The 72,089-nt window shown below is 33.8% G+C and overlaps 5 protein-coding genes across 7 annotated transcripts; 4 read left to right on the top strand and 1 right to left on the bottom strand.

Annotated features, from left to right (window-relative positions):
- Positions 1-17,488: 17,488 nt before the first annotated feature.
- LOC142608274 (uncharacterized) lies at positions 17,489-20,257 on the top strand. The gene is made up of 2 exons (XM_075780022.1): positions 17,489-18,100; positions 19,800-20,257. The coding sequence occupies exons 1-2, from the start codon at positions 17,552-17,554 to the stop codon at positions 20,118-20,120; spliced, it is 870 nt and encodes a 289-aa protein (XP_075636137.1). The 5' UTR covers positions 17,489-17,551; the 3' UTR covers positions 20,121-20,257.
- Positions 20,258-22,570: 2,313 nt separating this feature from the next.
- LOC142618624 (28 kDa ribonucleoprotein, chloroplastic-like) lies at positions 22,571-25,513 on the top strand. Its single transcript, XM_075791574.1, has 4 exons — positions 22,571-23,269; positions 23,380-23,481; positions 24,308-24,586; positions 25,223-25,513. The coding sequence occupies exons 1-4, from the start codon at positions 22,787-22,789 to the stop codon at positions 25,292-25,294; spliced, it is 936 nt and encodes a 311-aa protein (XP_075647689.1). The 5' UTR covers positions 22,571-22,786; the 3' UTR covers positions 25,295-25,513.
- A 2,200-nt stretch (positions 25,514-27,713) lies between these two features.
- On the bottom strand, positions 27,714-39,266 carry LOC142621306 (uncharacterized). Of its 3 annotated transcripts, none has more exons than XM_075794628.1 (9): positions 39,126-39,266; positions 35,551-35,677; positions 35,089-35,439; positions 34,252-34,377; positions 33,419-33,463; positions 32,455-32,541; positions 32,211-32,269; positions 28,420-28,570; positions 27,714-28,347 (listed from the first exon to the last, which is right to left on the bottom strand). In XM_075794628.1, the coding sequence occupies exons 3-9, from the start codon at positions 35,407-35,409 to the stop codon at positions 28,282-28,284; spliced, it is 855 nt and encodes a 284-aa protein (XP_075650743.1). In that variant the 5' UTR covers positions 35,410-35,439; positions 35,551-35,677; positions 39,126-39,266; the 3' UTR covers positions 27,714-28,281. The 3 variants fall into 3 exon arrangements, with proteins under 3 accessions (XP_075650743.1, XP_075650748.1, XP_075650753.1); XM_075794633.1 differs by having other exon boundaries at positions 35,551-35,670; positions 39,126-39,261; XM_075794638.1 differs by lacking the exon at positions 39,126-39,266 and having other exon boundaries at positions 35,089-35,426; positions 35,551-35,681.
- A 3,910-nt stretch (positions 39,267-43,176) lies between these two features.
- Positions 43,177-51,003, top strand: LOC142642170 (protein SIEVE ELEMENT OCCLUSION B-like). The gene is made up of 7 exons (XM_075816528.1): positions 43,177-43,475; positions 43,675-43,779; positions 44,156-44,598; positions 45,872-45,981; positions 46,084-46,226; positions 47,021-47,488; positions 50,179-51,003. The coding sequence occupies exons 1-7, from the start codon at positions 43,263-43,265 to the stop codon at positions 50,794-50,796; spliced, it is 2,100 nt and encodes a 699-aa protein (XP_075672643.1). The 5' UTR covers positions 43,177-43,262; the 3' UTR covers positions 50,797-51,003.
- A 15,739-nt stretch (positions 51,004-66,742) lies between these two features.
- Positions 66,743-70,896, top strand: LOC142642161 (protein SIEVE ELEMENT OCCLUSION B-like). Its single transcript, XM_075816519.1, has 7 exons — positions 66,743-67,562; positions 67,839-67,946; positions 68,082-68,530; positions 68,782-68,891; positions 69,074-69,216; positions 69,389-69,871; positions 70,008-70,896. The coding sequence occupies exons 1-7, from the start codon at positions 66,825-66,827 to the stop codon at positions 70,665-70,667; spliced, it is 2,691 nt and encodes an 896-aa protein (XP_075672634.1). The 5' UTR covers positions 66,743-66,824; the 3' UTR covers positions 70,668-70,896.
- Positions 70,897-72,089: the final 1,193 nt, after the last annotated feature.

The following is a 72,089-nucleotide window of genomic DNA, read 5'->3' as shown; positions in this document are numbered from 1 at the left end:
CTCTTATGATAATTGCAATCTGACTCCTGCGGTTCTAAAAGCTTGCAGGTGCAATTGTTGTATTGCTTTTTAGTTATTATTGAAACTAGTATGTAACCCGTGCTACCGCATAGGGATGACAATGGGGCGGGGCCGAAGGATGGGGTCTTCGTCCCCGCCCCGTATGGTTATGTCTTGCTCTATCCCCGCCTCGCCCCTCATGACAAGGAAAATTTTCTCACTCCATCCCCGCCCCTTGGGGCTCTGCGAAGCCCCGCCCCACCCTGTAAAACTCTATTTTTTTGTTAATTTGCCCTACGACTAGTACAATTTTTTTTAATGAAACCTATTTCATTAATAAAAATATACTTGAGATTACAACTAAATTTATCCCACCAAATTAAATCAATTTTTAGAAAAAATTGAATAATATATCTAAGTGTTTAACAAGACAATCATAAAAAAATAAAATAAAAAATAAAAAATCTCATAGTATAACACATAACAAAATAAAGACAGAGAACCACATTAGGTAGAATAAAATAAGCTAATATTGATATGTTTGTTTAAATAGTATGATTTTAGGGTATGAAAAAATTATAATTATAACCCTTAGGAACGTGGGGCCGGGTGGGGACGGGGAGGGGTGAGGTGGGGGTGGGTCTAAAAAGTTTAAACCCATCCCCGCCCCGCCCTATGGTGCGGGGCTAAAATCTTGCCCCCATTCCCACCCCGCCACCTTTGTGGGGCGTGGAAAACCTGCGCGGGGCAAGGCAAGGAGGGGCGGGGAAAAATTGCCACACCTACAGTACCGCACGGGAATGAAGATAATTTAATAAAACAATGAAAAAATAATTGCATTTTATTATTTAAGTGATACTATTAGTTTTGTTTTTATTTATTTATCAATCATGAGTTTATTCATGTTTAAAAGGCTTAGTTAAGTTTAAATACTAAACGGGATTGGATATTATTTAAAAAAACAATGAAAAAAAAATGTTGCATTTTATTATTTAAGTGATACTATTGGTTATTTATTTATTCATTTATTAATCATGAGTTTATTCATGTTTAAAAGGCTTAGTTAAGTCTAAATTCATATTATTAACCAGAAAATTTCATTAACAAAACTTAGCGTTATGTAATTTTTTTACAATTGCATGGATATACTTAAAAAATACACATTAAGATGCATAATATAATTCTTATATATATAATGTAAATACTATTGATAAATAGTCATTCTTATATTGTTAAGTCTTTAAAAAATGTTGTAAGGATATTATTAGGTAGATTTATTCATATTTAAAAGGCTTAGTTAAGTCTAAATTTATATTATTAACCAAAAAATTTTGATTAACAAAACTTTGCATTATGTAATTTTTTTACAATTGCATGGATATATTGATAATACACATTAAGATGCATAGTATAATTCTTATATATATATATATATATATATATATATATATATATATATATATATATATAATTTAAATACTATTGATAACCACACGGGAAATGGTTAATTGTAGTGATACTATTGGTCAATTTCTTTTTTGTCTTTTTGGGTTTATCACAAAGAGGATAAAATTAAATAAAAGATTAAAAATATATATTGCATTTAACTACAAATTTTTGACAATCACAAGGATAAGGTTGATTACACTTTGAATTTTTCACAATCTATAATCATTGATTTTGGCAAACCATTAAGGAAATCATAATTGTAAAACTTTTGCAAAGCTTAACAAACAATTAACAATGGAACAGAATATTGCATCTTATTAATTAAGTGATGCTATAATTAGAGTAAAAAAATACAACAAAAGAGACTTAAAGAAGCCTATGCACCAATTTAAACATTTCAAGGTTGATTGAGCATCTTTTGCATGTCACTACAAATTCTTCATAACCGTAAGGATAAGGTTCATCTTGGTTCCAATGTCCCATTCCAATTTTGTGGCATGCTTGAAAGTTTGGAATTTTATACATGTCGGTTCCTGCAGTAAGTAGTCGAAACATTTTTCGGCATTTGACAAGCCAATGCTTCCCATGTTCATCATTTAAAATTTCTAAAAGGTTATCAATGCCTTCATTATTTGACTCACAAAGTAGCATGATTCCATAAATATAAGGTGCAATAAAATTGCCACATGGAAGAGTTTTTTCAATTATTTTTTTTTCCTACAACGACTTCTTCATTCAAAAAATATTGGTAGCTTCTCATTATCAGTAGCGCATAAATATTTTCTGCTTCATAACATGAAAATACTAAGCTTTTTTCTTTGTCATGTAGTAGAGCTGGATGATTGAAATACAGAGTCAGCTCAATTTGTTGGAGGACTAATTTCTTTTCAGTTTAACTTCTTGAAGCATTTACAACTAATTAAGACAAAGGAAAAAATTAAATTAATAAACTGAATTATTTATATAGAGGGAAATGAATAAGTAGATACAAATTGAATAAATAGTTTTTTTACCTTAACTTAATGTTTCCTAAGAGTGTTGTCGAATCTTTGCCCACTTTCGAAAAGATTTCAACCCATACGTCATTAGGAAGGTTTTTTAAAGTTTTCATATTGTTGTTTTGTTTGAAATAGTATTATAACATTTCATCTACTATTTATAATAAAATCATTTTTTAAGGTTCATAGTATGATATTAAATAACAATACATAATAATCACGTGTTTAAAAATTTTGAAATGATTATACATGAATTTGATGGTGAAATGGTTCAATTCGTATAGAATTTTGTATTGCAATTAGTTCTTAATGAATTTCATTGTTTCTATCCGTTAATATTAATACTTTAAAGTTAATGTTAGTGGTTAATTAGGTTCATTGAATTGCTGTTTTAGTCCCCTAACGATTCACAGTATTAGAAAGTAGGCAATGATTCGGATCCCAGGAATATAACATAAACCAGTTCAATGAATCAACAAAAACGAAAATCAATGTAAAACATAAAAGAATTGAATTTGCTTAGAAGGAAGGGAAAAAAGTCATAACATAGAGAAGAAAATTAATCAAACTTATTAATTATTACTTATTGAATCATACAATGAGAAGAATCCAGAAACAACTATAAAGATAGATTCAGAATTGGATCACTGCTTTTTGCAAATTTATATTCAAATATTGGTAAATTATTAAAGAGTGACAAGAAATGTGATTCATTTAAATCACTCAACATATTGTGTATTCAATTTTAATTAGTATATATCTAGTCATTATGAGTTTAGTCATGGATGTTTATGTGTGATCTTATTATTATATGCTTAAAGTGAAAAAAAATGAAAAAGAAAATAAATACGAGTTATTATCATGTGATATGGTGAAACCTCCCATCGAATTTGACTCTTGTCATAGTTTATAGTTTGGAAAAAAAATTATCAAAGACTTGTGGGGTTACCGTTCAATGTGACATGAATTATTAATTGATATGATATAATTCTTGTCATGTATAAGTCAGTATAACCTTCTTAGTTTCTATTCAAATTGACAAGAATGAAATAAAAGAAAATAAGAAATCTAGCTTTTTACAATGCAATGTGGCAAACCTAATTAACTACTATGTAACCATGTCATGATCTAACTTAAAATATAACTACGAAAAAAATGGTGGAGTTATTACTTGATTTGTAATGTTATAGTCCAACATGAAATAGAAAATAAAAATAAATAAATAAATAAACGGAAAAAGTTGTTTAGTTACTCACTTGATTTAAAGTTATAAGCAAATATAACAAATTATGTTACTGTTACCTTTTTATTAATTAACTATTTAAATACAATATGATTGGAATATATAATATTTATTTTATAATGATTATTTTTTATCATTAGACCAAGATATTAATGAATTTAAATAATTTATTTATTTATTTAATCGGGGCTTTCATGCACTAAGAAAATAATCTTTCTGAACATAGATCTTTTCTACAATTTAAAAAAAAAAAAAAAATTGAATGGTTACAAAAATTATGAGAGATTTGAACTATGATTCAACTAATTCAAGAAAGGATACTGTTAACATGAATAGTGTTGTGGGCTTTAGGCCAAACTAGTTTACTTATATAGCACACATTCTTGTACTATACTCTTACTTGAACTGCACTCATATGCCTCCTATATAAAGGCACTCATGTATATTCTTTTAGTGAGATATACATTACAATCATTCAGTATTTCTAACATGGTATCAGAGCCACTGCTCTGATTTTTTCTTCGCAGTCTTGTCTCTCATTGGTGTTATTCTAGACTCACAATTGTTTCCGCCATTACAACGGGTGTTGCAGCTATTCGCCGCTAAACCTCTAACACATCTCAGTCATCGTCTCTGGTTCCGAACCTGCAGTCACCGCCGTTCAAAGTCTCGAGACCACTGCCATATCGTCGCCGTTGTGATCCTTGCCCTGATTGAGTTTTTGCAGGTACCACTGAGATCGTCCTTCGCCGATCTACTACTTGGTGGAATCCTGACCGTCATCGGAGGCTCCATGCGTCGCCACGCATCGGTCAAAGTTTCGGCAAAATCATACACGTGCCTCACGCGCCACCAGGGTTGCTCTGATCTTTTTGCCGCCGCTACCATTGGAATCGCCTTTCTCTGATCTACAACTTCGAAAAAGAATCGGCTTCATCGGATTGGTCATGCGCTCCCACGTGCCGCCAATATGAGTATGCCTCGTGCCACGCGCCTCACGTGCCGTCTACGCTGCATCACGTGCGCGACACGCACCAATTGCTTTGCCACGTCAGCCCTAGCTGACATCAGCGTCCTGTCATCTGTTGACGTCACCCACCAGTCAGCTTGCTGACGTCATCCGTTGACCGTTGACTTCCAGAGTTGAGTTTGACCAGATTTGAGTTTGACCAGGGTTGACCGTTGACTTTTTCCTAGAGTTGACTTTTTGCAGTCTAGGTGCTCCTTACCCAGTTTTTAGCGTAGATTTCATTTTTGCAATCCATTTTTGCATATTTTGCTTCTAAATGAAGAATAAGGATAGATCTTCTTCCTTTTGCAACAATCGTTGCCAACAATCCAGCAAATGTTTTTGCAATTTTTGCAAACGTTTTGGCCATAATATTGAGACTTGTTATCAACGCAATAAATCAGCTGTTTCAATTTTTGCTGCCACTATTGCTAACACTAAGAGTGTCCAACTAATGACTCCCGTCTCTACACAGTCTAAGTCTTCAGGTCGCACTTTCACCATGTCCACAGATGACCTTAAAAACATCATCGCCAATGTCATTCGTATGGTTGGTAATGCATCTTATTCATTTTCTCTCTCAACTTTATCTGGTATGTCTCTTTTCTCTTGGCTTATGGATTCTGCTTGTTGCAATCACATGACACCTCACTCGTCCTTATTTTCTGAACTTCAACCTGCACCACACCCTCTTACTATTCGTACAACAAATGGTTCCACAATGTCTGGTCATAATATAGGTTCCGTTTCAACCTCCAACCTCTCAGTTCCTGGGGTCTTTAATGTTCCTGACCTTTCTTACAATTTGTTTTCTGTGGGACAATTAGCTGAGTTGGGTTATTGCATTATATTTGATTATTCTGGGTGTATTGTGCAAGATCCAAGGACGAGACAGGAGTTAGGGACCGGTCCCGTGGACAACCTTCGCCTTCCATTTGTTGCTCTTGTTTCTGTTGCAGCAGCTGCTGCAGTTTCTTCTATTCCTTCCTTTGCACTTTGGCATGCTCGACTTGGTCACGCATCTTCTTCTTATGTACAACAATTAGCTTTTAGAGGTTTGTTAGGTTCAGTATCTACAGAAAATTTTGATTGTGTTTCATGTCAGTTAGGAAAACAACCAGCTTTGCCTTTCAATACTAGTGAATCAATATCCACTGATATTTTTGACCTTATTCATGATGTTTGGGGACCTTCCTCTGTCTCTAGTATTGGTGGATCTCAATATTTTGTTGTCTTTGTTGATAATTACTCTCGCTATAGCTGAATTTTTAATATGAAACATCGTTCTGAATTATTGCAAGTGTATTCTAGTTTTGCAAAAATGGTTGAAACTCAATTTTCTAAACGTATCAAAATTTTTCGATTTGATAATGCTCTTGAGTACACTCAATATGCTTTCCAAGCTGTTTTGCATTCCTATGGCACTGTTCATCAACTAACTTGTCCAGGTACCTCTCAGCAAAATGGTAGAGCCGAACGAAAACTTCGTCATATTCTTGACACTGTTCGTGCTCTCCTTCTCTCTGCCAAAGTTCCTGCTCCTTTTTGGGGCGAAGCTTCTCTTCATGTTGTTTATGCTATTAATCGCATTCCCAGTCCTATCATCCAAAATCAAACTCCATATGAGTGTCTTTTTGGGTCACCTCCAGACTATCACCACTTTCACTCCTTCGGCTCTGCTTGTTTCGTTCTTCTTCAGCCACATGAGCATAACAAACTTGAGCCTAGGTCAAGGCTTTGTTGTTTTCTTGGCTATGGTGAAACTCAAAAGGGGTATCGATGTTATGATCCTGTTTCTCATCGTCTTCATATCTCCCGCAATGTTGTCTTTTGGGAACATATCCTCTTTGTCGAGCTCTCTCACTTTCATGCTTCTCTATCTTCCTCTTCTGTCTTAGATCTATTTCCAGATGAGGCACATATTCCTTCTATAGCTGCTCCTAACCCTCCTGTAGCTGCTCTTGATCCTTCTGTAGCTGCTCTTGATTCTCCTATAGACTTCTTTGTCCAACCACCTGATATCCTTGATCCCTTTCCTAGTTCCCCCTTTAATGAACAGGTGGAAGATGAACATGTCGAAGACGAGCTACCCAACCCTGATCTTGGGTCCCCTGCTCCTACTCCGCCTGAAGATCATGCACAAGACATTCCACCTCGTCACTCAACTCGGGTAAGGTCCATTCCTGCACATTTACTTGACTATCATTGTTACACTGCCCTTGCTACACTGTACGAGCCTCACACCTATCGTGAGGCTTCCATTAACCCTTTATGGTAGATTGCAATGAAAGAAGAACTTGATGCATTATCTTAAAACCATACTTGGGACTTGGTCACTCTTCCTCCTAGGAAATTTGTGGTTGGTTATAAGTGGATCTACAAGATTAAAACTCACTCTGATGGGTCCATTGAGCGCTACAAAGCTCGTCTTGTTGCAAGAGGTTTTACACAGGAGTATGGGATTGATTATGAAGAGACCTTTGCTCCGGTTGCTCCTAACTCATTTGTTCGTGCCCTCTTAGCCGTTGCTGCTGCCAGTAAATGAGACATTTTCAAGATGGATGTCAAAAATGCATTCCTTAATGGGGATTTAAGTGAAGAAGTTTATATGTAACCTCCTACTGGTTTCTCTATTGAATCAAACAAGGTTTGTCACCTTCGACGTGTACTTTATGGCTTTAAACAAGCTCCACGTGCTTGGTTTGCCAAATTCAGCTCTACCATCTCTCGCTTGGGTTACATGACCAATCATTATGATTCTGCCTTATTTCTTCGTCGCACTGACAAAGGCACTATTTTACTTCTCTTGTATGTGGATGATATGATCATAACTGGTGATAACCTCAGTGGTATTCAAGAACTCAAGGATTTTCTTAGTCAGCAGTTTGAGATGAAAGATCTTAGACATCTCAGCTACTTCTTGGGTCTTGAAATCACTCATTCTATAGATGGACTTTACATTACTCAAGCCAAGTATGCCTCTGAACTCTTGTCTAGAGCTGGACTCACTGATAGCAAGACTGTTGACACTCCAGTCAAGCTTAATGTGCATCTGACTCCCTCAGAGGGAAACCATTGTCTAATCCCTCTCTTTACAGACGCTTAGTTGACAGCCTAGTTTATCTTACTGTTATTCGTCTAGACATTTCCTATGCTGTTCACCAGGTGAGCCAGTATCTGTCTGCTCCACGATCGACTCACTATGCTGCTATTTTGCGCATTCTTCGGTACCTAAAGGGCACTTTCTTCCATGGTCTTTTCTACTTTGCTCAGTCTCATTTTGTTCTCCGTGCATTTTCTGATGCTGATTGGGTAGGAGATCCCACTGATCGCAGGTCTATCACTGGTTATTGCTTTCTTCTTGGTTCTTCTCTGATTTCTTGGCGAAACAAGAAACAAACTCATGTGGCCTGTTCTAGTACTGAAGCAGAATATCGTGCCTTTGCTGATACCACATCTGAGCTTCTTTGGCTACGATGGCTTCTCAAAGACTTAGGTGTGTCTACATCCTCTGCTACTCCTCTTTATTGTGACAAAAAGAGTGCCATTCATATTGCTCACAATGATGTCTTCCATAAACGGACTAAATACATCGAGATCGATTGTCATTTTATCTGTTATCATCTTGTCCATGGTGCTCTCAAGCTAATCTCAGTCTCCTCTACAAATCAACTTGCAGATATCTTCACCAAGTCACATCCTAAGGGACGCCTTCGTACTTTGGTTGACAACCTCAAGTTGGTCTCACATCCACCTTGAGTTTGAGGGGGGCTGTTAACATGTATAGTGTTGTGGGCTTTAGGCCCAACTAATTTACTTTTATAACACACATTCTTGTACTACACTCTTGCTTGTACTGCATTCATATGCCTCCTATATAAAGGCACACATGTATATTCTTTCAGTGAGAAATACAATACAATCATTCAGTATTTGTAACAGATGCTATCCATTGAGTTACAAAATACTCTTGGCTTATCTTAAACTTATAAATTATGTTCTGTCTAATGACTGGCTTTTGAATTTCATATTTGATTTGTCTTCTTTTCAATATTTACAAAATACTCCTGGCTTATCTTAAAATTAAAAATTATGCTTCGTCTAATGACTATGTCTTTGGTAAGGAAATCAGTAGTTCTAAAGACTCAGTTCGTTGGCAACAAAGTTTCCAATGTTATGACAATCTCCTGTGGGGGAAAAAAACATAGCAAATAAGAACATAAACTGTGAAAATATAAATGACTTTTGTCAAGATAATAAACTGTTTATAGCATATACTATTACGCAATCAGGGGAAACCTGATTAACATAGGCAAACAAAAAAACTTTTATGAACATGAAATAGGAAATAAACATGTAACATCAATCATAGGCAAACAAAAAAACTTTTATAATTAAATAATAAAAATTGTTCACAAAAAGGACGGAAACAATAGGCAGATGAAAGAAAGGAGTAATCAAATCTTAAGAATGGTTGTAATTTGTTTTGCAGACCATAAACCAGGACCATTAAGATTCTGAGTTTCCTTGCAACTTGTTATGAAACTAAAAGTAAACATGCAACATCAATGATAGGAAAACAAAAAAAAAATTATAATTAAACAATAACAATTATTCACAAAAACGAATGAAAGTATAGGCAGATGAAAGAAAGAAGTAATCAAACCTTATGAAGTATAAACCAGGACCATTAAAATTGTGAGTACAATCCGAACCTATGGAAAACCTCTTCTTATATAAGATATAGAAATATCCAAATATATGTATCATTGATACTAAGAGATTCTTATCAAATTCCATAGCATTCATTGAACAATAGGGGTGCTGTACATGAAGGTTATTATTGGAGAAGGGGAGATGAACCTTGAAATACGCAAGTGTGAAAAAAGAAAAGAAAAGAGCACACCATAATTACAATTGATCCACTTAAATTTAGATAAATGGAACCACATGAATTTTGACACATGGTACAAAATTAGGATTCTAAATTAGAATTGCAATTGGAGTTTCTCTCTGCTTCACCTATTTTATATATATATTGCAGTTTATCTTAAAAAATATATATAAAATAAAGGAGGCATCGGACATTAATTGAGATGATTTTTTTTTTTTTCCTTTTCTTCTAAGCTCTTACTTTCTTCAATACTACCTTAATGCCCTTTAAGAATTGGTTCACAGAATCACAAGGCTGCGACTCCGCGTTACAAAGCTCAGCATATTGCTATTAGTGTTGTTAACTTACATGAATTTATTTCTTATTTATTTTTCTTTTATAACTTACATAGTTTCATTTTCTTTTACTTATTAATTAATGCTTTTTCATTAGACTTACTTTTTTTCCCGCAGTATTTACAATTCTCTCATTTAATTATTTTCTTCCGCAGCCCTTTGTCTTTTCGAATTAATTGAGAATAAATGACCATTTAGTGTTTTTTTTTCCTTTTTATATAACCTTTCAATTTATTTTGAAAGAATTTTTTTTAAAGTCATGAGCCTTGTAGTTGTGGATAGTCTTTTTTTTTTTTTTTTACGTGAGATAAATGATAGAGTCCTATCTAATCCTTGGTAACTTTCCTTTTACAGGCCTCAATTTGCATGAGCATTCTGTGCATCTGGACGCACATTTGTCGACCATGAGGTTTTAGTGTTCTCTCTCTCTCTCTGTCTCTCTCTCTCTCTCTCTCTCATATCATTTGAGACAACCTTTTAAAAAGATCGCCTTTCTTGAGGTTTTTTTATGAGACTTCATTGCACGTATGAGCAGACATATCATTATTAGCCTTGTCTTTTAGTTGGGGGCTTGGAGAAACTGAGCTATAACTCTATTCCAAAAGGGACAAAATGACTGATTGCCTTTGGTTAAAAGAAAAGGAATATGCTAAGGAATGTTAAGGCATTCATTAAAGATCCATTTTAAAAAAAATTTATGAAAAAAAAAAATGTTTTGACTGTTTTTTTTTTCTTCATAAAAATTGTATTAAATTTTTTTTGAAATAGATTATGTAAGTGCACAATTTGTACTCGGACCCAAAACGAGCGATGGGTTCAGGCCCAAAGTGCCTTATACAATGAAATTTGTAGAGTATGAGTTTGAAACCTAGGTTTGGGATGTTGGAAAGTTAATATGCAGGCTAGAATGCCGCAGTCTAAGTAAGTAACAAATGAACGTGATCAAAAAACCCTCCGCGGATATAAGCCGAGGACAATTTGTATAGCCCATTTTTCTCTAAGCAAAAGATTACAATTTTTTAGTTTCTTTAAAAGAAAAGCCTCTTTTCTCTTTCTCTCATCTCTCGTCTTCTTATATCCTTCTTCTTCTTCCCTGTTTCATCCACGTGTAACACAGATCTTTCCCCCAGATACTTGTCCCATCCACCACCTTCTTAAAGTCTTCAAACGATTGCTAGAAGGCTGAATATTACTGTTCAGAAGTCATTTCTCCATTAATGCGGCCAGGGAGGTAGATGCAGGGCTTTTAATGCGGTGGTAGCAGCTTTTTCCCTCAGATATTTTCTCACTCATTCCTGCTTCTAATGGGTGCTTGGATTACTCATTTACCCAACAGATCTTTCAGAATTCTGTTCCTAACATATGCGGCCTCTTTAGTGGAAAAATTAAGATAGATGTCTTTTTTGGGGAAGAAGTATGAAATCATATACTTAAATTTAAAACAACTATTTACTATGACAATTTTTAAGTATCTATTTACTAAATGTAATATCTATTCACTAAAAAATGCCACTAAGAATGATAATGAATGTCATCATCTTTCCACGATATTTAATTTTTTGCAATGAATGATGATATATGCTACAATTTGAAACTCTTCATCAAATTAAATACTTGCAGCCATCTACAATTAAGATTTTGTTATTCATACTTCATTCTTTATCGTTTTGTTTTATTAGCCTAATTACAATGTTTAACTTACTTATTTTTAAGAAAGAAAAGAAATTAAAAAAGAACAAGATAACAAAAGACATCTATCATCAAAGTTTCTATTAGCTAAAATTATAAGTATAAAAGATTTAAAACTAATAAATTAGTGTTCTCTAAGTAACAAATAGAACACAATATATCACCATTCTAACTTTCCAAGCATAACTACTAGTCTACCACATAAAATTCAAAATACAAGAAGAAATTTTTTGAGACATTAAAATTTAGCGTGAGTATTTTAGACATTGCATAATGGAATATTTAAGGAATTATAAGATTTTGTTAGGGTTTAACTAAGAGAGTAACAATAGGGGTATATGCTCATTTGCAAAATAAAAAGGAGAAAAGTATTCAACTTTAGTTTAGGGGGGGGGGGGGGATGAAACTATCCAAAACATAAAGGGAGAAAGTGCTTCTTCGTCAATTGTGTGTGTGTGTGTGTAAAACAACATGTTTTATTTTTTATTTTTTATTTATAACTTGACGCAATATGTTATAAAAAAAGGCAACCTAAAAAAGTTGTGCATAAAATAATGAATTTTGGCTTAACAAATTGACTAAACAAAAAAAAGAAATCTAGAAACATAACAAAATTTCATAATATTTTTACAATACCTTTATTTTTACCTATGGTGTATGATATATATATATATATATATATATATATATATATTTTTTTTAGAGTAATGCTACATCCGCAAGATTTTTAGAACAAATCTTAGGTGGTAAATTATTACTGTTTTAAACTGGGATAACCACTTTAAACCGTGGATATATAAAATAAAATAAAAAAGACAAAAAGCCAATTGAAGAAAATTGTGACTAAAACAGTAAATTTTGGCTCACCAAACTTGACTAAACAAAAAAAGAAGCCTAGGAACCAAAAAAAAAAAAAAAATGTTACAACATTTTCACAATACTTTTTATTTCCAGCTATGGTAGGTCTCGGTTTGATATTTTATTATTTTATTTTTGAAGTTCACAACATTTTCACAACAAATCTTAAGTGTCAAATTATTATTGATTTTAAAATTGTGCATTAAAAAAAAATAACAGAAAGGCAACACTAGAAAATTGTGCATGAAATCGTGAATTTTGGCTCACCCAATTTAAACTAAAAAAGAAGTCTAAGCATATAACAAAATATCACAACATTTTCACTATACCTTTATTTTTAGGATCCGATATGATATTTAATTATTTTATTTTAGAGAAATGTTATATCCATAATATTTTCACAATAAATTCTAAATGACAAGTTATTTCTAGTTTTAAACCGGGCCCATTACTAATATCATTTTTTGATCCATTAAAAATTTCTTACTAAGAAAAATTTGTTGTGAAATTATTGTGATTTTATTTTGATTTATAAGGAACTAAGATCTTGGCGATTGTGAAAAATATTATAACAACAAGAAGATGTTATAACATTTTTGCAATACATTTATTTTAAGTTGTGTTTGGTCTCAATATTTTATTTTAACCTATAAAAAATTTACACTTCAATAATTTTGAAAATATTGTAAGAATTTATTGTGTCAGTACTATGTATGCACGTATAAATATTTAAAAGAAAAAACAGAAAATCAAATACAAAACCAGGCGTACTGTGGGGAAAAAAAAAGGGCTCAAGCAAAATGGTGAGTTTTGCATCACCAAATTGAATAAACCAAAGTTACCTAAATTCTTGTCTTATTGCACAGAGTTTTAGAGAATTATTTTAGTAAATATGAAGGTACCTCTTTTGTGTGATGTGAACTCTCTATGAGCAAACTTGAATGAGACCTCTAGTTAGGTATTCTATTAAGAATCCTCATATAATTTGCTTGCCCAAATCAATAATTCTTGTAGATCTAAGATTTTTGCTTACCAATCAAGTAGCATCCTTCTTTGAAGTAAGTTGAATATAGACGAGATTCTTTAGGTATATCTCTTTTTTTATTTATAAATCACAATTTATTGAGTTATGTGTTTGACTTACTCCGTTATGTCTGATGGGCTAGATAATATTACATTTTAAGGTTGGATGTTCTATTGAATTGTACTCTCTAAATAGCTTAGCTGACCCACTATTTATGATGGGTAGCTCAATAATCAATAGTCATTTATTCTTCTCATTATCAACAATGTCCTCACCTAATTCCAATGTGAGGTAGTGACTAATTTTAGGTGTATCATTTTTTTATTTTTTGATAATTGGCTGTATCACGTTTAAAATGATTAGTATTAAGAGTATTTTTACTTTAACTATATTGCAACTCTAGTGTTGGCTTTTCTTTCTAGCCAACACATCACCGTAATTGACAACTCTCATAATCTATTTAGCTTCAAAATTTGACCTATAATAAGGTGAAAATCATTTTATGTGCCCAATCCATGGAATGAGTTTAGGAGATACTTTCAGATTACCTACTCCATTACAAAGGTAGATTTTGCAAATATGATTGACAAGTCTTACTTAACATGTGAAGAATTGATAAGACTAAAGAGGTTTTGACCTATGATATGGTGAGAATCATTTTATGTGTCCGCTCCACATTTTCCTTTCTTTTTTCTATTTTTGATACAACATGATTTCAAACATTTTCTTTTTTCCTCAATTTCTGTAGGATATGCACAATATGTACTAATCCTCTGTAATCTACTAACTGTAAGTTCACAATTGCGCCTGGACCCAAAAACAAACGTGGGCTCAGGCCTAATGAGTCTTAAACAATAAAATTTGTAGAGTGTGGGTTCGCAATTTAGTTTGATGGTGTTTGAAGCTTGATGAACAGGCTAGAATGTTACAGTGTTTGCAAACAATAGACAAGTAGGGCAAATGAACCTCCTCGGACGTAAGCCGATGACGATTTATATATTATTTCTCTTTTTCTTTCAAAGACTACAGTTCTTAGTCTTTGTCTAGCTACCTCCCCCGAAGGGAACTTAACCTTAACATGCAAGGTGGAGGAGACAGCCCCCAGAGCGTGCAGCCAGGGTCGGGCAAGGATGGCTGTGTATGGGGAATATGCGTCCACTACAATAAAATCCACCTCAACCGTTTTCGAGCCAGATTGCACGGGCAACCAAATCTGTCCCTTTGGTATGACAGCTTTACCTTCAAAGCTTATGAGTGGCGAGTCATAAGGAGTGAGATCTTCCAATTTCAACCTTAGCCCCTTGAATAAATCAGGATACATGATATCCGCGCCACTGCCTTGATCAATCATCACCCTTTTTACATCATAATTCCCTATCCTCATAGTGACCACTAGGACGTCGTCATGGGGTTGGATGGTCCCAACCTTATCCTCCTCTGAAAATCCCAAGACGGGCACATTCAGCTTCAATCTCTTCGGCTTGGAGCCCGCCTCCTCGGCTTGGGAGTGCGAAACTGCCATCACTCTGGTGGGACATGAGCCGGTCCTGCCAGGCGCAGCAAAGATAACGTTGATCGTTCCCAAGGGAGGCCGAGATGAATTATTTCTCTGATTATTCGAACCAAACTAACTGCCCTGTCCGTTAGGTTGGTACAGGTGCTGCTTTCATTTTCCTTCGCTGACAAGCTGCTCCAAGTGGTTCCAGAGGGTCCGACAGTTCTCGGTAGTATGACCCACGTCTTGATGGTACTGACAAAAGAGATTCTGATTCCTCTTGGTAGGATCCCCCGCCATCTTACCGGGCCACTTGAAGTAGGGTTTCTTACGGACCTTCTCCAGTAGCTGGTGCACCGGTTCTCGGAATACAGTATTAACAGTCTGAGGTGTTGCCAAGCCAGACTGCCCGGAGTAATCTTTTCTCGGCTTGTTGTTGTGATATCTGTCCGACCTGAAATCCCTTCTCTCCTGCGGGATAACCTTCGCCTTACCCTTTCCTTGCTATTGGTCTTCCTTGACCCTTTTGTATTCGTCAATACGGTCCATGAGGCGACATACACTAACTATATAAAAAGAGGTTCACCATAAATAAATAAAAACTATATAAAAAGAGGCAATAGGTTTAGCATTTTTTTAAAAAAAAAAATCAATAAAAGAAATCATTTGAAAATAAAATCTATTCTTTTTTTTTTGCATGATTGTGATTATTTTCATTATTTTTCTTTCTATTGTACTACTTTCAATATCTTCTAAGGATGGGGCCTGTAAAACTTGCAGAGAGAATAGTTTGCAAGGGAGAAAGATGGGTTGTGTAAACGTGGGTCTGTAGCTATGATTGGGCCCAAATGGACATCTGTGGACCAGTAAATACAGTTGGCTAAGCCCACTTATGGCCCAACAACCAATTAAGCCTCAAATATGAAGCTACAATTTTTCACAACCATGAACATGTTATCTCCAACAATTTGCATCCTTTTGTTTTCACACAGCCTTATTTGAAAAACTTCATTACACATGCTCACATTTCATCCAAACTCCAAGCCATGGCAACAATATGTTCCAACCAATTTACACTCACATACCACCTCTTCTACATTATTCAAACCTCTCTCTCTCTCTCTCTCTCTCACATCCAACAAAATGATTAATTAACTTAATTTGGTTAAAAGAAAAACCTATGCATAGTGAATAATCTAACTCAAGATCAGGAGCTTTGATATGCACTGTTATGCACCATGAGTGTGAAGTATCTTCAACAGCCAATGTCAGACGCGTACTAAGGATGAATATGTTTGTAGCGTTCTAATTAAAGGCATACGAGCACGTATATATGTCAAATGTCATAAAAACTTGAGTATGTTTTCTCATCACCAATTAGTTTTGAAGTAGAATAACTCTGTTCACGGTCGGATGTTAAAAATATTTAATGGGCTTACTCATTTACCAAAAAAAAAACTAACACTAAATTTTTTACTGTCAACCCCACCATCAATTTTGTAAAGTTACCTTAGACTATACATACTAATACATAAATCTGTGCAATATCTAACTTTAATCCAATCCTTCTTTGTCACCAAGTTAAATTGATAGTTTCAGTTGTATGATGTCTACTGATTCAACAACTTGCTAAGGCAGTGCTATGCTTTGTGCCTCTAGATTTCATTCTCCTTCCAGTTTGAAGCTTTCAACCAGTTAAATAGTGATGGCATACCTCAAATTTTAAACTTTTTTGTTTGTTGCCCCAAAATTGTACAAATAGAAATCAAATCCACTCTAACTTTGTGTCTACCGCCTCTCCAATTTAGGGATATTTTCAACCCATACAAAAATTATCTAACTCAAGTGTACATTCCATGAAATTTTTTATAAACAATACCAAATTCCAAAAAATTAAGTGTATCTTTTCAAAAGATTTTTGTAATGAATGAATCTAAAATCTTAATTAGTTCTGGGTACAAATCTTGAGATTATCATTTTTCATAAATATCACAGTACCAATTATGCTTATGCCATGACTCCGGAAAATGGAAAAAATCATAGAAGAATGATCATAAACCTCTTATATAAGCCGCATATCACACCCAATCCAATGTATGGGTGAAAAACCCTAGAAACTCCATTATTTTTAGTATTTTTGGATTTTGTAAGTTCTAATTTTAGTTTGAGAGAAGTTTATAATTGGTACTGTGACATGATTTGGGCAAAGGCTAAATCATTTACCATAAATTTATAATTTAAAATAGTTTGGGAAAAGGCTAAAGCACCACTTCCTTATAAATAAAAAATTTCATTATGATATTAACTAATTGTGTTTGTGTGCATCAACCATTGAACAATGTGTAGTGTGTCATACCTTACTATCTAAGCATACCACTAGCTATGATTGGGCCCAAATGGACACCTGTGGGCCAGTCAATACAGTATGCATAAGCCCAACAACCAATTAGGCCACAAATATGATGCTACAATTTCTCACAACCACTAGCATGTTATCTCCAACAATTTGCGTCTTTTTGTTTACACACACAGTCTTATTTGAAAAACTTCATTACACATGCTCACCTTTCATCCAAACTCCAAGCCATGGCACCAATATGTTCCAACCAATTTACACTCACATACCACCTCTTCTACATTATACAAAACCAAAATCCTTCCATTACAAATTGCAAACACTTTAAATGAAGGCAAGCAACCTAAACAATCCTCAGCAGGAAAAATCAAACGCCTTGTTCTGACCCCAGAAGGTAGAACAAAACTAAACACCTACCCGGACCGAGAATTCTATGCTTATCCAAGGTTTGTGACCCATGTTGATGATGGATTTATATCCACATTGACCAATATCTATAAAGAAAGGTTGCGACCAAGTTGGGAAATTCTTGACCTCATGAGTTCATGGATTAGCCATCTACCTAAGGAAGTAACATACAAAAAAGTGGTGGGACATGGACTAAATGCACAAGAGCTTGCAAAGAACTCTCAGCTGGACTATTTCTTTGTGAAGGATCTCAATCAGGATCAAAAGCTTGAATTAGAAAGTTGTAGCTTTGATGCAGTGCTATGCACTGTGAGTGTACAGTATCTTCAACAGCCAGAGAAGGTAAGATCATAAGAACAAAGAAGTCTTTTTGTAGTGTCTTAATTATAGGAATACAAGCATGCCATGCACTGAAAAAACTTTGATCACTCTGAAACTTTAATCAAATTGCTCTCTACACTACTGATCCTGAAATGGGGACATCGTTTACAAGAGAAAATTTTTCACTTTTTACAGTTGAGCTATTGGTAAGCTAACACCAAAAATTCTGTGGTCATACACTTGTAAAACTACCTTAAACTGTACATACTAATATATGTTTTAGTGTAATGAAGTTGGATGATTGATTATTCCTTCAATTTCACTAAATCATATCAAAACTTTTAGTTCTATGAGGTGGACATTGATCTTACAGCTTGCTAGGTTGAACTGGGCTTTGTGCCTCTTGAATTCTGGTGGAGTTTGTTGATTTGATCTTCAACCAATTAATTGTAATGTTAGAGCCCTGATTTTAGTTTTTTGGTTTGTTTCAGTAGCATTGCCTAGATCTTCCAAGGCTAGCATAAGCTTCAGTCGTCTCACTCAGCAAGGAAATGTTAACAGCACTGGCTGCACAAATCACAATACTAATTTTCTATAAAAAAAAAAAAATCACCTTACTAATTTACTAAGAAGATTTCCTTCAGGTAAACTGCAGAAGTGGAGGGATTTCTTTTCTCAAGTTTCTCAGTTTCTAAATCCTAATCTATAGCTTATCTGTGCACTCCCAATCCCCTTCCCCCAATCAAAATTATTCTCCATCTTTGGAGTCTCACCAAATTACTTCTCCCTCACTTTTGAACAACATTTTTTTTATACATCTCTTTCCAGTCCCCAAAAATGTTGGTCTTCTAATTAAAGCAACAAATGCCAATTTCTGGTTGTTAATCTTTCAACAGGGAATAGTAATCATACTTGTAACTTGTGGCAGAAGCTGAGTTCATGGCTTACATGTTTGTTGCCTTTGGAGCCTCTTCCAACTCAAAGAGGAAATTTCTCACTTTAGTTGTTGAGTTGTTGTCTTTGACAATCGAAGGGTGAAATAAGTCTGGCTTCAAACATGAATGTCATTCACTGAAATGTATCATTCTTTTTATTTTCTCGTCTCCTTTGTTTTGGATTACAGTATAGGTTGGTTGTCTTTCCTGTATTCTTTATGAAGCTTTACCGTCAAGTGTAATTATAAGTAGCAATGGTAGAACCGTAGAAGTGCAAAGAGTGTGTGGTGTGTAGAAAAGTGTGTAATGTGTTGAGTATCAATAAAACTTATTTTTCAAAAAGAATTCCTTTGTGTGTTCTACTTGAGTGTAGTGGGACTAATTTCAAAAGATACTCTCTTCCTTTGTGTAAAATTTATTTATTCTGACAAGATTTTAGCAGCAAAAAACTCAACATAATGTACTGCAATGTTCTAGTTAATGTAACAGTTCTTTCATGATCACCCTCCCCCCACCCCCCATAACCAAAGAATATGCAACCAGTGTTACAATCTTATAAAAATTCTCGTCTGACATGATCTTCTAACAAAAGGTTTTCGTCTATACACTCATCCGCATGCTTGCAAACATCAACCCTGAAAAGCAATCACATATTGAAAATTACAACTGAAACCAAAGAGAGACATGGTTAATAGATTAAACTGGTGAAAGGGTATTCAGCAGCCAACTCAGAACTAAAATTAAAGAAGAAGAAAACTATTGACTAACATTATTGCAATTTGCAGGTATTTGCAGAGGTGTTTCGGGTGCTAAGGCCAGGAGGGGCATTCATTGTGAGCTTTAGCAATCGATTGTTCTACGAGAAAGCCATAAGTGCATGGAGAGATGGGACTGGATATGGCAGGGTCCAACTAGTAGTGCAGTACTTCCAATGTGTGGAAGGATTCACTCAACCAGAAATTATTCGAAAGTTACCCGCTACTGGTGGTGCTCAAGAGGACAAATCACCATTCAGTTGGATCATGAAGCTGCTGGGATTGTTGTCTGGATCTGACCCTTTCTATGCAGTGATAGCTTATAAGAACTTCAGACCAACATATGAATGAACATGTGCTTAGCCTTTTTATGTAGAACATCTGCATTGGTGCATATACTATATGTTTATGCCTTTAGCCATGTATATGTGTGTCACTAACTCTCCAAAATTTTTGAATCATTTATTTCTTTTGAGTTTAATTAATATATAGACATGCCTTTTGGAATTTTTTTTTAAAAAAAAAGTAATAGCTTTTGCTCTGGCAATAAAGCTATCATAAAATTAAATTTAAAAGTAGTTGAATATATACAAGTGCATCAAATTATTTTTTGGTAATTTTCAATTCCTGAATTGGTCATGATGCATCTGAGCATTTTGAAATGCACACAAAAATGATGTGTTTTGATAAATTTGATTCTAGACCTCCCTAATATCACTAAATCAGCCCCCCCATTTTCTTTTTGGGGGTTCAGTCAGATCCCTGCAATGTGCTACTAAAAAAATTAAAAACAAAAATGGATGAACGAACAATTATAATGTTTAGGAGGAGCTTTAAAGGGTTTTGTTATTGTTTTTTTAATTATATTTTTTTTAAGTGAAAAATCCATGAGCTAGAAACAAATTTGTGTCAGTATGCATATATAAATTTTGAGGGAAAAAAAAAAATTCCCAAAAGGCATAAGGAAATTCTTCTTTTCTCCAATGAGGAACTTGTAGAGGCAAAAACCAGGGCCCAGGGGGAAGCTAGTCGCCACAATAAACGTTTTAGGCTGCGTTTGGTAAGATGTAAATTATTTTCCAAGTGTAAAATAATTTCAGGTGAAAATATTTTCAGAAAAGGAAAATATTTTCTAGTGTTTGGTTGAATTTTAAAAATTATATTAGAAAATAATTTCAAGCGTTTGGTAACATTTTGAAAATGCAAATTTTCTACTAATTTTTCACATTTTCTCAGCTTCCAAACAAATTTTATAATAGAAAGTTGCAATATATAAACTTTTAAAGAAACAAAAAGCAAAACAAAACTATTCGTTAAACTAAAAAATTCAGTCAAACTAAGAGAGGGAGGAGGAAGAGAGAGTGATCACAAATCGAGGGAAAGAGAGAGGTAGATCGAGAAAGAGAGAGATCGGTCATGGGTGGGTCATGGACGACAAGATCGGTCCAGCAGCGGTAGGCTTCAGGCGACGCCAAGATTGAGACGAGGAGAGTTCGTTCTAGAGGGTAGCGGCGGCTCGATCTTGGCGATGCGATCGGGGGTGCGATCTCACGGCACGATCTTGGTGAGACGATCTTGCTAGCGCGATCTCGCGGCCCAATCTTGACAGCACAATATCGCGGCTCGATCTCGATGGCGCGATCTCGACGGCGTGATCTTGACAACACGTCTGGGGTCGGGGCAGTGGTCCAATGGCTTGTTTGCACTTCTAGCTCACTCTCTCTACTCTCTCTTCTTGCTCTTTCTCTTCGGGTGTCTGAGTCTGGAAATCATTTGAAGGTAAAATGGAAGTATAAAATATTTTCCAGGTCAAAGAGCTTATTTTACAGTCAAAGTTTATGATTTTATGATTGACTTTATTTTACATGTGCATCCAAACACGTTGTTGGGTGTAAAATTTTTTTGAAATTCATTTACACCCAAAACAAACGCAACCTTAGTAACGTTTCATTTCCTTATTGTTACAAAAGATATTGGTAGAAGCCATAGTTAAGAGTTAATAACATGGAGCATATTATGTTAGAAGTTTAATATATTTAAGGCTAAATTATAAATTCCACACTTTTAACTTTATTTAAAATTCTTCATAGCTACCACTGCATACCCTTGGTGTGGTGGTCACTCTACAAGTTAAAAGTCTCAAAGAGGAAGTTTCACACACATATACACTTAGATTATGTTAGAGTAAAAATTTTATCCTTCATAGCTATTCCCTAAAAAAAAAAAAAAAATCTTCATAGCTATGATCTATTCCTTCATGTCTTGTAACTTTTCAAGTTTATTGAATGTTATTCCTTCATCTAATTCTATCACATTTTTCCATTAGGTGTTCTAAAAATAAAGTATTAAAAAAAATTCAAAGATACCAAAATTATTTTGTTTTTGAACACTACGGAAAAACCTCTAATAGAATGGATAGAAGATCTAAATTGAAAATAAATTATAGGATTGAAATAAAAAAATAAAAAATTACAGGATTAAATTCAAATTTCATACAATTTTTTAAAAGAATTTTGGCAAAGTTAAAATATGCAATTTATAAGAAAGGAGACAAATTTTCTCTCTCTCTCTCTCTCTCTCTTAAAAAAAAATTCATACATGTTTTCAGTGTCGAAATACAGGAAAAAAAAACAGAGAAAATGTTTAGAAGTAGAAATAATAGGAAGCAAAATATAGAAGATTGTCTGTCTAACTTGGTATATTTAATTTATTTTTATGAAATAAGACAAAAAAAGAGTACAAAATTATTTAATAAGTAAAATATATATATATATATATATTTTTTCTAAAAAAGTAAAAATATCTAAACCCCAAACTCCTGAATGATGTATTTTGAGAAATTATCTACATCTGCAAATCCCAGGCCAAATTTTGGACCATCCTATTTGTAAAGCTTAATGTGACTCAAACAACCTCTTCCCTCTCCTTCCCCACAACCCCTTATCCTCTCTCTCTCTCTCTCTCTCTCGCTCTCTCTCTTCTGCAGCCACTCTTCTCTTCTCTTTAAGCCATTCTCAATGGCAGAAAGTTGTTTAATTTCCACACCAACACTCTTCACCACTAAAAACCAATACCCATTTCTCTCACTTCCCTCAAAACCCGCCAAGCTCACACACCTCTCATTCTCATCCTTACCATCTTTCCCTTCATGGGTCTCCCTCAAAAACAAGTCTTTGCCTTTCCAACTAGTCCCACTTGTGGCTCAGACCTCAGACTGGGCTCAACAAGAAGAAGGGGAAGAGAACCAAGTTGAAAAGGGTTTGAGTTGGGAGGGCCAAGGGTTGGAGGAGACAGTGGCTAGTGCTGCTTCTGATGAAAGTGAGGCTGAAGGTGAAGAAGAAGAAGAGAGTTCTGGAGATGGGGTTTTGGGTGGGGGTGAAGAATTTTATCCAGAGCCACCTGAAGAGGCCAAACTCTTTGTGGGTAATTTGTCTTATGATGTTGATAGTGAGAAACTAGCTGAGGTCTTCAATCAAGCTGGGGTTGTTGAAATTGCTGAGGTAAAGTTTTCATTTTTTTTTTCTCTCTCTTTATTTGTTTGTAAGAGCAATACTGGAAGTTGGCAAACTTTCTGACATTGAATTATGTTATTTTGCTGGTTTTGTTATAGGTCATTTACAATAGGGAGACAGACCAGAGTAGAGGTTTTGGGTTTGTAACTATGAGTACTGTTGAAGAAGCTGAGAAGGCTGTGGATATCTTCCATCGTTATGTAAGTTGCTCTTTTCTTTAGTTTTGAATTATCTATTTATTGTCTGAACTATGTTATATGATTACAAAATTAATAGCTGAGTTAGAATATAGCAAATATAAGCACGTTCAATTCTGTAGTTCATTGTGTAATTGGAGCCTGCTTGGAGTGCTTCCTTTTATGTACCTTTATGCCACAATTTCACTTTCGCCCCTTTGGATTTTGTAGTCTTGATGGAATTTACCGACTCTTGGTCCCAAAATTTTGGGGTAATCATTGAGAATAATTGTTTAACTTTAAATGGCTAATGCACCAGAATTTTGTTCTGATCGTCATGAGAGGGTGTGAGTTCAAACCCCACTTCTGACAACTGTTCCTATTTTTATTTATTAAAAACAAGGTTTAAATAGCTTATAAGAGTTCACGTGCTCTTGTGCGTTTGTTTTGGAGAATGAGGCATAATCAAGGGCAATGTTCGTACTGTGTGGGGAATGGTCCAACCACAATCTAATGGCACACTATCGTGCAATGCTTAATGTTAAACAGTGCCTTGCACTTAAATGGTCCAAGTGAGTGTGTTGTTACTACCTTCTGGTTTGCTTCTATTAAAAGACATTTCTGTAAGAGCCTTCTTATTAGCTGCATAGAAACCAGTAGGTGAGTGAAAATGTGTCGAATTTCTCAAAATGGGGGGCTTATATTCTGGATTTGATAGTTCAATCAATCATTGGTTAGTGAGTAGCGTGCGGTTCTATAAAAGCTTTACATTATATCCATGCTGGTTGAGTATCAAGTGTTTGTGACTGTGATATCCCAGAAGCTGATGCCTGCATACATTTCTAAACAGGATTTAAATGGAAGGCTTTTAACTGTAAACAAGGCTGCTCCCAGAGGGTCACGTTTGGAACGACCTAGAATGAATGATTCTTCATTCAGAATCTATGTTGGTAACCTGCCATGGCAAGTGGATGATGCTCGTCTGGAGCAGGTTTTTAGCGAACATGGGAAGGTGGTTAATGCCAGGGTAGTTTATGACCGGGAAACAGGCCGTTCACGTGGATTTGGCTTTGTTACAATGGCTAGTGAGACAGAATTGAATGATGCGATTGCTGCTCTTGATGGACAGGTTACTTCTATGCCCTGTTACATTTAGAAATTTGAATTATGTTTTTTAATTTCAGATCATGCAAGTAGCCATAATGCTTTAATATTCTTATTTCAGATTTTATGTTGGTTATGTTAAAGCCATCATTTGGGCAATCCATCTAGTGCTATTATCATCTGCAACTGCATTTGTATTCACTATCTCAACATCTTGTAGTCATTGATATTTTTTGTTAACCTGGGTTGAATTTTATTTGAGAAATTTAATCATGGTAATTAAGCAGTCCTAATGGACATTAATTCCATATATAAAGGAGGAAGATCTTGATAATATGTCTAAATGACTTGTTTTGGTAAAAGATGGATATTATTTATGTAAATTCAGATGCATGGTACACGTTATAGTACTTGTCCTTTTGGGGTAAAAAAAAAAAAATTATTTAAATCCTTTTGTAATTAACACCGTATGTTCCCACACAAATCCTTTTTCTTTTTAATATTCTTGATTACTAGGCTTGTGTTTATTAATAATAATTATTATTAGTACTATTTTGCTAAAGAACAGGATTTCACATCTCTGTAGTGGCAAAATGTGCTTCTTGCTAAAGATTCTTTTGTTGACAAACAACCTGATTTTATTTTTCATTGCTGGTGGCAGAGTTTGGAGGGCAGAGCGATGAGAGTAAACGTTGCTGAAGAACGACCAAGGCGTGGCGCATTTTCTTTTTAAGAGAATTGTTGTTCAAAATTTTACATAAACTCTTCAAGCCTGGTATAGTACTCTTGGAAGATGGAATTCGATCATCATTTTAGTTTTTTTCTTTGTCGAGGATGGTGAGAGGAAAGTTCTGTATTAGGATATTAAATTTTCTCTATTCATATTTGTTTTCTTTTTGCTTTTTGGTATGTTGATGAATTGATATCCATAATCTATTGTCGTTACATATTATCAATCGAGTACAATTGTAACATTCTCCTCATTTTATCAACCCTTACTTAAGAAAGTCATCCTATGCCAAATCTCATGGGAACTGTGATAGTGCTCTTTTATATGAGGTGTTTTGAAGCTGCATGAAGAATAAACTAATTGGCTACATAGAATATTTTCTTTCTTCTCACTGCTCTCGCAAGTTGCAGTCAGCTCTCTGCTCTCAATGTCTTACGTACTATGGCCATTTAAAGCATCAAGCATGACCCATCTCTCCTTTGATTAATATTGATGGTCTCTATGCCATCCCTCTCTCTTCTCTTGTTTCTCTTTTCAGGTTAAAAACTGTAATTCTAAGTTTCTAACTGAATATTTCCTTTCATAAGGTTTGCAATGAGAGGTCTCATGTTTTGGCTTCTGAAGCACGTACCATATATATATATCTATGTACCTTGGAACATTTTCATTATTATTATTATTTGAAAAATGGTCTCAATTGGTATATAGTATTTCTAAATAATATTTTCATCTCCGCACAAGTTTCAATTGCTGTTTAACTTGTCAATTCTGGATTGCATTTGAAAACAATGTATATTTCGAGGTTTCAAATGGGCTTTGTAGTCCACCACAAATTATTTTGCATACAGAAACTTTTTATTGGAATGGTAAAAGCCAACTTATTAGGGCATAAATGTCAAATCGCAGGTTGTCTTTCCGCTTTCAGGCCTGTGAACTGTGAACTGAGAACTGAATCCCTTTCTTTCCGAACACTTACACCAAAGGGGCACAATGAGGATGAAGTGCTGTTTCAGTTTCTTTCCAAAAAGTTTCACCAAGAAACCACGTGTCAACAACTTGGTTAAGCCTTAAGCCTATGAATTTTTCAGACTCAATTATTCTCAACTTCTTTAATATACTTTTTAAAAAAAAAAAAAAATTTTATTTTAAACGTGAAATTCACACTCATCTGTACATGAAGAAATTATATCATGTAAATAAGAATGTGTGAATATTAGGAATACATTTAAGGAGTGATCCCTTGTTTATTTTGAAAATATAGTACTTGCATTCTTTGTTGTGTTATATTTGTATCGAATGCACTGATATATGGACAGATCGGGTTTGGCAGTACTTGATGCTTTTACAACTTCTTGAATTTCTAACTTTATTTTTATCACATAAGGCAATATACACCCAGCCATAACTGAGCCATCTAGGATCTTTACTAAAGGCAAATAAATTGCAACCACCTATGGCAATGAAACTGTTTTGGGATTGGAAGTTCACAATTTCTGTGGTCTTTGTAATGCTATTAGTGTAATTCGAAAATATTGGATAGTTGACACGAACTATGCCTTCTAATGAAATCTTCAGCACCTCCAAGTTGAAGCTCCTCAAGAGCTAGTAAAAAGTGTCGTTACAAGGTATTGCAAATAAATAGTCAATATAGCAATTTGGTCCTCTTAAATGGGTACGCTTTTTTTCCCACTGTATGTTTGACATGAAGTCTTTGTAAACTTGTTGGTTGGTTGTGCAAATGTAGTAATTGGGTGAATAACGAAGTTGTCTATAACACTTTTTGCACCATGACCAGCTCTTTATTGATGATGAATTTGAAGTAGAAAGTCCAACCAGAATTTAAATTTGTTATTTTTGTCTGTTAGTTCTCTCTTCTTTGTCATTTTAAAAACATGGATAACTCTCTTAAAATGCTGTTTTAAATAATTTTTAATGGGTGGAAGGACAAAACTGACACAATTGTTAAAGTTAAATAGAACGAAATGACAAAAAAATAATTTTAGCAAACTAAAATGACAGTTCACTAATCTTATAAGATGTAATTTGTATTTTCCCCCCCTACCCCTCTCACCCCTTTTCTTTTCAACTCGTTATGTTTTTTTTACTTACTAACCTAGTTGTGTTAAATTAGAAGAAAAATCCTAATTAACAGAAGAGCAATAGTACAAATGTGAAATACAAGCAAGGCCATCGATGTTCTGATATTGATCGAGTGTTAGGAATATTTGAATCATTTGTTACACTTAAGAATGACCCTTCTTCATATTGCATTAATCATAACTTTCTCTTTTCCTGGGAATGCAAACAGTAACATACGAGGCATGTCATGATGACATGCGCTAAAGATGGTTAAGACATTTCTGATGAATCTAATCACCAAACCACAGCGTCTATAAATGGAGAATAATAGGATGCAAAAGAAGCCCCAGAAACCAAAAAGAGAAACTTTAACAAGAAACCAATGCCGTTAGTTTGGTCACTCATTTACAGCATCATGTACTCATATGATGGTTCAAATGGCACTTCTGCAATATATGGCAAAGGGCCCTGAATTAAGAATTGTAACAAAGCTCTACATATAGGAGCCATGTGCTAAAGGAAGCACAAAATCCAATTTCAACCTATACAGTCTCAAAGTACGATCCGAAGTTCACTCAATCTTGGTGGATTTCGGAAGTACATCAAAAGATTGCTTTCCTGCCCTTTGTGCTCAAATAACCATATTAACTGGTTAGATTTGTATGCAATTGCGTACAGACATATTAACAAACTTCACTAAAGACCTCGCAAAGTGATCCTGCTGAGCCACAATGACAGTTAAAACCTTTACAGCTTCTTCAAGGCAGTGGGAATAATCTGATCCTCAATTGATTTAGCAACAGATTGTGGTCCTGACTGAGTAGACGTAGGCCATTCATCTCATAAAGCTATGACACTACTTTCTTGATATTGAGCTATAATGAAAGCATTCTAGCCTTTTTTTTTTTTTGCTAAGTCATTCTAGCCTTTTCAACTGCTCCAATATAGTAGTACAATCTCCAAAGTGTAATATTATTCTGCAAGACAACGACATTTTATGAAGAATTAAAAATTATAAATATATTTTATTAAACATTTTCATGATTTACCTCTTTTTCAAGATCGACAAAAATTTCATCACATGATTGTGGTTCTGCCAGCTTTCCATGTTGGACGATTTCCACTACACGGTCGAGATTTTTTGGTGGTAGCTTCTGGATCAATTTACGAAGCTGTTGCTTCTCGGTAAGAGTCATAGCCCTGAAATTGAAGTTGAAATTTGAGGCATGTATTACATAGTGATGTGATAGCATCTGAATTGTATTTCATGGTCCTTCCACAAATTCTTTTTCTAAGGTTTTGCATTGGGGAGGCTGGGGAGGATGCACATTCTGTATTTTCTTTCTTGCTCATGCACAATAAACAAACAATAGAGAATACGGGAGTTTACCCCAAGGGAAAAGAGAGAGAGAGAGAGAGAAGACACAGCCTAAGCTGCAAAAACTCTCCGCAACCACAAAAAAACAGTAAAAGACCACCACAAAGCTCCAATGCTATGATGTAAAAATTGATTTTTTATTTTTACTTTTATTTTTTTAAGTAAGCCAATTGTCCTACACATGGACATGTGACTGAACTAATAGAAGTTAGAAACAAATAAGCTTACATAAGAACATATTTTGGAACAACTGACAACATTATTAAGAGTAAGAAATATCTCTACATTATCCTATATCCCATCCATCACATTGTGAATGGGAGAAATGTTCACTTTGAATAATATTTATAAGTACCTCACTTACAATTTCTAGTCCTAAGCCCACTCTAGTCCAGTCTACCACAAAATAAACGTTAGAGAATCTGATGAAAATCTTTCAAGACGTGTCTGCCAGAGTCAATCGAATGCATAGTAAACCAATACCTGCCTCAATTCATTGGAAGCCCCATGGCTGACAAATTGCAATGAACTCAATGCTTCCCATAAAGGAGACATGAGACCTTAATAATAAGAGGACATCAAGTACCATAAAAACCTAGTGTTGAAATGGAGGTATAGGTATTGAAAGGTATTGCTAAAATGCTAGAGCAGCAAGAAGAGCACATTGAAGAGCCTAAACAGAATAGTAAAATATTTGAATAATTTGTAGTAGATTTAATTCAGCCTGATAAAGATACAGATATGTTGCTTATCTTTGATGATGAGAAAGTTCAACTAGAGAGTGACAAAACAGTGGGTGCTCATGATGTGAAAATTGAGCTTGATGTATGTGCAACTTGTCACCTGTCAGCCCTCTATGGTGCATGAAGTTAAAAAACTTGATGAAGAGGAAAATATCGATACAATGGTGAATTCTATGGATCAACAAAAGGCTGTCCCATTTGCAACTTTGATTTCAAGACTTTGTAATTCCAAATGAATTTAATGATGTAAAACCCAAGGCTTCTTTATTCCCTTCTTTATTCTCAATGCTCCCAAAGGTGATTTTGGAATTAAAGCAAGAATCCAATGCTACAATTCTTATTCTTCAACCAAAGTCAAAGCAAGCATCCAATGGTACAATTCTTATTCTTCAATACTTCAAAACTTTGAGTTCAAGTTTTCTCCAGCCAAGGGAGAATGATGCAGGAGACACAAGGAGATATATATATATATATATATATATATATATATATATATATATATATATATATTTTGGTGGGTAAAACAAAGAGATATCTATTTTAATTTAGTATTTTTATTAAATATTGGAGGAAATTGAATTTTATTTTAGGTATCAGCACTTCATTAGGTTTATTAGTATTTGTATTCAATGTCCTAGAGTAAAGGCTATTTTTGTTTTTGGACTTGAATAATTGGGATTTCCCAGGTCATTTCAAATATGATTTCCTAGGTCATAGAATTAGGGTTTAGGTAGTCTATGTAAGCATAATATTGCACTCTTATGGAGACTGATTATTTTGACAATGAATAAAATTTCTCTTGAAAATCTTCCAATGATTAATGTGCTGTCTCTGAGCTGTTCTCTTTTGCTTGGTGCTGACTTCTATGTTACATATCCTTTATTTATTTATTTTTCTTAATTTTAGTGTTGCATCATTTTGGTCTGTCCTGCATCAGAGGTGACCTAAAGTCTCCCTGTCAAACTTACGCATACAACACCAATTCATAATAATGATACCCCTTTCCTCAAATATTTACATATACAAGCAAAGACCAATCAATATCAATATCAATATTTACATATACAACGCCAATCAATATCAATATATATATATATAAAAGCAAAGACCTCATGTTAGAGAGTATGAGGTTGTGCTATGTGGAGCGTTCCTTGAAGTTCTCTTTATGTAGGGTTCTAAATCAACAAAGTTTGCATTTATATCAAAGTATTAGTTCATTAAATTAGCCAATAGAGTAAATGCTTATATCATTAATTATTTATATCAAATGAATTTATATGATTATTTTTATTAATTCTATATAAGAGATAATTTTTAGTTGGAATAATAATAATAAATTTAGAATATGACATTCTTACTCATTATTAGTTGCTTTGACAACAATTGACACGAGCCATAAAAAAATTAAATATTTGTGAATTCACTAAAATTAATCTTAGTTCTTTAAATTTCCTAACTCCTTTTAGTCACATGTAATATATATGTGTGTGTTTTAATATAATTTTTCTACAATTTATATGAGAAACAATAATTGAAGGACATATGCATTTTTTTAGTAGGCATGAAACATGTTTATCTATATTGACCATTATATCAAGCAATTTTCAATTTGTAATTTTCAATTTGTGAACACACACATACACACACACGCACACACACACACGCACACACACACACACACACACATATATATATATATATAGTGTGATTTCTATTTTGTCTTTAAAATAACTAAAGATTACAATTTTTACAGTGAAATTTATTCAAAATTTTTTTTTTATTCATCGATAGTTTGGGGATATGAATTATGAATGTCTCTATTGGAAATTAAGGTGCCAACCAATTAACCTACAAAATTATTGGCAAACTTATTGAAATATTGGAGAAAACTAATAATAAGTTACACCACACATCGTGCGGGAATTTAGCTAGTTTATAATAATGATACCTCTTTCCTCAAATTATTCATTGTTAAAATTTTACACTTCACTTAAAGAGCCAAAGAGTTCTCCAAGGGAAATGCTAGTCCCCTCATTTCTCAAAGGCTTATAATAACTACTTACGTTAGAACTATGAGCTTTCAAGAGAATCCAAATCATCCTATATGGCTATATCCCCCTTAAAAGCATACAAATACTCCAAGAAAGGATCCATGGATATTGGATACTAACTCCCAATCTTGGACTGCTTGAGTGAAAGAAACATTCCAGTGAATACTCCTTGACACATCCAAATAGTCAGCCACCTTTGCATCTTTATTCCTTGCAATCAAGAAAAACTTCTGAGTACCGGATCTTGAAACTCTCATCGCTCCACTAACAGTCATTACCAAGAAAAAGATCTTAGTGCTTGTCCCCACCTCGTATCTTATAAAATCCTCAAACTTTAACCAACCTTAGCATATATTACCAAGCATTGAAGCACACACATGGCCATCTAAATTTGTTCTACTGAACTCAATGTCTTTCTAGAGAATAATGGGATTAGAGGGTGTTATACTGTTATTGCAAAACCATCCACATCCCAGAACAGTAGATTGTTCTCTCCAGCCTAATTCTCAACTCTCAAAAGCACGTTATAACCCTTTAGGCCATACATTTCAAAAAGGGTATTTAACTTGCAGTCAAATGCCACTGCAGTTGAGAAAAACACAAAAAGAGAGGAAGCGGTAATTAACCCAAATTTATTACCATATTTAATTAAATGGAGCACAACATACCTGCACGTGGACATTATAGCACCAAGAAGCTCCTCAAGCTGCTGCTCCATGTGGCCTAACTGAAAAACAAACATTAACCTAAACTCAGCAATTTCTGAACATAATTCTAAAACATGCTCACAACATATTCTGACATGGAGTCAACACCACACCCTCAGTATGAAAGTGTTGGTGATGTAACAGTAGATGCTATTTAAAGAATATACCATATTTTGTAATATCAAGAAGAATTTCAGAAAATTACTTTTGCAGAGAGTTCATCAGAAAATTTGTTCACTGTATCCTCAACCTCCAAGGTATCATTCTCTAGAAAGAACTGCAAGTCATCCATCTGGAGAAAGGCATAAACTTTGAAACATGAACTATCTTCATCAGTAAGTTGCTGATGACCAAGAGCACATTGTAAAGTACACAAACTAATATATTACACGCACACATACAAGCATGCTTGCATGTTAAGTTCCCTTTTGCCAATCCTACCGACTACCAACCCTCAGTTTTTTTTTTTTTTTTGGCTTTATAAGATTTGAACCTAAGACTACCACATCCCCACCCTGCCCTTACCACCTGAGAAAATATTTTTACACTTTCTTGTTCTTCTTTCTTCACATAAAGTAAACTCTTGTTCATTGTTTAATTCATTTTCTAAAGGAAAAAGAACTTTACTTAAGCAATGAAGTTAAAGAATAGTGGAAAAACATTGATCTTAAAATTTTACAAGATCTAACCATACTTGTACAAAGGGGAAATAAAAATATTCTTATCAGTTTACAGATAATTTTGAGCTAAACAAGTATAAGATCAAGTTGAACTAAAAGTGTGTACATGGAAAATGCATGTATATCTGTTTGTGTTTTCTTTTTTTTCTTTTTTTTTTGGGGGGTGGGGGTGAGGAGGAGGGGAGAGGGAGGAATCATGCATTTCCTATCCACTTCTCTCCTCATCCAGATGCACTCTATAATTTTTAACAACATATAACATCCCAAATCCAGTAAGCTACTCCAACTCTGGGCATCAAAAATGTTGTCACCTCTCTGTGGTCTTCCTCAGAACCTCTGTTTGATACCAAATGAAACTCCTTTCCCAGTTTAAAAATGACGGTAAAGCAGTACAAGACTCAAAATGGATCAGTAAAAATTAGTGTGTATTGGTCTGCATGTCAGATCCCATAGAAAATGAAAGAATGCAGAATACTAGTCAGTAATCACCTTAGGCCCCTCCAGAGCAGCACTCTTCTTAGGGGCTTCTGTAGTCTGGAAATAAGCAAAACAGAATAAGCAATCAATGTAACTAATTTATAGTGAAGAAACAATAATAATTAGAATAGAGTAAAATGAAATAGAAAATCTTCCTAGCATAAAAAGACAGTGAAGGCAACAAAAACAAGAAATCATAGATAAGTTTGTGATGAGGCACCATATCTCCCTACAAATCTTTTTATTTTAACTAATCTGGCTATCCAGCCTCTTTGATACTCTTGAAAGATAGTGAAATCTGGATCCCATGGACTTCTTTGATAAATGCCTCTTCTGTTCAACTTCAACAACAATTCATGGCAATGGGACTATCATATTTTTCGACCTTGGAAAAACCTATCTCCCACAACATCCTTCAAGCCAAATCTATCTTCCTACTATGGTAGTAGCTAACATAAACATATGACTCGGGTAATTATTATTTTGACCAAGAGTAGAGCAAAAGAATCTAGGTACACACTATTTCTTGATAAAATCATACCAAACCTCTATTAACTTCTCAATAGTCTCGAGAAAAAAATTATAAAGAAAATTAATAGTCCTAAGTTGGAATCATTTGGGTTTGCAGACTCTAACTCATCAAGGATGTCTCCATGAACTATTGTACCATTTCAAAAGCATGTACACATGATTGTTTTCATGATGCATTTTCCAACCCTATTAAAATGTAAAAATAGTAGAAACAATACCAAAAAGAAAAGTACGCAACTAGAACTGTGATTCACAGGAATAGCATGTGCAGGGAGATAGGACGACAGGATGACCTAAGAGGAAGAAGAAAAAACCTTGAGTTTCTTATGTGGAACCTGCCCTGCATTACTGTCATATGTGGCACCCGTATGATTCAATGGACGCTTTCTCCTTCTTACTTCAGATTGTAACTGACAGACAGCTAGAACAGGATCCAGCATCTGCATTTACATTACATAGTTATTGCAATATATATTACATTGAGTTATGTCTCATCAATCTTTTTTTTGATAAGTAATAATGCCTCATTGAAAAAAAGATGAAATAATACAAAGAACCAAAGGCCACAGGAATTGTACTAAGGAACCAGCAAAGTGTCAAAACTATAAAGCATGGAAACTACAACTATCAAGAAAATTAGTCAAAGGATTAAAAGTAAAGCTGCCCAAAGCATTTTTCCACTTGAACAAAGTCTAGAACAAAGAAAGCTTCAAGTCATGATTTGATCTCTCTCCCTTCAAAAGTATGAGCATTCCTCACCCGCCAAATACCCTAGATAAGGCAATGAGGGATCATGCTCCAAATCACAACAGTTCTGTGCTTGCTAAACTTGCCTGGCCAGCTAGCTAGAAGCTCCACAACACCACACTGCATAACCCAGTGAACCCCAAATAGTGAAAACACCACATTCCACATCTCTCTAGCTTTAGGACAGTGAGGTCTCATCAATCTTACTAAAACATCACCCAACATGGGCTAGCCCAACTAAATTGTAACAACTTAAGGACCCAAGTAATATATAACTTCATTACTGTTGCTCAAAGACAACACTGTACAAAATTGAAATTACTCAGAATCATTTAATGTAAGTAGATGGTCCTTTTCCATCATCCATTTACGAGCAAAAAAAGGGTGTAGGAATCCTGAAATACCTCATCAACTTCTGGTGAAAGAATAGATATACCCTGCCGCAGCAATGCCTTCAATCTTTCTTTTTTGAAATCTGAAAGTCCAGCTCCTATGCTATTAGTTAATAAAGGACCAGAAAATTTGTTCCTATACTCAATTGTATTGTTCCCCACGACATCCCCACATTTTCTTCCAGATAAGCTAGATGTTTGGGAAGCAGAAGGCAGAATATCATCATCTTGAGACAACAGTTCTACTACTTCACGTGCATAGTAACCAAAGTAATCTGGTCCTATATGAGTTAATTCCGATCTGGTGACTGTGTTCCTTGAAGCTTCTGACATAACAAGGAAGGCGACTGCTGCAAATGACAACTAGAGATAATGGAAAATTAAATGATAATGAAACCCCCTTGCTCTTAAAGTGAAAAAGAAAATGCACGCTGTGACGTAACAATTTTAAAACAAAAAATTGCAACCCCTTACAATTTATGTCACAATAAACTCTTAGCAAATCCTTTTCTCTTCCAATAACAAACACATGTGCATGTTGTACACCCTTTTGCGGTACTAATTCATATGTTGTGATGATGCAGCGTCAAGCACCTGGTATCTGAGTCAAATATTTACCACCAGTCTTTAGTGTCCTTATTACTGCTTACAAGCATTATTAATCATACACACAAAGTAAAAAGTTCAAAAGAGGATGCAAAATGTCTGACACCAACATAGTCATTACTATAAAGTCACCAATAGTCAATAAAGTTATCAGGTACATAATGGAAGCAAATAAGTTTAACACACAGGAAGGCCAAAAAGGTAGCATTCAAGCTCCCTCAAAAGTCAAAATATTATAATTTAAAAAACAAAACATCAATAAGAAAAATGAAAATATTAGCATTTAAGCTCCCTAATATAATTATAACTTTTTTTTAAAAATCTATAGGAAAAAGAAAGGGAAAACAAACCATCTGCATCCAAAGATCTGTCTCTATTCTCAACCATCTACAATCAGCTAGAAGTAACGTGTTGTTCTTTTGCCCATTCACATCACCAATTATCACATCTCCAAGTGCTTGATAGTCATAACTCAAACACAAAATATTCAACCAGCTAAAATTTACTTATTTTTTTTTAAGTAACAATAAACTTTATTGAAAATGGACTACTTCATGCAAAAAGGCACAAAGTACCCAATAATTACACAACAGACAAAGAACAACATGCTTATGTACATGAAGATATAGACTCTATAAACATTGGAATGGAATCACAAGATGTGAATCCCCAAGTTCGAGCCCAATCAAACAATAGGCCTCTGATCCCCTGATCCATCCTCATCCACAAACATAAGACTGATATGCTCCAGTCAAATAATCCACATCAAACACAACAAAACCAAATTCCAAATATTTGATGAATGCTTCCCCAACCAGTCACTCCACCCAAATAAAAGGCCAATTACTCTATCTGGTAACACCCAAGAGACCCCGAACGGTTTAAAAACAAAGCTCCACAGTGAATCAAGAGATGGTTCACTGTCTCCTCACTACACCGGCGCATACATAACCAATCTGCTATAGTATAACCTCTTCTCCTTAGCCTTAGGTTGTCAGAGTGAGAATCTTCCCCCATGCCACCATCCAAACAAAGAAGGAAACCCTCCTAGGGGCCTTCACACCACAATTACTTTTCCAAGGGAAAGTGACAAGAAAACGTCCCCAAAGCATTATAATAGGAGCGAATGTCAAAGGGCCCATTTTCCTTCATCCTCCACCCAGTCACTACCCTCAGTGTAAGGACTATGAGAGTCCAAATGATGAAGTAAAGTCGTCACATCTGCAGTTTCCAACGATCTTGATGGAACATCACATCCCAACTCCACCTCTCCCCCACCATCTGCCTCACCAACAAAGCCTCAATTGAAGCTTTCCGCTTAAAAGAATTCTCGTACAATACCAGGAAAGCCACTTTGAGAGGTTGGTCACTGCACCAACAATCATGCCAAAACTGAACTTGACTACCTACACCAATCTCAAACAGAATATTCTGACTAAACACCTCCCAACCCATCCTAATACTCTTCCAAAGACCACAACCATGAGAACCCCTACCCAACTTCAAACTCCATCACCCCAGCTAAAATTTAGCCATCATCAATTTCTTTATCTTAAATAAATTACAAAGAAGGCGACTAAAGAGAGGCGAGTCTGATATCTAAACATATAATCTACTAAATTAATTAGCTGTTAGAGATGCCACACAAATCTTTCCAGTCATTATCAAAAGTTAGTGGTATAACCATCAAACAATAGTCCCAGATATTTAGTCAGGGCATCATTCTGTCTCAAAAATTTTCAAACACCAAGCTGGAAATCACAGTTCTGTTAAATCTAGATACAGTATTTTGTGCATTAGAGCTCGAGTCCTTCTCTTACTGAGCTACAACCAAAATTTTAACTTGCCCACATTCAAATTGTTAAATCAATTGTTAACTTTGAACGAAAAGCAGTAGGCTAGAAAATTGATGAGTAACTTGAAATTGTAAATAACAGAATCTTATACACTAAAAAATTGAAAAATTCTCAGAGAACCATTTTATTCCAATGTGACCAATGCATAGTTATAGGAACTTTTTAGGGTGTTTGATAGCCTTCTTTGAATATAAATTTTTTACAAATGATCTTGAATGCCCTACAACTTTGCGGAAAGGCTAAATTAATGTAATAAAATAAGATAAGATAATACAAGTAAATTTAGGCCTAAAATAAGGCTCAATGAAAAAAAATTATGGATTACGGGCTCATTCACCTTAATTTCAGGCATACATTTTCTTGAGAAATTCCAAAGAAACTTAATCCATGTCACTTGTAGTCAATGTAAGTCTGAAAATTCATCATGTAATCTTTAATAATGAACTATCAAAGTTCATCTTGACCCCATATTATCTTATTAGAGTTGTACTTCGGTTTTTCTTCAACAAGAGAAAGTCCACCAAAAACATAGAATCCAACAATTTGAGAAAAACACAAAGATCAAGAGACATTATAAAGAAAATCCAAGGTTTGTGAGAGTTGAGAGTTAACACCTCTTGATACAAATGTTGTGACATCACCTTAACCCAAAAGCTTAAGCCAGTCACCACTCATAACTACCCAACATACAACTCGACTAAATCAACCACAACTTACAATCTAATATTCCAACAAGAGAATGCAAGTGAATAGAAGAAGAATAAGATTAAATACCAAAAGATTCAAGAATTGATAGTAAGATTACTTTTAATAATATTCCAGCAGTTTATTTTAAGTTCTAAGGGTGTGATTGCCTTCTTCTGTTGCTTAGGAAAACGTAGGTGTGATTGCCTAGTGTTTATCTTTATCTATTTCAAGTTCAATATAGTGTTTTAACACCATAGAGCCATCAAACCTGATTCAAGAACCCTTCAAGATATCAATAAGAAATCTAATTTTGTGCTGAACTCTTAAATATCCCACATCAAAATTGGTATCAGAGGCCATTCAATCTTCAATCCTCTGTCAAGAGCTCAGTTTGAAAATTTAGGTTTTCTTAATCAACACGAAAACATAATGAAAAAAAAATCAAGAAAATGGGTTTCATTGATACTTAAAAAAAAAAAAAAACTTATAGATTTCTTCTTATATGTGCAAGTTTAGTACCCAACTAAACTTTAAAAAACAACAACTTGAATAATAAGGACCACTACATAGTCTATATAAAACTTGATTGACAAGTAAATAATATTCCAAAAAAAAGATTCTAATTTCCGACATACCCTAAAAACATTCACACACAATGAACTAATACCATATAACCATATTCTAGAAATTTCAGAAAGCTATAATAAAAAAATAAAATCTGGGTCATACACGGAAAATAAATTTGCCCCAGAAAAAGAAAAAAGCATTAGAAACGGAAAAAAAGAAAAATGCTTCGGGAACTTAGTTGCCATGTTTTTTCGGGACAACCAAACAGAACTTAAGCTAAGAAAATCTCAGGAATTTGAGCAAAAACATATCACAGAGAGAGAGGGAGCTTACGTGATTGACAAATGTAAGGAGAGAAATGGGCAACGGAGAATGGTACCGGTACGAGGTTGAGAGTTGAGAGTTGAGAGTTGAGGGAGAGAGTGAAGAAGCTAAATTGTTATTGGAATGTATATTTGTGTCTGTGACTGTTGGTGTACGTGAGAAAGGTTAGGAATTTAAATCCCAAACGTAACAGACTGTGTATAAATAATTATATATATATATATATATATATATCTCCAATAAGGGAAATGAGACTCAATGAATGACTGATACACCTCATTATTCCCATGTTCAGCACTTTATAAAAAGAATTTTGTAAAAATATTTAAGAGCTATGCTGATGATCTAATCTTTTATCGAAAAAAATGAATGGTACATATAAGCATGTGCATAGGATGGGAGGATTGCACGGACTCGAAAAAATAATTAGATATTCAAAAAGGTTTAGAATAGATTTTTGTTTTTTTTTGTTTTGTTTTTTTATTTATTTATTTTAAGAATGGTATGGATTATGGAATGAAAAAATAAAGAAAAAGAAAGTTACACAAATCTTGATTAAAATAAAAAAAAGATACCAATCCCAAAATCTTGTAAAAATAATCTTCATTTTTTTTAAAGTTTGTGATAAATATAAAATAAAATAAATTTTTTTTTTGTCACACCCGGATGAAAGAGTTAGTAATGTCACAACCATTACACACTATAATTTATTAGTGATTTGCATTCTAACTCCTAATCCTTACTTTTAGAAACACACATTTTCATTCCAAAATGTACACATTGACCTAACCCACATGTACATTTTCTTGGAGAAGATATGAGAGTTAAGGTTTGGAGGGCATAAAAGAGCATTTCAGCAACCCATATTGGAGAATCTCACCAACTTGCAATCCACAAAATTTGTTTTATATGAAGCAAAAAAACTTATATACTTCCAGAATAGTGTTCCGAGCTCTCAAAGGGGGTGAGCCCCATATATGAGACCCACCATAAGACCCACCGCTTTGCGAGAGCCTGAAATACTGTTCTAGGAGTATGAAAGAATTGCCCTACATGGATAATCTCACGGGCTTATTGTATAAAAAGATTTTTTTTCTCATTTATCTTAGTTCCATACGAAAATTTCCAAATGAGTTTGGAGAAACAGAAATTATAGAACTCATAAGCCCAAGGACAATGCATTGTACGATACCCCCATGCAAACAATTCCTTTTGTACATCTCTCCACACCTGACACTCAAAATTCCCAATAGGTGTCAAGCTGAATCACCATGAATGCTAGTGGACATGATCTCATAAATATAACAGATCCAAAAGTCACCGTTCCCTTTATAGTAACAAACCAAATTGAGCTATGATTTAAGTATTTAACCAGATTGCCTTAATGATGCAAAACCTTATAGGCTCGTTCATCAAAAAAAAAAAAAACCATATATGCTCAATCTCATTAAAAAAAAAAAAAAAAAAACCCTTACCCAGGTCCAATTATGCTATGACATACTGCCCAAAACGTGGGTTGTTGTGAAACCCACACGCTATTGTTTAGTTACTTTTTGCTAAATATCACAAGTTTGACATATAAAAGACCAGGGAAATTAAATTACATTTAGTTATTTTCTAGTTACAGCCTAAGAAAAAGAAAATTACATGGAAAAGATCACTAATCTAACCTTTGATCTAAACTCAGAGTCTAAGTGACAAGATAAGTAGGTGTTAGATATTCATTCCACCTAATTTGAAAATCGGAGTTCTAGGAATTAATGACCAAATTATTACTTCATCACTAAATCAAACAATCCTATCATTTAATCCACTATTCTATAAAACGTAATTAAAAAAAAACATAGAAATAACTTGTGAGACTAAATAAATAGAACTAGTTAAAATCCATGAAAAGGAAGATTATTACTTTGCTTCATGAATCCATACTTAACTCATTTCATGCTAAACAGACTTTCATGGATTTACCTTTTCCATATATAGTTATTCGCATTTGATGATATTTCATAATGATGACAAATATCTCATGTGATTATGCTCTTCAAAAATCTTAATCCTCTCATATCCTTCATTATCTCATAGGGAAATTCTTATTTAATGCACAACTGAACCTTAAAATTTAATTCAAATTCATGGTATCATAAGAGAAAAACACATATTGTTCACAGCGTGATTAAAAAGAAAAAAGAAAAAAAAAGTTGAGTTAGAAATACCACTTGCATGCACTGCCTCCAAAAAGAAGCTTTAGTGGTAGATCTTTTCCAAGGTTTGCAAATGAATGAATCTTTTCATTGATCAAGCCTCCATTTTCATTTGAAGATCCATGAAACTTCTCCCTATGGTGGAATGAAGGGAATGTGTTGTTGATGTCTTGAGGACGATTTGGAGATAACAAACGATAGTTCATCTTGATGTGCCTAGTAACACCATGAATCTTGCAATTGGATTTGATAAGCGTTAAAGAACCTTCGGAGTGATGGATTCTAATGCAGTGGTACATAATTTAATTTGTGGGTAAATTTTTTTTTGTGATTTTCCAAATTGATATTCTAATATTTGATAATTTGATAGTTACAATGGGAGATAGAAGATTTGAATGCTAAATGTCTTAGTTAGAAATATAAAAAAGTGTCAATTGAGTTACAAGGTTCTTGGTGGCCGATTCCATTAAAACTTGATATTGCATGATTTTCCAAAGCAATGTTTTGATATTCGCACAAAAATGTATGTTTGATTATTAAAATTTCTTATGATGTTTCAAATTGAACTCGCAATCTTTTGAAATTTTTACTCTTTAAGGTTATGAAATGATGACTATTTTAAACTCAAACTTGAATTTGATATCGAGTGCCATATTGGGCGTTTACATTGGTGTGTGCGACTAAGACAATTTTATCTCCCAATTATATTTTAAAATAGGGAGTCGGTTTAGAGTCCATAATTGACATACGATGTGCACATTGGTGAGACATGTAGAAAGAAACCAATGAAAAAGATGAAGTTTATAGAGAAGCTTCACCAAGTTTTGTAAAAAGCATTAATTCTTCTGATGCACACCAAATTTGATGGATAAAATCTCTCTTTCTCAAATTCCCACCTCCCCCCTCCTCACTAGTAAAATTAAATTCTTGAATCAGCTTCAAACATACAACTAAATAATGTTATTCAAGGCTTCCTAAAGAAAGCTCATCGACTCCTTTTGTTTTTAGAAGAGTGATTTTAGGAAGATAACAGACCATTGCACTCGATAGTTTTGAACTTTCAACAAATGACCCTGGTCATTTGGGCATAAAAACTTAAAAAAGGAACCAACATAAGGGGAAAAAACAGAAGCAATATGATAAAATTCGAATTGTGACAGAGAAACAAGCTTGTTGTCTTTTATGCTTCTTACTAAATTTGTGGTTTTAAGTATCGTCACTTGGCTATGACCAAAAAAGAGAATAGAGAAAAAGAGAACCCTTTCTTGGCTAAAAGAGAAAGCAAAGAACAAAATCACTTTTGTTTTTTAAATTTACTTACTCTTTGCTTGATTCCCTATCATGAAGAAAGTCCGAGACACACCTTTATTTCTCTAGGGGTAAAGTACAACAAACCGCTGCACGTTAATCAACAGTTACATTGCATAATGGATCCTCTACATTGAGGCAAACAATGGGTCAACAATTACCTGCCTAAGCTTTCCCTTGTCCCCATAAACATAGCAATCTACATGAAAGAATCAAGTCAGAATGTACCATTAAGAATTTTATTTATTTATTGATAATATAATGTACTAGGATTATTCATCAAAAAATGAAAAGTACTAGGATTTATTTTTTTCATAAAAATATTGAAATTCACATAATAATATATGGAAGTAACCCCATGCCATGCACCAAATACAAATTTTGTGGGCCAACCAGAAAAGTTAAAGCTGTGTAAATAATGTCACCATGGTATCTCTGTGTCAAGTTATCCAAAGAACTGAACCACATTGGAAGCAAAGAAGGTGATTCAAATGAACTTTATTCCTTCTTTGATGAATATAAAAAGGATAAGCCCCTGTTGTAAGGAAAACACTCACAAGCCATTGTTTCTTCTACAACCAGAACAGCACCATAGACTTTTACTGTGTCCTGCTTTGATTAACCAGTAGTAACCAACATGGCCACCACAACACAAACATCAGCCAATGCACAGCGACTGATAAAAGGTGACAGACTAATGTTCTCGTCCTCCGATGACAATGTGATGTCGAAGCAAATTCAGGCAACCCATGCTCCTGATGACCGTGAGGTTGATGTCAGGCCTCTTCTTCATCTCATTGAGGACATATTCAAACGTGCCACTCCAACCACTGAGGCCATTGTTGTGCCGGTAATGACTTAATGCAAATTTATATATTTTCTATTATTAGAATGAATGATTAAATGATTAAATTCATAATTTCCTAACTGTTTTCAACAATTAGTAATTTATCATCTCATCAGAGTAAGTAGTTGTAACTTTGTAGGACATCCATTTAGTTGCGCCTTTTTGGCACTTAGCTAATCCATTATTTTTTAACTTTGTATAGGGCATTCAAGCGCATGCAGAAGCTTTGGAGAACAAGACCAACCAAGCCAGCTCCGTTAATGTGCCTGAAGGATTGGCATATCTCATTGATCAACTTGCGTGTGAGGTTATTATAAACCAAAAAAGATAGAATTTTTTTCCAGACTGGTTTGAAGGACCTCCATTATGTGATGGTTCAAATGATTATATACACATGTTTTTAGTCATGTGTTGATCTGTTTGATAATAATGAAATTTGTTTAAATGATTTAACGAATCATGTCATTAAAGTATCCATATATGGATAATTATATGAATGGTCACATAACAGGTTGAAAGAGATCCATCCAAATTGCTTTGGAAAAAAACTTCGGCATTCTCAAAATGGGAACTCTCTCTCTCTCACTCACTCACTCTCTCTCTCTCTCTCTCTCTCTCTCTCTCTCTCTCATGTTTTATGTGGTATGTCATTTACTTATTTTTAAGTACTGAAAATTGTACAGCTCTCCTGCAAGTGTTCGGGTAGCGGGGATGCACATACAATTGCAATCTCAATATTGAACATGCTAACAAATTATTCATGGGATGCAAAACTGGTGCTGGTCTTGTCGGCCTGTGCAGTGAATTTTGGGGAATTCTGGCTTCTAGCCCATAATTGCACTACAAATCAACTGGCCAAATCAGTGGCTATCCTTAGAAAAATACCTGAACTATTGGAGCGAACTAGCATGCTGAAACCCCGGTTTGATACGATAAATAACCTTGTAAAAGTGATGGTAGACGTTACCAAGTGCATTGTGGAGTTTAGGGAGCTACCACCTCAGTACATCACAACTGAAGTCACTGCACTTTCCACGGCCTTGACCCTTATACCCGTTGCTGTCTATTGGACCATCAGAGGTGTCGTGGCTTGTGCATCGCAGATTGCTGGCCTTACGGGGTTGGAGTATGTTTCCCTATTCATGACTCTTCTCTTTATTTATTTAATTTCTTTTTTTATGAAGGGTTTTAAAAAAAAAACTTTTACACTGTTTCTTAAAACTTTTTTTTTTTATTCACACTTATATTTTTATATTAATTTTACGTGGACATTCACACATCAATTGTAAATATTGATATAAAATAAAACAGTAAAAAGAAAATGTTATATTTATAATTTTTTTTTTAAACTGCTAATGTGGTGAGTGGTTATTGGTAAGTAAAAATGTGATATCAGTAGTAAGTCTAGTTAAAAATCAATAAAAATTTGTTACAATAATAGTTTGTAAAAATATTGTAAAATAGTTTATACCTGTAGTTTTAAATGATATGACAATATTCTTTTCTTTTTAAGTATTGTCCATTTTGCATATTTCATGAACTACATTAGATTTTACAAATCCAAAGGTTTACATATTGTCATATCATTTAAAATTTTTAAATGTTGTGGAAGTCTATGCATCATTAGATCTAAAAAAATAAAATTGAACCTTGAAATGGATGAAATTGACAAGACTTGAAATAGAAAAGATCGTGTTTCGTGTGTTGAGTCCTACTTAAAGAGGATATGGGTATACAAATTAATGTTAGAAAAAATATTTTTTTGAAGAAAAAATTAAAAAAAAAAATTAAATGATTACATTCACCATTAATTCCTAAATTCAAATTAACTCTCTACTTTACCTCTATTTGTTTGGCTCATTTATTAAAAGGAAGTCTGGCCCTTTATGCAAATAGAAGCAAACTTCTTGAAATTATTGCATATGGTACACAAATTTTCCTTCTTCTCATTCTTGATGTTTGGCAATCTGCATCTATACAATGCTAGTAAATCATGTAAGCTTCCTTTAAGAAATGTTGAATTTAATCACTTACCTCACAAGAGAGTGACCTAAATTCTCACTTAATAAATGAAGCTCAACACACGAAATTTTCAACTTTTTTTTAAAATTTTTTATTATATAAGATAGAAATTCTACTTTACACAAATTTTCTTTCTTCCCATTCTTGATGTTTGGCAACCTGCATCTATACAATGCTAGTAAATTATGTAAGCTTCTTTTAAGAAATGCTGAATTTAATCATTTACCTCACAAGAGAGTGACCTAAATTCTCACTTAAGACTACTTACTCTGGTACATTGATAATTAGTAACCTTAAAAAAGTTTAAGGGGTTAGAAAATAGTGAATTCAATCACCAATAATACTCTTATGGAATTGTTACTGACTGTTGCATTCAGGCACATAGTATCAACTACAGAGTCTTGGGAGCTATCTAGCTTGGCTCACAAGGTCGGCAACATGCAAAGCCACCTAGCAGCTCAATTGTCTACATGCTATAAGCATATAGGTGAGTTTAGATGCATTGAGATATCATAGATGCGTGTACTTAATAAGCAAATCAGACTCATAAGATGAATGTTGGATATTGTAACATCATAATCTGGTGCAGATGAAAGAAAACAAATGGAAGCTTATCAGAACCTTCATCGTTTGATGGAAATGATCCATATTGACAACCTGAAGGTTCTCAAGGCATTGATTTATCAAAAGGATGACCTGCTGCCACTTTTTGATGGAGTCACCAAAAGAAGGGTATACAATCCTTTCATCTCTTACATTTTAACAAAACTTTAACATTATTGCCCACATATATTAAATTGAGAACTACCTTTGTCTCACCTAAATTCTTAGCTGTGTAAATATATTTCCAAAGTCTTTCTATTATAATGAATTAGCTTATAACCCCATGCATATGTATGGATATACTTAAAGATATACAATAAGATGTATAATATAATTTCAATATATATAATTTAAATACTATTGACAGTCATTTTTATATTTTTTTAATTCTTTAAAAAAAATTGGAAAGATATTATTAGGTAAATAATATAAATTGTTTATGTTTTTTTTTTATAAAATTATTGTGAAGCATTTTTTTTAGGATTCATTTATTCTAAAATCTTTGATTTTTGTATTTAATAATTCATTTGGATGAATATTTATGATGTGGTTCCACATTTTATTCTAAAATTAAGAAATAAATCTCTTTAAGAATAAATAATTTAGGATACATGGTGCAAAATTGAAACTTTAATTTGAAATTCTAATTTAAGTTTCTTTCCGCTTTACCTATTATTATATATATAGATTTTTATTTTTTAAACGTACTACCCTTGTACCCTTTCTACGTATGTAATAAAATGTTGCATTTTTACCCCCCTAGAGTTTTGCTTTTAAGAACCAGTCAAAAGCAAGAACTGATAGGATTCTGGAAAAGGAAGTGAAATGGAAATGACTAACTAATACAAATCAAGAAGGTGTAAGAATATCTTTGCAGATTATAGTACTAACTATATGTGGTATTCTTTTAATGACCAAATCAGGTTAGCATCGATGTCCTGAGGCGAAAATATGTCTTACTGCTCATATCAGACGTAGACATCTCGCAAGAAGAGGTTGCTATTCTCGAACAGATAAACAATGAGGCTCGGCAACATGAAGTTGTGTGGCTCCCAATCTTAGACTCAAATGCCCCATGGACTGGGGACAGGCAAAAGCATTTTGACAATCTGCAGGCTTCAATGCCTTGGTACAGTGTGCATCATCCTTCCTTGATCGAGCCGGCAGTGGTCAAGTACATCAAGGAGGTTTGGAATTTCAGGAAGAAGGCAATTCTTGTGGTGATAGACCCACAAGGACGAATTTCAAGTCTAAATGCACTCCACATGATGTGGATTTGGGGGGGTACTGCTTTCCCTTTCACCAGTGCTAGAGAGGAAGCTCTATGGAAGGAAGAGACTTGGAAACTTGATTTGTTGGTGGATAGCATTGATCCACTGATAAATAAGTGGGTAAGTACATCTTCACAATTAATTATCAGCTTTTTCTCACAGAACTTAACCATTACAAATTGATCCACATGTGCATGCCTAAATGTCAAAATTGCTCACATCAAACACATAAGAAAAGTATTTAGGGAATAAGTTAGGGGCGTAGCTATGTGTAAGGATGGGGGCCAAAATTTTTTTATATATATATATATATATATATAATTATTTTAATGTTTTCAAATTTTAATCTATAAAAATAAGAGTTGGCTCCCAAATATTTGATCTAGTTCAATGATACTCTTAAAAAAATAATTGGTCTAATAGTTATAAAGACATAACATTTTTTTTTCGCAATTTTATTTTTTATTGTAAAATGTGTTCTTATATCTATTAAATATTTGACTAAGTTTTTTACCAAACATGTTTGAATCTATATCTTTTTCAATCAGTTATGTGGTAATTAATAAGTCATTGACTTATTAAAAAAATAATGTCATTAAAACTATACATGAAATGTCTCTTTAGTTGCCACATAATGGGTTAGAACAAAATAGCTTCAAATATACTTGGTACCTAATTTATTCCTCCAAGTTTTGGATCATTCATATTTTTGAAAATTTCATTAGTTCAATTGGAAGATTTTTTTCCTTACTTTAGTATAAAATTTGATAATTTGTATCGAAAATGAAAATTTTTAAGAATTTTACTATAAAAATGATGAAAATGAATTTTATTTTATGAAAAATTGACATCAAACATAATTTTGATTAAAATACTAAGTTTTTTTTTTCTCTTTTTTTGGGTGTGTGTAAATATATAACTTATCAAATAAAAAAGTGTATGTATAATAAAAAAGCGTGTGTATATGTGCATATGGAGGGTTGTCTTGATAAATATATTATTGTTACAACTTAGTCCCCCTAAACAAAAATTTCTGACTCTGCCCCTACGAATAAGTATTTAGGTATTCTCGGAGTATAAGTGATATTGTACTCCAAACCAATAAAAACAAGCCAACTAATATGAAAATGTACTTCTTCATATGATTTGTTGAGCTTATGTTTTATTTTAGTATTAAATGACTTGTTTTTAGTGCTTTAGAGTATTCACAGTAAGAGAGCTAAAAAATTTAGCTTTTAGCAACTCAAAAACATACTTTATCTATTTTAACAACATATTTTACAATGTACCCAACATCAACACTTGTATTTTAGCATACACCACATTAAAATAATATAAACAAACTAATAAAATAAATATAATAAATCATAACTCACAGCCATCATCAACCTCAACAATCCACTACTATCGTCAACCACAACCCATAAACACCCACCCTAACTCACTGCCACCATCAACCCTAACCCATCGCCACCATCAACCACAACCCACAAACACCCACAGCAACCCACTGCCACCAAGAAAACCAACACAACAACAATAGCCACATCTACCACCTCTAACGTCGCCCCACCGGCCACAACCATAAACCACAATAGTAGAAAAAAAAAATCCAGCCAACCAACGAATTTGACCGCCACAAATCCATGAATCTGACTACCACGAATATCCATAACAGCCAAACCCATGAATCTGGCCACCATAACCAATCAAAACCCGCTGGAGCACAACCAACAAAAACCCACTAGAGCACAACCATGCTGATGCCCACGAATCCAATTTCACAACCACGAAACCACTAGAGCACAATCCACCGAAGCACAATCAGACCCGCAAAACCACCGATGCCCATGAAATCGCTAGAGCATAATCAGACCCACGAACAACCACGAAACCATCGGAGCACAATTAGACCCATGAACAGCCAATCTAATCTCACAATCAAACCCAGTCAATAGAGAAGTGAGAGAAGAGAGAGAGAGGAGGGAATAAAAAAAATGTTATTTATGTTTGCCTACATGCTACAGTGAGCTGTTATTGATAATAGCCCACTATAGCATGAAGGTAAAATATAGCTAAAACTTTTAGCTATACCAACTTTATTGTAGGGCATTTTTTGTGTGGTTAAGATGCTAAAATAACTTTTAGCATCTTTATTGTGAGTGCTCTTACTTGGTGTATTTACTATTTATATCTTAAAAGTGCATTGTGCTTCTTATACTAAGAGTCTATTTGGTTGGAGGATGAAAAAGTGTGAAAGGGTAGAAAAGTGGGAGGATAGAGGAGATTAGTTTCACTAATTTGTGTTTGGTTGGAGGGTGGAAACGTGAAGGAAAGGAAAACTTATTTTTTTGGTTGAGAAAAAAAAATAGAGGGATAGAAAATGTGGTTTGTCTAAATTTACTTTATGTCCTTATTTTATTATATATAAGAAATTATTTTCTTTGTAATAAAATATTACTTATTTATCAATTAAAATTAATAAGAGTTGTTGATTTGAGTTGTGGCAAGCCCCCACCAATGCTTTGGCAGTCCCATGCCATGCATGCTAGGGTGTAAAAGAATGGGGTAGTGCTCACACATGTAAGCTATTTTTTATTACAAGAAGTACTACGTCCACAATTGTTTCACAACAAATTATAAATGGTAAGTTGTTATTAGTTTTAATTTGAATCTATAACTTAAATTACTTATTTGTCCACTCATAATAACCTTAAATTTAAGATTTGTTGTAAAAAATATTTTATATAACATTTCTCTTTTTTTTTAATTATAAAAAGAATGTTAAATCAATTCCTTGCTTCATTTAGATATCAGAAGAAAAATATATATGCTTGTATGGAGGAGAGGACATGGAGTGGATCCGAAAGTTTACAAATGCTGCTAGTGTTGTGGCACAAGTGACAGGCGTTTCCTTGGAGTTGGTTTATGTGGGAAAGAGCAACCCAAAAGAGCGAGTCAGGAGAAACACTGTAGCCATCAGCACAGAAAAACTCAGTTATTGCTGGCAGGACATAGCTCCGGTTTGGTTTTTTTGGGTTAGGATAGAAAGTATGTGGCAATCCATGATGCAACTGGGCAGAACTGTAGAGACCGATCCTATAATGAAGGAGATCATGTCAATACTTAGCTTTGATGCAAGCGAAGGTGGGTGGGCCTTGCTTAGCAGAGGATCAGCTGAGATGACCAAGGAAAAAGGGAGCACATTCTTAACTTGCTTTTCTGAATATGAACAGTGGAAGGGTCAAGTACAGCAAAAGGGTCTTGTGGCAGCCATTAATGACCACCTTAAGAAGCTTCACTCTCCACATCACTGCAGTCGCCTTGTGCTACCTGGGACGGCTGGGAGGATACCAGATAGAGTGGTATGTGCAGAATGTGGCCGATCTATGGAGAAGTTTGTTATGTATCAATGCTGTGATGAATAAACAGGAACATATAGTACTGGTATATATATATATTAAGCGTTGAAGATTTATAAGAATATATTATTACTAACATGTTCCTAACAAAATAGGTGTGGCTTGTGAGTATGAAAAAAATTGAAATTGTTCATACTATGAATTTTATTCTTGGTTAAAATTTGAAATATAATAAGAAATTAAGTAGTGTGGTAATTATGTGATTCTCAAGAATGAAAGGATCCCTATACTTTTTTTTTTTTTGGTATTATTCTCACAAATCTATATTGAAGATTGAACTGTAGGGGTGCTTCCACCATTCACCGCAAACTGTAAAAACTAGCAATGAACACTCTAATTTGGAAAAACTTAGCAATTTGCACCCACCATTAATTAACTAACTGTTAACTTTATCAATCACTTTCATGGCACATGACCTTTATAAAATGAAGAACCAAATTGCCTCTACACATTTTTTATAAAAAGTTTCAACTTATGACACCTGTTCTTAATGATAACTCTTTATCATCAGATCAAAACACCAATCGGTTTTAGGTGTAGGCAAGAATTGAACCCCAAATCTTTTATTCAACCATCAGCAACTTTGCTAGTTAAGCTCACTAGAATCTACTCTTGAAATGACCAAATTGCCCTACTCTGATTGTCCCCTAATTATAGGTGTACATGAAACCTACCAACTCGACCAAAATTGATCCAACCCAACCCAACCCAACTTGACGCTTTGGGTTTGTGGGTTGGGTTGGGTTGGGTTGGGTTGGAATTTTATTTTAAGTCCAAGGTTGGGTTCGAGTTGATGGTTTTTTCAAATCATCTTACCCAATCCAACCCACCAAGTATATAAGTTTGTTTTATTATCATTATTTTTATTTTATTTAGTTTGATTGATTTTGGTATTTTAAGAAATAGTTTTGATGATTTTGGAATAAAATTTAAGCATACTGTATGAATTCTAATAATTTATCAAAAAAAATTAAAAAATTAATAAAAGTCTAATATTTTACTAGATATAAAACATATATGCATAACCCATTGATCCAACTTAACCCATACACACCCTATCCCCAATTCCTAATTTAAATATAGCCGCGTGATGCATGTCACATGTCCACGCACAAATAATCGCTTAACACCATCTACCTAAATCACGACGAGGTCGTCAACAGACAATGGTTGAGTTGCAATCACAACATCTCCTAATCTTGGCCAAAGAATGATGAGGTAAGGCGAGACACCAATAGTGACTAAGGCAATATCATCATTAGGACTCCTAATCTCAGCCAAAGCATAGCAAGGCTGGTATCATCAAATGTCATGAAATTTCTTGAAATATATGAGTTTTTTATTTATCGTAATTTTTTGTGAGAGAAATGGTTTAAACCCCAAATTGGTTATGTAGTGGTTTTGTTAATTTATTATCAATTAAACCAATTATGTACTCACAATTATATCGATTTAATCAATAGAACCAACAAGTCACCATATCTAAACAGTAAAATATTAAAAGCCATAATGCAATAGACGCTAATATAATGACGAAATAGAAAGCAGATGGAGAACGTCTTTGAAGGAAAACCACTGCGAGAGTAATTCATTGGTGTAGCATATGAAATTAGTCAAGTAACTGGCATAGCTAATGACACAATGGATAAGAGCATTAAAGCATAATAGCATCGATGTTGCTAAAAGCTATATTGCTAAATTTAACTACCAACATCACAAAAAAGGAGCTGCATTGATGTAGCTATTGCTAAATTTTTTAGCAACTGAGCTATAGTAAAGTGCCATTAATGTCGGTAGCTCAAAGGTAAATCTATATATTAATATTTTATTCTTCCTTCTATATTTTAATTAAAAACTATATTTTCTCTCTCTTTCTTACCTTTTTCTTTGAAAAAAAAAAACTCTATTTTTGAGTTTTTGACCCAAAAGACAGAGATATAGAAGATTAATTGAGAGAGAGAGAGAGAGAGAGAGAGAGAGAGAGAGAGAGAGAGAGAGAGAGAGAGAGAGAGAGAGAGAGAGAGAGAGCCCCAAAAAAAAAAAAACCCACCATCTCTGCTTTGTTCTATTGGTTGTGGTGGCAATGGTGGGTGTGATTTGGGTTTGTGATTATGGCAGCATTTAAAAGAAGCCAAAAAAAAAAAGAAAAAAAATTTCACTGTCGAACTAGTGTCGGTACTTTCCATTTTTGATACAAAACCAAACCAAAGCAGTTGATTGATGCTAATGGAAGATGAAATTTAAGATCGTGAGGTCGGGTTGTGTGTTGATTGTGTGGTGTGGGTTTTGTTGTGTTTTCCATATTTGTGGTGGTGGTTGTGGTTGTGGTTATTTGTTTATTGTAGAGAATATATTATTTTATTGTGTTATTTATATTATTTTATTATGTTGAATGCTAAAACAAAACCAAAGCATTCACATTGGGAATGATATATGCCATATGTAGGGAAAATTTAACATAAAAGCCCAAAACCCCCCACACATCCGAACTTGTAAAAGCCAACTATTGCAAAAAAAATTTGCAATTGAGCTACAATGCGATTTTAAATGTAGAATCGCACTGTAGCTCAATTGTAAAAGAAAATATTAATATTTTATTCTAAATATCAGGTTTTCTCTCTCATTCACACGGTCTCATCTCTTTCTCTCGCCATCGCTAAAGCCTCTCTCTTTCTCTCCGAATGTCTCTACTGATTCATCGTCGGTGTTGGGGGTTTTGTGCCAAATCAAAATCAAATCAAAGCAATATACTAGGTGGGTTTTGATCAATGTATTCGAGTTTTTGTGTTTGTGTTTCTTTTCTCTCTCTAGGTTTTTTTTTTCTCTCTCTCACGATGTGGTTGGTTAAAATCGGCGTGGGTGTGCTTAGTTCGATCTCCACCGATCAGCATGGGTGTGGTTTGATGAGTGTGTTTGCTTGGTTCGGCATGGGTGTGCTTAGTCCGCTCTCCACCGATCTGCTGTGTTTCGGTGGTGGATGGCTGCGGCAGCGGTGGGTTTGATGAGTGTGGGTGTGTGTGTGGGGTTGGGTTTGTGACTGATATGGTGGTAGTGGGTGTTGATGATGGTGGAGGTGGGGGTTGCCGTTAGTGGTGAAGGGATGGGTAGTGAGTGATTGATGACGGTGGAGTTGGGGGTTGCCGTGGCAGTGGTTTGCTGATGTGGGTTCGTGGTGGTGATAGTGGTAGTGGTGGGCAGAGGGCAGTGGGCATGGTGGTGGCTTGGTGGTTCTGGGTTTGTTTGGTTATTTTTAATGGGTTTGTGGTTGTTTTGTGGCTGGATATTTGCTAGGTTTGTGGCGGGTTTGGTGTCATGGTGGTTTTTGTGTGGAGGTGGTGTGGTTGAGAGGGTGGTTGCTGTGTAGATGAGTGTATTGGGTTTTCTCTATGGTACTTGATCACTGGTTGAGAGAGAGGAAGGGAGACAAAAATTAGAGAGAGAATGAAATATATTTTATTGTATAATTTATATTATTTTAATGTGTTGTATTATAAAATAAAAGTTGGGTGCTAAGAGTATTGTAAAATTGTATGATATAATTGATAAAGTAGCTTTTTCAGATGGTAAAATAGAATATGATAGAATAATGGGATGCAGATGCTCTTATATATGTTGGGTGTTTTGTAAAGTGAAATGATAAAATATATAAAGTAACTTTTTGTAGTGTGAAATTGCTAAATTTTTGTCACCACTAATGCTGATGCACTAAACATGCTTGCTATCCTCTAATGGTACTTAGATACATCCGCCCTTTTAAAGATTCCATAAGTGAAATTTGTTTGATGATCACTTATCACTCATGCACGATATTAACCTTTTTTATTTTTATTTTTTTTATCAGCATAGAGTTTCCCTATATTCCTATTCACCTTTTTATTTTTTTCTCAATACAACAACGACTTTTTATTTATTTTTTAACTTTTTTATAATTTTAAATTAGCAAGCATGATATATATATATATATATATATATATATATATATATATATATATATATATATATATAAAAGTTGTAGTGTAGTATTTATAGTTGCTACGCTCCTATTGAATCACATAATTTTTTTTTCTCTATTTAAACTTTTCTTCTCCTTATTCTCAACAAAAAAAAAAAAAAAAACTCTTCTTCTCTCTATTAGTTTATACTTGCAGCTACACTTCTTCCAACATTTCCCCTTTCTTTTTTGTCTTTTTATCTCCCCATTACTCTCTATTTTATCGTTACACTTCCTACATTTTTTTTTTACTATTCTTCTCCCCATTTTATTTTCTATAAATTTGATATCATAGCATTTATAGTTGCTACACTTCTGTTGAGCCACATCATCCACTTATTTTATATATTTTCTCTTATCTATTTAAACTTTTTCCCCATATTCTAAAAAAAAAAAACCTAATCTTCTCCTTGTTAGTTTACACCCACAATTATACTTTTTTCAACTTTTCCCCTTCCTTTTTGTCCCTTTATCTCCCCACTTCTCTCTATTTTATCATTACTTCCTTTTTTTTTCCTTTGTTTTGACTCTTCTTCTACTTATTTTATTTTCTATAAATTTGATATATTTTTTCAATTTAATCTATATTTTTCCCACAAAAAATTGAGTACTCTCTCTCTCTCTCTCTCTCTCTCTCTCTCTCTCCTTTCTTTTGGTGGATTTTTGTTATTTCTTGTAAGTCTAATTAAGATTGATGGTTCTTTTTTATTTTCTTTTTTAATGTGTGTTTTGTTTTTTTTTTTTTTTTTTAAATTTCTCATCAGAAAATTTTCTCTTTCCCTTTTATAACTTTGATTAAATTTTGGATTGGGTTAATACTTAGTTTTTTTAGAAATATGAATTTGAATATGCCTACCAATTCTTTGAGTAATAAATTATTATAAAGTCTATTTTTTATTCCTTTAGTTTCATTTTAATTTTGGGTAAGATAACATTGTAATTTTTTGATATTATTATTATTATTATTATGATAATATCCTTATTCCTTAAGAGATGAGAAATTTGAATAATAAATTTGAAACTTATAAAATTTAGTTGTATATTAGGCAAATATAATACACCATAATAGAAGTTAGAATAATAAAATGGTATATTTGTAGAGATAAAAAGATAAAAAAATACTTGTAATTTTTTTTAAAAAATTCTTCTTCTCCCCTATTAGTTCACACCTACAGTTACACACTTACACTTCTTCAAACATTTTTGTCTTTTTATCTCCCTACTGCTCTCTACTTTATTGTTACACTTCATTCCTTTTTCTTATGTTTTGACTCTTCTTCTCCCCATTTTATTTTCTATAAATTTGATATAATTTTCCTAATCCAATCCATATTTTTCTCACACAAAACTGTGAGTACTCTCTCTCTCTCTCTCTCTCTCTCTCTCTCTTTCTCTACTTTCTTTTGGTAGATTTTTGTTATTTCTTATAACTCTAATTAAGGTTAATGGTTCTTTTTCCTTTTCTTTTTTATTTTGTGTTTTGGTATTGTGTGTTTTTTTTAAAAAAAAAAATTTAATTTCCCATTAGTAAGTCTTCTCTTTCCCTTTTATAGCTTTAGTTAAATTTTGGTTTGAGTTAATATTTAGTTTTTTTTTTATAAAAAATAGGAATTTGAATATGCCTACCAATTTTTTGAGTAATAAATTATTATAAAGTCTAATTTTTATTCTTTTAGTTTCATTTTAATTTTGGCTAAGATAACATTGTAATTTTGTGATAATTTTTTATTATTATGATAATTTTCTTATTTCTTAAAAGATAACAAATTTGAATAATAAATTTGAAACTTATAAAAATTAGTTGCATATTAGGCAAATATAATATACTACAACAGAAGTTAAAATAGTAAAAATGTAGTATATTTGTAGAGATAAAAGGATAAAAAAAATATTTGTAGAATTCTTTTAAACAAAAGACAATACTTCAAGCAAATGTTACTTTTTATATATTATACTTTATTACATGATATTTATATTTCCACGCATCGCGTGGATTTGTGGCTACTTACATATAATAGTGTGTGTGTGTGAGATAATCCTCTCCCTCAAGAGTTTCTAGTGGATGACTTGATCAGTCACATACAAACCAGATTGTGATAAGTGCATACAAATGCTAGTCTAAGCAATAATGTGCACACTAACATAGACTTATTGTACTATGGCCAGACAAGTTTATATGCTTCTAAAAAAACAGTACTCATTTTGGAATTTTCATTTTTTTGAATTTTCTATGTTCTTTTTATAAACAAAAACACACGCAAGATTGGAGTGAATAGTGTAAAGTTTTTAGACCCCTTAAAACATAACCAGATTAACCTAGTTATTTAGCCAAGTGATTAACGTAGGCAAATTATGCAGATCTAGGTTAACACATATAAATCATATCATTGTAAAGTGCGGAAAATAAAGAACACAAAAATATGATAACCCAGGAAAACCAAATCGGTAAAAAACCTGGGGAGGATTTTGATGGAAATATGCAATTACGCAGCGGAAAATAAACGGATCTACTTCATTCATAATTGTTAACATGCACTATGTAAGTTTTAGAATTCAAAAATAAGAGAGTGTACTTTGGAGCGGTGAATTTCAAAACTGAAGATTAAAATCATTTGGGAACACTTTCAATTTTCAGTCCAATTCCACTAACGCCCAAGATGTGTGGTCTCTCAATCAATTCCAAAAGGAGAATGTCAAAATGTCTAATACTTACTACACACCTTTTTACAATTGTGTTCTTACAAAAAACTCTCTTCAGAAAATTCTGTAAGTTTCTTTCCTTATAACTGATTATCTAATTGGGCTAGCCTTTTGGGCCTTTCTAATTGGGCTTAAGTGTATGGCTTGGAATGGGACCAAAAGGGACCAATAAGACACTAGCTCCAATGGGCCTTGGGCTTTTCTGTCAATTCTTGACAAATTCAAAGTTACCATTAACTATATTTAATACCACTACATAAATATAGTTGCACTCTAGGCCTTATTTATAAATTATATCTCAAGACTTTATTGTACATGCAACCCCTTCATAAAATATTCGTAATAACACAAAGTAATGGATGTAGACTGCCACTTTGTAAATTACTACATCTTATCCTTGAGTACCCGGTTTAATCCTTTAAGTTATTTATCATATATTTATAAAATTCAATTTCATAAATATATACTCTAGCAACAATTTACTAGAGTAGTTAGGCCTAACATTTTGAATAACAAACCCATTAAACTTATCTCAAGGGAATATTTTATATCTCCGTTAAAAGACTATGAATTCCATCTTGAGAATATATGTTCATCAACATTAAATGTGGTTGCCCAACATACTGAGATTTTGACCGTAACTCTAGATCTCTCTCTTGATATATCAAAGTAACCTACATCTTATGATTAAGTCTATTATTCTCTCAAGATTAAGAGTTCATGTAAATACATGTCGTAAGTTTATTATTCATTTGACAGTCATTGGAAGAATAATAAATCTCACAGCAGTCCAGTTCAATATGTTTTAACTCTTAAAACATATCAACATACCAACTAGATATCTCCATCTCCATAATCAAGATAAATCATCTTAGTTGATATGTTATAGTCTTCGTAGATGAAATGCCCAATTTCATCACCGACTACGAACTACACTTCGAGTTTATAAGAAACTTGTGATTTATATTTTCTGTGACTAAATCACATAAATTACATATAATGTATCTCATAAACTATATGATAATGTCCCAATATTCATGTTACATTTATTTTTAGATAATAGCAAAACAACTATATTAAACACAACATTAAGTCATACATAATGTTATAAGTAATATCATATATAGCATCATACAATAGGATTTAAGAGCACTAATCCTAACAGATTTAACCTAACTATCCTCAAGGTAAATTGAATCCATTATGAAAGAATTGAAGTTTACATAATAGCAACTTAGACCACTAACATCCTATTTCTGCCTCGAGTAGAAAATTTACTACTACGACCATGTGACAGCTTCAACTTCACGGACTACTTCCTTCTTGGATTCCCAGCAAGCACAAACACTCCCGCTTGTATATCTTTAAGCTCTTGAATTTGCAACTGAATTGATCACCAAGTTCTTGACATCAATCTAGATCTTGATAACTCTAAGTGTATGTGAAGGCAAACACCTCTAGATCTCATAAAATATTCACACACAGAGCATAAAGAGAAATCAAAAGACTTAGAGAGCTTTTGGGTACAAAACCCTAAATCTACAAAAGAGGCACACTCTTCTCTCTTTTTTAAAAGTCTTTTAAAAACGTGCTTAGGGTTTCCTTTATATACTAAAAGAAGTAAATTTGAAACCCTAATCCTTAATGGGCTTGAACTGTTGTTTGGGCCGACTTAAAATTCTGTAGAAAATTCCTGATCCACGATTCTCGATCGATCAAGTCTTGCAGAAATAGAACAGTAAATTTCTGCAATTACTTGATTCCAAACTTACATTAAACCAAACTTTGAGCAAGTTTAAACCTAGACTAAATATTTTGATCATGGTTTGCCAACACAATACGCATTGAAATTCTAATACATTAGATCCTAAGGTCTTAGAACCTAACAATCTCTCTCTTTGGCAATCCGTGACAAAACACAAAATAAACAAAATTCTCAAAGTTACAAAAATAGCCCATTACATTACAATTGCTCAACAAAAACAAATTCAACCTAACTATTATCTATCAGTTGCAAGTGTAGACAACAGCATGACTGAATCAACTTGTATATTCCTGTAACACTTAACAAACACATAAACGCATGTGTGGAAAGAAAAAGATAGAAACAGTAAATCAACAAATAAGCAAACTAACTCTTTCCCTAAGTTAGATAAAAAAAAAAAAAATATATTTTCTCCCCCTTTCAAAAACAATTTCAATTCCCCCTAAACAAAGCATACTTGTATTTTCCACACATATTCCCACATTTCATCTAAAATTCCACTTTTTTGTCACGTATTGACAAAGACAACTCAATCAAAGAGTAAACAGAAAACATACGCAACAAAAGTCAAGAGAAAATAGAGAATTAAGGAAACAAATGAATCCAGCTCTATAGAGAATAGAGGCAACTCCCCCTATGAAACAAATGAATCCAGCTCTATAGAGAATAGAGGCAACTCCCCCTATGAAGAGCAACAACTCCCTCTAAGAACAACAAAGGTAAAAAAACTTTTCTTCCCCTATAAAAATAGGAAAAACAAAACAAGTTTTGGGAAAAAAAAAACAATTTAGAGGAAAAATTAAGAGGTGGGGATAAATAAAAAGACACAAACTAAACTAAAAAAATGAGGATTCACTTGAAGAAAAAAATATTATCTCTTTCAATATATGCAAACTTAACACTATGTGACCCATAAACAATTGCATGAGTAGAGAAAATATTTGCACATTGATTATCCATCATATATCTTAAGAAAAATATTTTCTGCAGTTCACACATAAAAAAAATAGCATATACTAAAATGTACAAATGACTCAAAAATTAACCAATCAATTTTTAAATCAAGTTGAGTACCCAATTTAGTAAAGTGTATGCATGCTATGTGTGAAAACAATGAGAGATCTGACTGCAAAACTGCAAGATGAATACAAAAAAGAATGCAATGCATGTGAATCCTAAACACCAATGATGCATGAAAAAAATTTTGGTCAAAAATCTAAAAACTAAAAATTTTCAGTTTCGATTGGTTGAGCATTGATTGAATACCAATCGAGCCAAGCAAATTCAAATAAAATTTTAACGCATTTTTGATCGGTCGAGAAATAGCTTCGATTGATATTTCTTGACCGATCGAAAATCTGAAAAATTTAAATTTTTGAAAAACAACGTAATTTTATGCAAAAACTCCTCAAAACACAATATTTCATGAATGAAATGCATGAATATGAGATGAAAAGTTTTTCAAAAACACTTGTATTGAACCCAGATTTTTCAAAAAAAGTTTTTCAAACAATTTGTCCTCAAAAACTCAAACATTAAACACATTTTGCATTAAAATCAAGGTTCTTTCAATCTTGGATGGCCATACTAAGATCACACATAATAACATATACCAAGTTTAGCAAAGAGTAACTTGTGAAGTGTGTGCAACTAGTAAGAGCTTGAGATACATGTGAGGTGATAAGTAGATAGTAATCAATCACAATTTCTACAAAATTCATCACATAAATTTGAAAGAGACTATCCCTTAAAGAGTTACATCATATAACTCCCACATCTCCTAATATAAAAGTTTGCAATTATGTAAGTTTATTAAATTTGTCTCATAATGTACACACCAATTTTATTTGATTTGAAATTTATTAAAATAGCCAAGATAATGCACACACCAATTTTAATATTTAAACCAAGGCTACACCTTATATTCTTTTTGTGCTTGTGCTACATTTTTTCGAGCACAAAATTTTAAGATATGCACTAAGGTGTTCATGATTGGCTAGTAAACAGTGGTGAGATGGTTATTTATGCCTTTCTCATTAAGATCAAGTCCGACAATCAAAGGCATGTGACTTCAAGATTAAGATCATGTGATTAAAAATTATAAACAACTCTCACACAACATGCACTACAAAGTTCAAACTAGTAAAGTGCAATAAAATAAGTTCATCCAAGCTAAACAAAGTACCTAAACAAGTTATGTAAAGATAATATGGCCAACCTTGATTTCAAATCCAAGAAAAATAATGCAAAACAAATAACAATCTTTTTGGTTTAAAGCAAATTTTATGACCAAAAACAAAAATGCACACATTATGCTAAATGAATAAAATGCAAAAAACAATGCGTGAAAGTATTTAACTAAGCTATAGAGGGTACACAAACAAGAAATATCAATTTCTTAATTAACCCTTGAGTACATATACTGGCTAGTACATACTCACACAAAATCAAAAATAGCTTAGCACTTATATAACACATGCTATTCAAGTTTCTCCACAATGTCAAGTATGTTCTAAATCAAGAGAGAGATATCATAATTTATTTAATTCTCAAGAAAAATAAAACAAGACTCAAAATAAAATATTTTTGTCTTTTTGAAAATTTTCAATGTTTTTGGATTTTTGAATAATCAAAACAAACTAAGAAAATAAAACAACCAAAAACTAAAAAAAAACTTGTCCACAATTAATTGAAAGAATTAAATTAAGGACAAGTAAACAACACTCACCTTAGAGAATCTTTTCTCACTCATATAGCACGAGTCTTTGGCTTTGTAGGTGAAAATCCATGTGAAACATAGTGTATTTGAGACATTACATCAATCTTTTGAGAAAGACTGAAATCCTTAAATTCATTTCACAAGCCAACAAGCTCAAATTTTTCAAAATAATATGAAACAATTTATTTGGACTTATGGCAGGAGAAATATCTTCAGATATCCTAGATTGAAATACAGAATTTTTAAATTTCAATTTATGACAATTATGACGAATGTGACTGGAGACACCACAAAAGTGACAAACAAGAACAAATTTAGGAACATCAGTATTCCTAACAGCAAATCTAGTCTCAGGTTTTTGATTTTTGCCTCAACAAAAAACAATTTGGTCTAATATGACCAACAACACCACAAAGGTGACAGGTAGGCACAAAAACAGATTTATTATGCTCTCTAATAGTAGGTTTAGACATAGGTTTTGAAACTTTAGCGTCTATATCAGAACTTTTACCTTTGTCTAGCCTAGCAACATAAGCATTTTCTTTATTATTGCTCTTGAAAGGAGGAATATAAACTTTTTCAGTTTTAGGCTTAAGAGAAACAGAAACATTTCTGTTATCAACAGCAGGCTTGGTACTAGTCAAATTTTCAATTTTAGTTTTAGATTCAACTAACTCTTGTTCCAAGCTTTTCATCTTTTCATCTCGAGAGGAAATTTGATTTCTCAAAAATTCATTCTTTTTATTAGATTCATCTAATCTAACAATCAATTCCTCTTTTTCAAGATTAGCCAATTTTAACTATTCCTTGAATTTCTTAGCAATTTTCATAGATTTCAATAATTCCTTACGGAGAGTTTCACAGGCATCAATAAGATTAACAGAAACAACAGTGTCCTTTTTATTCAAATCATCACAATAAAAAACAGTAAGACACTTAAAATTATTCATGATAACAGGGATCAAGGATCAACTCTTAAATCAAAAGATCTAAACACTAGAGCTAACCTGCTTTGATACCACTTGTAAAGTTTTTAGACCTCTTAAAATACAACTAGATTAACCTAGTTATTTAGTCAAGTGATTAATTTAGGTAAATTATGCAGATCTAGGTTAACACATATAAATCATATCAATGTAAAGTATGGAAAATAAAGAACACAACAATATGATAACCCAGGAAAAACAAACTGGTAAAAAACTTGGGGAGGATTTAATCTAACTATCCTTAAGGTAAACTGAATCCACTATGAAAGAATTGAAGTTTACACAATAGCGACTTAGACCACTAATATCCTATTACTAGCTCAAGTAGGAAACTTACTACCACGATCACGTGATAGCTCCGAGTCCACAAACTACTTCCTTCTTGGATTCCCAGCAAGCGCAAGCACTCCCGCTTGTATATCTTTAAGCTCTTGAATCTGCAATTGAATTGATCACCAAGCTCTTGACATCAATTTAGATCTTGATAACCCTAAGTGTATGTGAATGCAAACACATTTAGATCTCACAAAAGATTCACACACACAGCATAAAGAGCAACCAAAAGATTTTGAGAGTTTTTGAATACAAAACCCTAAATTTACAAAAGAGGCACACTCTTCTCTCTTTTTTAAAAGTCTTTTAAAAACATGCATAGGGTTTCCTTTATATACTAGAAGAAGTAGATCTAAAACCTTAATCCTTAATGGGCTTGAATTGCTGTTTGGATCGACTTAAAATTCTGCTGGAAAATTCCTAATCCACGATTCTTGATCGATCGATGTCTATTCTTCGATCGATCAAGCCTTGCAGAAATAGAACAATAATTTTCTGCAATTACTCAATTTCAAACTTACATTAAACCAAACTTTGAGCAAGTCTAAACTTAGACTAAATGTTTTGATCATGGTTTGCCAACACAATACACATTGATCATGGTTTGCCAACACAATACACAATGAAGTTCTAATACATTAGTTCCTAAGGTCATAGAATCTAACAAATAGAAATTGTGAAATGCACTACATGCAATAATTTACATTTACTCTTGGAATAAATAATGAAAAATGAAATGTAGCAAGAGTCGTCAAAGAGGAAATGCCAGACACAACATAGGAAGTATTGAAGCAGAGTATAGGAAGAATGACACCCAATTCTTGGAGTCCTTCCTTACTCACACATCACAAGTCTTGGGCGGGTGGGAAGGCGTTGATTTTAGAACATCTATGGATAATTTGAGGAGGGAATGTAGTAAAAACACTCAAGGCTTTTAATAGCTTTCCAAGAAATGGATCAGGTTCTTATGCCTTGGACACAAAACACTTAAATTTTAATTTAAAACAATTTGGATGAGTGTGTCTAGTAACACCACAATAGTGGCAAAATAAGTAGTCTTAGAACTACTTTGCCTCCTACGTGGAGGTCTAGAGAGGGATGTTGGTTGAGACCTAAGCTTAAAATAGTTTGGTCTAATATGACCAACAAAACCGCAATGGTGGATCCATCTTGTTGCCCAAGGAGGAATGTAAAAATGGGTTTTAAAATTGGAAACAGCACTATTTCATAATTCAGATTAATTTTACAGATCTAAATGTATATTTAGTGTTGCATTAATTAAAATTTTAAAAGATGTGGCACTTTAGATTCAAAAAATAAAATTCTTAAGCATAAAATAAATTTTCTCTATTTTATTTGAAATTGATGTGATCTTGTTCTTAGACCCTTTGAAGCATGAAAGTTTAACGAGGATGTTATTTTTGATAATAAAGATTAAAGAGGATGTTATTCAAAGCAGTTTCGAACTCCATGTTTAGGTATGACCAAAAAGCATATTATTTTGGTATGACAGTCCCTTTTGGATGTTCAAAATGCTAGCTGGGGTCTAGTTGTTAATTAAAAAGGTAAATTTGGTTGTTAATATAATCTTACTTTAACGTTTAAGTAAATCTCTAATTTATTCACGCAAAAGACAAAAGCAAAGAATCAAATCTTACTTTTGTCCTTTTCACGTTGTGTTTAATGGACAAAACTTCTCAACTATCATTACAAGTAAAAAAAAAAAAAAAAAAAAGGAAAGAGAATCAAGCAAGGAAGCTGACCACAGGTGACAGAAACACTTTATACGTTTCTCATTGGTCACAATTAACGGCCAAGATCATTTTCAAAAATAGTTATGCTGTATATTCTATCTTGCTTTAGATACCACATGATGCATGCCATGCTTTTAAATTACAAAGACAAGGAAAATGGGTCAAAACTGACCCACTTTTAACAAATCCTAAGGTCCGAACCTGTGTCTTATCTTGACCCAGGAATGTCCAACAATTTTACCATTAATTATTGGTTGGCGTTGATTAAAACATTCCATTCCCTAAACAAAATATATGTCGGATTCGTGTTGTATCAATTCATGAGTACTTGTTTCTATGATTTAACATTAATTCGATATATTTATTAAACGGGTTAGATTTTCTTAATTTTAAGTCGACCTATCACCACTGCATACCCTTGGTGCAGTAGTCACTCTACAAGTATAAATGCTTGTTGGGGGTATGGGCCGGGGTTCAAGTCTCTAAGAGGGAACTTCACACACATATACACTTAGATTAGGCTAGAGTAGAAATTCTATTTTGTATAAAAAAAAAACTCGACCTATCTATTAAATGGGTTAATCATGTCAAGCGGTTTATCAGATTTTATCGAAGTCCAAAAAAAAAAAAACACAAATTTTAGTATTAATTCAATTGATTTGAACTATAAAAAAAGAAAGATTTTTTAATATAAGATTCAAAATTAATAGAGTATAGGTATTATAAATAATCATTCAAAATTAAATCATATTTTAATATACAAATAATTAGTCATAATATGTCAAGCAAAATAAACTTTAATGGCTAATGTCATATCCTAGCAATCAATTTAAAGAAAATAGATAAAGGTAAAAGTAAAGGACGACATTGATGATGTGATGGTGCAACGAGTTAAAAAATGAGAGTAAAGGACAATAGTGACTAGAATTTTGAGTGATAGAGAGAAGTAAATGATGGAGGTAGTGGTAGCTTCACACTGCAGTGATAAAAGGGTGATGATAACTAAGAAAATAAGGTGAGGTGAGTGAGGTGAGATGAGATTGAGGACTGAGATTGAGAGGCGGCCAAGAGGTTTGAGAGAATGCAACAGGAAAGAAAATGAATTTATATACTTAGGGTTTTGAAGGTTATATTAGTTAAATGAAATTTAGTTAAATGAGAAAAATGAATTTTGTGAGTTAGATAAGAGCACAACATGTTCATTAAATGGATTAGTCATGTCAATTCTAACACAACATGAACCCATTAAAGCTTAGCTCATAATTTGCTAACTTTGCATTGTATCAAGTTTGTAGGTGGTTTCGGATTTTGTCACTCCTAATATATATATATTTTATCTTCAATTTCCAAATTTTTTTTTTTTGTAACAATATATATATATATATATATATATATATATATATATATATATATATATATATATATAGATACTGAGTAATAATCAAGTGTAAAATAGTGTTAGGCCCATGGTAAAATGGTCCTGAACCCAAAATGGTCTGGATCCAGATTTGGTTCCTACTTTTTTAATGTTGCTAATTCAGGATCAAGATAAATGAAGGTGCGACAACTTGGGACCACAGAAGCTAAAACTTCCACATAACGTTTAATTTTAACCGCAATGGAAGCAAGGAAGTTGATGCAGCTAGCTGCGCTTTATTCCTTTTCTCATGGTTATATAAAGGCCAGCCAAAACTGATGTCAAACACACAAGCAATCTTCTCTCCCTTTACCCTTATCCAAGAGTTTCCAACCTTCTTTTGCTTTGCTGTTTTTTTTCTTCTGAAACATGGATACCAAGGCAGTAACTGGTCCTCAGCAGAAACCAAATGCCACCACTCCTGCCCAGCAACCAAGCCAAGCTAGCAATGTGCTATTACAAGCTAATCCATTGTTGCAACCTGGCCAACAATTGGGTCCTTTGCAGCCAACCTCCAACTTGGGTTCTCTGCAGCAAACCAGCAACCCAGCTGGTACATACCAGCAACCCAACCCACAAACCAATTATGGTTATGGTGCAGTGCAGCAACCAAACCCACAAACCAATTATGGTTCATTGCAGCAACAAAACCCACAAACCAATTATGGTGCAGTACAGCAACCAAACCCACAAACCAAACAAGTTTCATTTCAGCCATCCAACCAACAAACCAGCCCTGTTCCTTATCAGCAGCCAAACCCACAAACCAACCTCGGTGCTTGGCAGCAATCCAACCCACAAACCAATCTTGGGGCTTGGCAACAACCTACCCCACAAACCAACCTTGGAGCCACATGGCACCAACCCAACCCACTGGGTTCTTTGCAGCCATCCAGCCTGCTCAGTAAGCTGGCACCTAATGCTATGAACCAACTGATCAGAGGTGACCGAAGCATGCTTACATTGTCTGATGACAGTGTTCTGGTCAGTCATATTCTGGGATCTCATGCTCCAGATGGCCGAGACGTTGATGTCAAACCCCTTCTTCATCTTGTTGAAGACATTCTTAGACGTGCCACTCTCACTCCAGACACCCTCTTAACAACGGTATAAACTAAAGTGTCATCAATAAAAAAAGAAAATTCAAATATTCATTTATTATATTATATTATTTAAGTTATTCCAATCATATTTTTATAAACTCATCACATGCATCTGTAAGTTTATATGTATGCGGGTTTACACCATCAAACATGATGCAGCAGATATATATACAAGTAATTTTTGGTTGGAAATGTATATATGTAATTTATTTGAATTGAAAGCATCCAGTTCTATGTTCTTTGTTTTCATTTTCTAATTATTGCTTGTGTTTTTGTACAGGGTTCCCAAACATACCTTGATCCAGGCTTTGATGACAAGACCCACCATACCAGTTTTCTTGCTATGCTAGAAGCTCTGTCATATACCATTGACCGAATTGCTTGCGAGGTTATAACAAATCACGATTACAAAATCTTGTCCCATCTATATTTACATCAACATAATAATAGAAATCAGAATCTTTTGATTATCAAAAAAAAAAAAAAAAAAATTAAAAGTTTATTTTTAAATTTTTTTTTTCAGCTTCAATACAAGGCTTTGGGTAGCACAGATGCACACCAAACCACAGTGGCAATATTTAACATGGTATCACACTATGGATGGGACGCAAAGTTGGTGTTGGCCCTAGCGGCATTTGGATTGAACTATGGAGAATTCTGGCTTCTTGCACAGATTTACTCGACAAACCAACTTGCCAAGGCAATGGCAATCCTGAAACAAGTGCCTGGCATCATTGAGCACGCAATCCCACTGAAACCCCGGTTCGATGCACTTAATGATCTAATCAGGACCATATTAGAAGTGACTTGGTGTGTCATTGAGTTTAGAGATCTACCATCCATTTATATCACAACGGACGTACCAGCATTAGCCTCAGCCATGACCCATATTCCAACTGCCGTGTATTGGACTATCAGGAGCATTGTGGCCTGCGCAACTCAGATTTCTAGTTTCACTACCATTGGTTACGAGTATGTCGTTTTCCTCTCCATCCCAATTTACAATTATTCTCATGCAATCTTTAAATTTAGATACAGTATGGCCCATAAAAGGTTTGTTAAGCATTTCTTGAATTTTTTTGTACACACTAATAAAAAGAAAGATCTAAATTGTTTTATAAGTAGTGTAAATACTAGAATGTTTGTAAGGCATTTAACATTCTCAGCAAAAAAAGAAAGAAAGGCATTTAATATTAACAATGCAAAATGGATATTGATTGCAGGTTTGCGTTATCCACCTCAGAAGCATGGGAGCTATCCACCCTGACTCACAAGCTCAAAACCATACTTGAACATCTTAAGAAGAAGATGGAAGAATGCGTTCGATACATTGGTAAGCCAGTTTTATCCTGCGTTATATAACATGCAATGCCATATATAAAAAATGAATACATAAAAGTATCTTATACAATTGCATACAATTGGTACAACACTCTTTGCACATACATGGACTCGATATATTTCCGTTACATAAGATACCACTCATATACACTGAAATTCTCCTATTCAATGCAGAGGAGAGAAGGGATGTTGAATCTTATAAAATGCTTGTCGAACTCTTCAAAATGATCCACATTGACAACATGAGAGTTCTCAAGGCTTTGATTTGCCCTAGGGATGATGTGTTGGCACTTGTTGATGGTACCACAAAGAAAAGGGTCGGCTCTTCTAACACATATCATTATCATTACTGTTGCACAATTATCGACATTACAATTTCTACTATCAACATATAGCATATATATATACTTGGTCTTAATTTTTAAGTTGTGATAATATAATTAGTTATATGATTATCTATATTTGATTGTTTCATTTTGGTAAAACCAGGTTAACCTTGATGTTCTTAGGAGGAAGAATGTGCTATTGCTCATTTCAAGTCTAGATATCACCCAAGATGAGTTGTCGGTTCTTGAACAGAGTTATAACGAGTCCAGGAATCTTGATATGAGGCTTCAAAGTCCATATGAGGTTGTATGGATCCCCATTGTGGATCAGTTGACTGATGCCAGGCAAAGACATTTTGAGGAGCTGCAGAATCCAATGACATGGTACTCAGTGTACCACCCTTCCATAATATCGAAGGCATCAATCAAGTTCATCAGGGAGGAGTGGAACTTCAGGAACAAACCCATTCTTGTAGTCCTAGACCCTCAAGGGAGAGTGGTTTCCCCCAATGCAATTCACATGATGTGGATTTGGGGGAGCCATGCTTTCCCTTTCACTACCTTGAAAGAAGAAACTCTTTGGAGAGAAGAGGCTTGGAGGCTTGAGCTACTGGTGGATGGTATTGACGCAACCATATTGAACTGGGTAATTATATATATGCATTTGTGTTTGTGCGCAAACACACTCTTTTAAGAAAAAAAAATGTTAGAATAATGATGAGATAATTAAATTATAAGGATTTATCATAGTAATTCACATTTCCCTCTTTTTCATTGAACAGATTAAAGATGGAAAATACATTTTCGTGTACGGAGGGGATGACATGGAGTGGATTCGGAAATTTACAAAGGAAGCGAAAGCAATTGCAGCGGCTGTACGCATACCCTTAGAAATGGTGTACGTAGGAAAAGCCACAAAAAAGGAGCAAGTAAAGCGAGTGATAGCGAACATTGTACAGGAAAAACTCAGTACCTGCTGGCAAGACCCAGCCACAATATGGTTCTTTTGGACCAGGCTTGAGAGCATGCTGTTCTCAAAGATTCAGCTAGGCAAGGATGAGGAACACGACATTGTGATGCAACAAATCAAGAGGGTGCTTAGCTTCGACAGAGAGGGTACATGGGCTGTGCTTAGCAGAGGGTCTAGTGTGTTGGTTAATGAGCATGGAAACATTCTCTGGTCTGCCTTGTATGAGTATGATCAATGGAAAGAAAATGTGCCACTGCAGGGTTTTGACGTTGCTTTTCAAAACTATGTTGCCACGCTTCGTGGCAATTCTCACCCTTGTTGCCGCTTTGAGTTCTCACACTATGCTGGAAAAATCCCAGAAAGCATGAAGTGTCCTGAGTGTCACCATTACATGGAGAAATACACCACTTTCCTCTGCTGCCACGACGAAGGCATTGTTCCAAGCTTACTTGCACTGGCCACTAATAAGTAAACCCACTAGCATTTTCCTTAATTAATATAGCAGCTATATGCTTATACTGCTGGTGCTAAATAAGAGAACAATATATATATGATGTGTGTTTTATTTATTTATTAATTTTTTTCTTCTTTCATCTTTTTTATGTAAAAGAGTTGAGTGTGAGATGTCCTCTCAGTTGCCACTTTCTAGCGGCTTATGTATGCTATTTGAAGGAATAAATAAAAGTTATGTGTTGCAATAATCTTCTATGGTTATGTACTTATATTGAAGACTTTTATACAGTAAACTATACTTCGATTATAAAAACCAATTGAGTGTTTACTATGCATGACAAATTGATGACACTGCTTCCATATCTTTTCATTCCTTTCAATTTTTTTTTTCTTGATTTGGTATTATCACACCGAGGTTGAATCGAATATGACCTTAAGGAGCTACACATTTGGTACAGAAAAGGCTAATTTAAAAAAAAAAAAAAATGGTTCCGCAAAAGCATCATCAGCGTTTGCCCCAACAACTTTTAACTTAGTCGTAGAGTGTCAGTCTTTTATATTGAAGGTTTAGAGCATTAGTATTCATTTTTCTCAATTCTATTTTATTTTACTATAAAAAATTCACTTTATCTATTATACAATACAATTTTTCAAAACATACAACATCCAAACTTTTATTTTTCCATTCTACTCATTAAAATAATATATTTTCGTAATAAATTTTATTTTATTTATTTATTTTTTCTGTTTTGTTTTTTCTCAATTTTATCCTCTTCTAGAATCCTCCGTTACTTTATTTTTCACCTCTTCAGACTCTTCCTCCATCATCAACCCAACTCCTCCACATAAATCCTCCATCATCATTCATCCATATCAACCCAAATCGGCGAAACTGATAAAAAAAAACCATCACGCTAATCATAACAGAACAGCCACCACAACGCCGATCACATACCAGCAAACCCAGAAAAAAAAAACCCATCGTCAAACCAAAACCCATCGAAACCAACAACGCCGATCACATACCAGCAAACCAAAATCCATCATCAAACCAAAACCCATCAGAACCAAAATCCAAATCAAAATCAAAATCCAAAACCAAAATCCAAATCAAAATCAAAATCCAAAACCAAAATCCATCATCAAACTGAGCAAAGCCATGGAAACAAATCCCCCAAACGCCAACCCACAACCCAAATCCGACCCAAACGCCACCCAAACGCCACCCAAATCCCACCCAAACGCCGGAAACCCATGAACAAACCCACGCTGGAAACCCATGAACAAACTCACGACCTCCACGCCTCCACCACAGAAGCTGATCGAGCCTCCACGCCGTTGCCTCCATGCCGTTGAAGAAGAGAGAGCAAGAAGAAGAGAGAGTAGAAAGAAAGAGAGAAAGATAGAAAGAAGGAAAGAAGAGAGAGCAGGTTCTGCGGAG

Source organism: Castanea sativa, chromosome 1, assembly GCF_040712315.1.
Source record: "Castanea sativa cultivar Marrone di Chiusa Pesio chromosome 1, ASM4071231v1".
NCBI classification, from domain to species: Eukaryota; Viridiplantae; Streptophyta; class Magnoliopsida; order Fagales; family Fagaceae; genus Castanea; species Castanea sativa.
The sequence above is the reverse complement of the archived record's forward strand: the minus strand, read 5'-3'. Positions and strand labels throughout refer to the sequence as shown.

Coding starts and splice junctions, on each gene's coding strand:
- LOC142608274 (XM_075780022.1), top strand. CDS start 17,552: ATGCTCACCTTTCATCCAAACTCCAAGCCATGGCACCAATATGTTCCA. Junction 18,101..19,799: donor ATCTTCAACAGCCAGAGAAG/GTAAGATCATAA, acceptor TGCAATTTGCAG/GTATTTGCAGAGGTGTTTCG.
- LOC142618624 (XM_075791574.1), top strand. CDS start 22,787: ATGGCAGAAAGTTGTTTAATTTCCACACCAACACTCTTCACCACTAAA. Junction 23,270..23,379: donor GGGTTGTTGAAATTGCTGAG/GTAAAGTTTTCA, acceptor GTTTTGTTATAG/GTCATTTACAATAGGGAGAC. Junction 23,482..24,307: donor TGGATATCTTCCATCGTTAT/GTAAGTTGCTCT, acceptor ATTTCTAAACAG/GATTTAAATGGAAGGCTTTT.
- LOC142621306 (XM_075794628.1), bottom strand. CDS start 35,409: ATGTCAGAAGCTTCAAGGAACACAGTCACCAGATCGGAATTAACTCAT. Junction 34,378..35,088: donor TTTCACCAGAAGTTGATGAG/GTATTTCAGGAT, acceptor ATGTAAATGCAG/ATGCTGGATCCTGTTCTAGC. Junction 33,464..34,251: donor TTCCACATAAGAAACTCAAG/GTTTTTTCTTCT, acceptor GCTTATTTCCAG/ACTACAGAAGCCCCTAAGAA.
- LOC142642170 (XM_075816528.1), top strand. CDS start 43,263: ATGGCCACCACAACACAAACATCAGCCAATGCACAGCGACTGATAAAA. Junction 45,982..46,083: donor TACATGCTATAAGCATATAG/GTGAGTTTAGAT, acceptor AATCTGGTGCAG/ATGAAAGAAAACAAATGGAA. Junction 47,489..50,178: donor ATCCACTGATAAATAAGTGG/GTAAGTACATCT, acceptor TGCTTCATTTAG/ATATCAGAAGAAAAATATAT.
- LOC142642161 (XM_075816519.1), top strand. CDS start 66,825: ATGGATACCAAGGCAGTAACTGGTCCTCAGCAGAAACCAAATGCCACC. Junction 67,563..67,838: donor CAGACACCCTCTTAACAACG/GTATAAACTAAA, acceptor GTTTTTGTACAG/GGTTCCCAAACATACCTTGA. Junction 69,872..70,007: donor ACGCAACCATATTGAACTGG/GTAATTATATAT, acceptor TTCATTGAACAG/ATTAAAGATGGAAAATACAT.